General features: G+C 51.2%; 2 protein-coding genes across 2 annotated transcripts; one reads left to right on the top strand and one right to left on the bottom strand.

Annotated features, from left to right (window-relative positions):
* Positions 1 to 10,039: 10,039 nt before the first annotated feature.
* Positions 10,040 to 19,015, bottom strand: C26H1orf131 (chromosome 26 C1orf131 homolog). The gene is made up of 7 exons (XM_051168980.1): positions 18,868 to 19,015; positions 16,631 to 16,956; positions 12,647 to 12,703; positions 11,866 to 11,961; positions 11,664 to 11,750; positions 11,061 to 11,119; positions 10,040 to 10,378 (listed from the first exon to the last, which is right to left on the bottom strand). The coding sequence occupies exons 1-7, from the start codon at positions 18,953 to 18,955 to the stop codon at positions 10,246 to 10,248; spliced, it is 846 nt and encodes a 281-aa protein (XP_051024937.1). The 5' UTR covers positions 18,956 to 19,015; the 3' UTR covers positions 10,040 to 10,245.
* A 36-nt stretch (positions 19,016 to 19,051) lies between these two features.
* On the top strand, positions 19,052 to 47,411 carry Gnpat (glyceronephosphate O-acyltransferase). Its single transcript, XM_051168583.1, has 14 exons — positions 19,052 to 19,305; positions 27,099 to 27,281; positions 30,134 to 30,310; positions 31,688 to 31,817; positions 35,787 to 35,914; positions 36,253 to 36,328; positions 37,316 to 37,467; positions 37,581 to 37,711; positions 39,174 to 39,397; positions 43,148 to 43,390; positions 45,026 to 45,105; positions 45,801 to 45,938; positions 47,085 to 47,184; positions 47,254 to 47,411. Exons 1-14 carry the CDS (start codon positions 19,234 to 19,236, stop codon positions 47,349 to 47,351), a joined length of 1,932 nt encoding a protein of 643 aa, XP_051024540.1. The 5' UTR covers positions 19,052 to 19,233; the 3' UTR covers positions 47,352 to 47,411.
* Positions 47,412 to 51,901: the final 4,490 nt, after the last annotated feature.

A 51,901-nucleotide genomic window follows, 5' to 3' on the forward strand; every position in this document is an offset into this window, starting at 1 on the left:
TTATGAACAGAAACACTGGATTCCAAGCCAGTGGCATATCCTTGCACAGTGGTGGCTTTTTCTAGAACCTGCTTCCACAGAAATTGATGCACATAGATCTACACTGTCTTCCTGGGCTGCACCTCGAGCACAGAAGTGTCATCCCTGGCAAAGCCCTGCACCGCAGCGAGCCCCTGCGGCTTCACCCTGTGCCCTCTCGAAATGCACCCTAAATGTGAAAAGCGGCTCTGGTGGCAACAGGGGAGCCTCTGTGTCATGACAGGACAGATGAGACGTCAGAGAAAGTCTGGAACTAGCCGAGGACAGCCTTCTCTTTCCACATGAGCCAGGGTTGCCCGGGGCGCGAGGCTTCCTTCTCCTGGGGAGCTCTGCCCTTGCTGGTGAGGTCCACAGGGAGTCGTCCTGCCTTCAGGCCTGTGTCCTCACTTGCTAGCTCCCTGACTCCCGCAGTCGCCCAGACCTGTCTGATGGCAGCCTTGCTCTCTCCTTTGGAAAGAATTCATCTCATTGGGCATTTCATTTTACATGACCAACTTGCGGCCAGCTGAGCTGTTTTATCAGACTCACCTGCATGCTGACCCCCAGCTGTGCTTCCTCGCCTGCCTTTGTGCTCAGGCCCTGCACCTGTTCCCTCTGGCCCACACAGACCCTGCAGTGCTACCTCAAGAGTTCTTGCTTGTGGCCTATGTTTCCTCGGATACTGCGACATCACCAGGAGCAGTTCAGCACCGCCCAGCCTCCACACTGAGGCCTGGACTCGCCTTCGTGGTAGAGGCACAACTTTGGCCTCTCTGGACTCTTCCTACTAAGTGGTCCTCTGGCTCAGCTGCTCAGGACTCTCTCTAGAGCCCGCGGGATCCTGGCCACCATACCCTCAGTTACTCTGCAGCTTCTGTTGTCCCTTTCCTACAGCTTTGGCCACGGCCACAGGGGCAGGTGCTTCAAAGTGAGGAACTTGGAGGAGCGGCCTTCCTGAGGCCAGGAAGCCACCTGTGGCCATGGTCAGGCGTGGGGGTGGGCCAGGTGCCGGCCTCTCTTGTGGGAAGAGAGAAACCAGAAGCCCTGGATTAAGAATGAGGCAGAAAGGCTGCCCGGGGTAGGGGGGGGGGTCCTTACACTCTCAAAACCTGGGCCAGTCACCTGCCTGGGGAGCGGGAGTCACTTGGGCAGACCCACACCTGTGGGCAGCTTTGGGGAGATAAGGAAGTGGCCACAATCCCAGGTGACTTCTTTATTACTATTATTATTATTATTATTATTATTATTATTATTATTATTATTATTATTATTATTATTTAGTTTTTGGTGCTGGAGAACCCAACCCACTGCCTTGGTCTTCCACAGGCTAGGAAAGTGCCCTACCACTGAGCCCCCAGGAGGCCACTTTCTTCTTCCTCCTTTTTTTCTTTTTTCTTTTTGTTTGTTTGTTTGTTTGTTTGAGACATGGTCTCACACTGTAGTCCAGGCTGGCCTGGAACTCACTTCTAGCTCAGGCAAGCCTTGAACTCACAGCAATCCTCCTGCCTCAGCCTCCTGAGTATTGGGATTACAGAAGTGAGCACCACACCCAACTCAGGTGACCCCCTCTTGAAAGAAGGGTTCCCTGGAGTTGAACAAGGAAGGGCCAGCTCGCTATCCCCCACAGCAGCATGTGTGGGGCCTGGGTGCCTCCCTTTGCTCACTAGAGCCCAGAAGCAATACGCTAGTGCCAGGGACAGCCTAGGCAGCCCTGCACAGCCACCTCCCCCACCTTCTCAGCACAGGGCGCCTTCCAGGGACAAGACTCTGCAAATGGAGGTGAACAGAGCGATGCGGTGCCCAACCCTTGAGGGTCTGAGGAGATTGGAAAAGTGAGGGAATCAACTCCTCTCAATGGCAAGGCCCTGGAACTCTGAGTGGCAGACAGATCATGAGGTGTTATCACACCGAGTCCTTAGCAGCTGGCACTGAGGGGGGCACTGCGATACGTAAGCAACATCAAGATGAGGCCTTCCTTGGTGGGCCACTGAGCAGAAACTCGGGGTGCCGCGTGCTTGTGAGAAAAAAGTTCAGTTCTGAAGCCTATTCTTTGGGTGGGTCAGTGAATGCTAGTCCCCTTTAAACGTGTGTCCTTGACAAGTGCCCACTGGCACCTACAGTACACACAGCACCCCTTCCTTCACGGTGGAATGGCAGCACCCACGGTCCAGGCTTTTCCGCTTCTGTCCTGTCTGGGAACAGGACTCCAGTTTTAGAAGACAAGTACCTGACCTTGGCACTTCATGCTGTGTGTGGTCCCTTGTGCGCTCCCTCTGCTATTCCAAAAGCGCCCTTAGCTGCCCTGTAATCCCAAGGGATCCAGAGCCAAGAAGCAATATGCTAATGCTAGGTAGGGTGAGCTCACTTGACTGAGCGTTTTCTCCTTTCATGGTGCCCTACCCCGTCCCTGCCCTGGTCCCTCTCAGGTCAGGGCCAGAGTGCACTACCCACGTGTTCTTACTTTCTCAGGGGCGTGTCGGCCTGTGTTCTGGAGTGGAAGGCTCCTCGAGTGGGGACATGACTCAGTCAGTGCAGGTGCTCTGGGTTTGCCTTTCAGAGGCTGTTACGAGGAGCCAGGAGTGATGGTGCACGCCTTTAATCCCAGCACTTGGGAGGCAGAGGCAGGCAGATCGTTGTGAGTTCAAGGCCAGCCTGGTCTACAAAGTGAGTCCAGGAAAGCCAAGGCTACACAGAGAAACTCTGTCTTGAAAAACCAAAAACAAAAATAGAGGCCGTTACCAGTTCCTATGGCCTGTTGTTACAGAGAAGTGAAAGGGTGGATAAAATTATTTGGGGATCTCAAATATGGGGGTGTGAAGAACAGCATCACAGGACTGCGAGAGTGACCCCACGGCTTTGTGTCTCTCCTGATTTAGGGGTGGGGCCTGAGTGCTGGAGAGCCATAAGCACCACCGGTCTCTACTTCCCAGGTGCCAAGAGCACCCCCAGCTAGTATGACATTCCCAGACATCTAGAGACATCCAGATGCTCCCTTGGGGCTGACCTGCATCTGGGTCATACTGACTTGTTGGGTGTAGACATTCATAGTGTTGGTGGTGTCACAGAGGTCTGTGCCAATGCCACCGGCCTCGTGTAACCCTGACGTAAGAATTCTTCACAGGTCTTCAGTGAGGAAAGAGGGGTTCACAGTCTGCTCACTGAAGACAGTGGCCAACCCTCACCTCCATTCTTGGAAAGAAAAAAAAATCATTGCCCAATTTTTCTTGGCCACATTTTGCTGGCAGGAAGAGAGACATCTTAATGGATTTGGGGCCCTTGGGGGCGGGGGGGTGGGAGGTGGGGACGGGTTAAGGAATCCTTACATATATTGTTAGAAGACGTTCAAAGTCCACACTGGTCCTGGGGACTCTGGTACCCCGGGAACAGCCAGGTGCCACTGACAGCCTGGTATGGGCTCCTGGCAGACGGGGTGGGGGTGAGGGTGGGGGTGGGGTCCTGACAGCTGAGGTGAAGCAAGCGCAAGCGGGAGGCTCAATGCGGACACCAGACAGCAGAGACTCCCCGGTACTTACCTCTCTTAAATTGGCTTTGATGCTGGCTCATGGCATGCACTGGACCAGTCTCCTAATTATTCTGTGCCTCAGTATCCCTACCTACAAACAGGACTCATCACACTAACCTACCTCCTCTCCGTATGTGCGGGCTGTGGAACAGGCTCATCAATAAGGTCTGGGCTGTGTGGCTCGAACCCGGGTGGTTTTTACTATGTCCTCTCACCACAGCATCTTCACACAAGCTTCCCGTGATGAGGCAAGGGCTTTTCACATGGCCACCTGGCATTTCAGACAGTTCACACAACCGAGCACACCCTGCTAATGGAGAGCCTAGGTTGGTGGCACGTGCCATGGGCCTTGGACAGGCCAAGCCTGTCAGCAGCAGCTTCACACATCTGTGTGTGGTGTCCCCTAAGCCAAGAAAATATGCTAGCCAGCTTTTCGCCTCCTGTTCCCTCAACCTGGTCTCTAGGAATCCCCCCACCCATGGCTTTTTACTTTTGTTTCCGCAACAGTGGAGATGGCTCTGGAAGGCTCTGGAAGGCACTTGAGAGTGTTATGACTCAGAGGGGACTAGTGGGTCACAAGTCCGTTTCAGACAACTGACTGCTGTGGTGACTTCCCGGCACAAGCTGAGAAGGGCGGGGAGCCTGACCTTTGTCACCACCAGTGCTGAACTCAATGGAAGGAGCTGGGCCTTGACTCCAGGTGAGGTGGACCCTCAGGTGGTGCCGCTCGTTGAGTTCCCAGTGTCAGCCCAGGCCCGGGAAAGGCCCCAGTTTAAGGGACTGCCGGGTGGCACGGGGCTAAACAGGAACTGGCTGCTGGAGTGGCCTGTGGTGGCCTTTCCAACTCCAAGCCCTGGGAGACTGGACTTCCTAAGCCCCCACTTTCTCAGGCGCCTGTGGAGAGTGGGGCACAGACAACAGAAAACGTGAATGCATGATACAGAGTCGCCGCCTTTGCACTACGCTGCACGCTGAGCATGAAGGGTGTTTGTGTAATGTTGGCAGAGGAATTGAACAGACACAGGAAGTTGTGTACCCTTGTTTCTGCCAGTTTTCCCGCCTTTCCTTGTCTTCTCCCCCCACCCCCACCTCCCCTATCGAATCAATTCTGTCCCCGGTGGTTGGTATTTGGTGGCGCCTCTTGGTCCCGTGGCTGTTCATGTCTCTCTGAAAACACAGAGTGGTGGGCAGTGGTAAGGAAAGTACTTTTTTCTAATTTTTGTATAGGTATCCACAAGCGTTTGTATTTTTTGAATTGCAAACACTGTGTTTTCTGGTCTCTTGAGGGGTTGGTTGAACTTCCTGTCTTACTTTTTTGAAAACTTGAGTTTTGCCACATTCTTAAACAGATTTGAAATAAATTCTTTTGACACTGCCGACAACTGGGAGACGGGTGTGGTCTGTGGTGGATGCTGAGAAGTCATTTCCGGGTTTCCACAGGCTGGCCCTGGCTGATGATTGGTCAGCAGGTTTAGTTTTGTGGGACTCTAAATCTCAAAGATATGGTTTAAAGACTCTCTCTCTCTCTCTCCCTCCCTCCCTCCCTCCCTCTCCCTCTTCTCCTCTTACTCACTAGTCTCTCTTCTTCCTCTTCCTCTCTCTCTCTCTCTCTCTCTCTCTCTCTCTCTCTCTCTCTCTCTCTGGGGCACCCCTCCCCCTTTTCCTCCCCCCCCCCACGCTCATTTAATAAACCTCATCTAACACACACACAAAAAAGATATGGTTTAAAATTACTAAGTGCCGTTATAACACTTAGTAATAACAGTGAAGTTATAGTTTCATTTAAAAATGTTTGTGTGTGCATGTGTACGCGCATATGCATGGGCACATATGTGAAGGTTAAAGGTCAACCTCAAGGGTTGTGCTTCAGTTGCTGTCTGTCCACTTTGTTTTTTGAGACTGGTTTCTTTCTTTCATTTGTTGTTGTTGTTTTGTGTTTTTCCTTTTCTGAGACAGGGTTTCTCTGTGTAGCCTTGGCTGTCCTAGAACTCACTCTGTAGACCAGGCTGGCTTTGAACTCACAGAGATCCGCCTGCCTCTGCCTCCCAAGGGCCAGGATTAAAGGCGTGCGCCACCACCGCCCCAAGGGAAAGGTTCTTTTATGGGCCTAACACTTTCCAGTCCAGCTAGACTGGCTGGGCAGCAAGCGCCAAGAATCCCCCCCTCTCTGTCCACACTGCTAGGATCCTAAGTGCACTCCATTCTTTCCTACCTGGGTCCCTATGGCTCAAACTAGGGCCTCATGCTCACACGGTGAGCACTTTACCAACCGAGCCAGCTCGCTACATCACGGATTCATTCTTGCAAAAGGCAAGAAGACTGGAGATATGTAGCCATCCATACAGGGCTAAGCTTGGTGTGGTGGCTCACTTGTAATCTCAGCACTTGGGAGGCTGACACAGGAGGACCACAACTTCAAGGCTGTTCTTTCTAAATGGTGACACCCTGTCTTGGAAACAAGATAAATCTACAAAAAACAAACAAACAAACAAACAAAACAAAACAAAACAAAAACTGGCCTGGGCTCCAGGACAGCTCTGAGAAAGCATCCTAGGCTGAGCACCAAGGGTGACAATTGTCCTTCAGCACCATGACTGAGAAACAGTCGCATACAGCCTGGAATCTTCATTGGCTTCCTTGTTCCATTGGTTTAAACTTTTATTTTATTTTATTTTATTTTATTTTTGTGACAGGATCTCACTGTGTAGCTCTTGATGGTCTGGAATTCACTATGAGCACTAGACTGGCTTCCAACTCAGAGCTGTACCAGCCTTGGCCTCCTGAGTGCTGGGGTTACAGGTCTGCGCCACCTGTAAGTAGCCCTTTTCTGTCCAGCTGTTCCTAAGACTGGAGAACGGAGCTCAGCGGGTGCTGCTGGGAGGCTATGGGCTGGGCTCTGAGGAGGCAAGGCCTGGCGTTGGAGTGCATCTCCTAGGGCTGATCTGAGAGGAAGCAGGACCCAGCAAGGGAGGTGTTAAGACCCAATAAAAAGCTGGTCATGTTGCTTATTCCCGTAATTCTATCACTCAGAAGGCTGAGGAAGAGGCTTACCGTGAATTTGAGGCCAGCCTAAGGTACATAATGAAATCCAGGCATCTTTAGCTAGTCAGAAACTCAGTCTCAAAAACCAAAGCAAAGCCGGGCGTGGTGGCACAAGCCTATAATCCAGCACCCAGGAGGCAGAGGCAGGCGGATCAATGTGAGTTCAAGGCCAGCCTGGTCTACGAAGGCAGTCTAGGACAGCCAGGGCTACACGGAGAAACCCTGTCTCAAACAAAACAAAACAAAACAAACATAAAAGGAAAAAGAAAAACCAAAGCAACTCAAAAAAGCTGAACAATGTTCTCTCCTTTCTGGTCAGCTACTAGCCTCCCCCCCCCCCCCCCCCCCCCCCAGCCCAGCTTTGTCCCCTTGTTATCTTGGTTGATTGCTGATATGTCACCACTGTCCTCATGTTCACCATAAGGTGTCAGTGCTCTACAACACAAATTAATAACCCAGTGAGACGCTGAAGACCAGGCCAGAGCTGTCTGCTGGTGAGGGCAAGCCAGGCACTCTGGAGAAGAGGGCGTGGCAAGCTTTAACAGCAGGATTCCTACACTTACCTGAGAATGAGAAAACAGATGAGGGGCTGGAGAGGCGGCTCAGTGGTCAAGAGCTCTGGCTTCTCTTCCAGAAGACCAGGGTTCAATCCCCAGCCCCATATGGCAGCTCACAATGGCCTCTAACTCTACCCCCCAGGAGATCTGACCCCCTCACAGAGACATGCAGGCAGGCAAAACAGCAATACATATGGAATAAAAATAAAGATTAAAAAAAAAAAAAAGAAAGAAAGAAAGAAAACAGGGCCAGGCGGTGGTGGCACACGCCTTTAATCCCAGCATTCGGGAGGCAGAGGTAGGTGGATTGCTGTGAGTTTGAGGCCAGCCTGGTCTACGAGACCAGGAAAAAGAAAGAAAGAAAGAAAGAAAGAAAGAAAGAAAGAAAGAAAGAAAGAAAGAAAGAAAACAGAACAAGAAACAAAGCGACCAGCAAGGTGGAGAATACCTAAGAAATGACAGCTGAGGTGATCCTGGTCTCCACACGTGTTCACAGACTTGAACACATATATGTACCTGTGCATACATGAACACACACAAAAGCAGTCACGAGTTGGTATGGTGGGGGATACAAGAGCAGTGCTGTGGAGGACATACAAGATTTACAGGGCTTGGTGTGGGTTACGGGGACAGTATGGTAGGTTACAAAATGGTATGAGTTGCAGAGAAGGCTTGAGCTGAGGTAGGTGGATTGTGCAGAGGGAGAGAGAAGTCACTGCAGTTAAGGAGGCAGTCACAGGACTACCAGGCAAGCATTGGGACAGGTGCTGCTTCTGGCTGCTAGTGGTGTGATAGGTGGGTTAGGGTGACATCATCTTCCCCACCAGGGAACAGTGCTTCTTAGCCATGGTAGTCCAAGTCGGCAGTGACTGAGGTCACCAGCGCCTGGCCACGCCCTCCACCAGCCCTGCCTGTCAGGAGCAAGCCTGAAGAGGTGCACTGAGGCTAGGGCCCTGACTTGGTGCCTAGATTGAGAACTCAGGCGTGACCCTGCTTTCCTTAGAGGACTTTCTTCTGATGGCCATTTCTCTGTGGCGCAGTGGTCCTCAACCATCCTAATGCTGTGTCCCTTTAACACAGCTCTTCACGCTGTGGTGACCCTCGACCATGAAATGATCTTGTTGCTACTTCATAGTAATTTTGTTACTGTTATGAATTGTAATATAAATAGCTAGGTGACTGCTGTGACAGGGGGCTCGACCCACAGGTTGAAAACTGCTGCTGGGCTGGGTGGTGGACTGCTGTGAGTTTGAGGCCAGCCTGGTCTACAGAGTGAGTTCCAGGACAGCCAAACCTACAGAGAAACCCTGTCTATCAAGAGTGCTGACTTAAAACCTCTGAAGTGTTTCTAGAATACTTAGTGGCCAGTACACTGAGCTTTAAGTATTTGCATAGTATACTTCTCTGCCTTTTGTTAAGGGTTGAGCATAAATATTTATAATAGTAAATTAAAAAGCAGAAACCAAGGCTAGCCACTTATACTGGTACTTTGGTCCAAGCTGGCCGAGTCCTTGGCTGTCTGTGCTCTGACGGCTCTTGGAGGTGGGCCACCAGTCCCTAGGCTCTCCTTGAAAAGGAGTCAGTCAGCTGGGTGGCGCGCCTGTAATCCCAGCACTCGGGAGGCAGAGGCAGGCGGATCTCTGAGTTCGAGGACAACCTGGTCTACAAAGTGCGTTCTATGACAGCCAGGGCTACACAGAGAAACCCTGTCTTGAAAAACAGAAACAAACATAAAAAAAGAAATGAAGAAGAAAAAAAAAAAGATGGAGTCACTTGGCCCCCTTTAATAGGTCATCTCTGTACCGTAGGCTTTGTTTCCTAGTGTTGTCACGTTTAAGCTCTTCTGACTTGAGCTGTTGAGATGGCTCAGTGGGCGAGGGAGCCTGTTGCCAAGGCTGACACCCTAATTCAACCTGTGACCCGCATGGTGGAAGTGGAGATGGCTCAGTGGGCGAGGGAGCCTGCTGCCAAGGCTGACACCCTACTTCAGCCTGTGACCCGCATGGTGGAAGTGGAGATGGCTCAGTGGGTGAGGGAGCCTGCTGCCAAGGCTGACACCCTAATTCAGCCTGTGACCCACATGGTGGAAGTGGAGAACCAACCTCTGAAAGCTTGTCCGATGACTTCCACAAAAACACTGTGAGACACCTGCCCTCACATACACACAGGGAAGCTTTAAAAATCTAACCAATTCCATCCTGTAATCTGTTTGGCGATGCTTTCAGGGCCACCTGACAGCTCCTAACAGCTGGCCGTGACCTGTAGGTTTTATGTCCTGCATTGCATGGCTTGCTGGACAGGAACTGAATTTCTGACTTGCTCTTCCCACTGGAGATTTTCCTGCAGTGCACCTCAGCTGACATGGGGGTAGGGCTAACATCATGTAAACATGGCTTGGGAGGTCAAAGCTCCAAGTAGGCGCGGGGAGCCAGTTAGAGCCGCCTGTGTATTACTCAACACAGTCACTCATACGCCTACGGAGGTGTATTTTTGGAAATTCTTACAAAGTGTAACAGGCTGACAACAGAACTGCTTTTTCACAAAACCAACAGATGACAAGCGTTCTTAGTTTCCATGAGTCCAAAAGGCACTTTAATGTCATTCACAAACACTTACGAGACAGTGAAACTGTGAAAAAGTGGACTGCAACTAAACTTGCCGACTCCAGCAAGCAGAAACAGCTGTGGAGCCTGAGCACCGGCCAGCACCCAGCGCTAACACTGCTGTACGCACAGGGTTGGGTATGCCTTCATCTCCACAGCACACGGGAGTGGAGCCTGGCTTGGGCCGGAACCCAGCGCTCACTAACACTGCTGTACGCACAGGGTTGGGTATGCCTTCACCTCCACAGCACACGGGAGTGGGGAGCCTGGGCTCGGGCCAGAACCCAGCGCTAACACTGCTGTACGCCCAGGGTGGGGTATGCCTTTGGAGTGGAGCCTGGGCTCAGCCCGGCATTCAGCAGGGTCACTGCCCTGTTCATCAGACTTGCTCCTCAAATGGAAAAGATCCTCTGGAACATGAGAGGGCAGCCTGCAGGTTTTGCGGGGCCCTGTGTCAGCACTGTCACGTGTTCTCACTCCTCTCTGGAGCTAACAAAGCACTTCACTTAGATACCCTGGAAGAGTTTATTTTCTTGATATCAGTGGGGCTTAGAATCAATGTCCCGTTCCTGAATTTTCCAACTTGTCCAACCCGTCCATTTGACAAAATGCTGGGAGCCGACTTCTTGGATCTCCTGTGTTGAAAGTGAGAGAAAGGTGCCAGGCAGTTAGCGCCATTCAACTGACAGACACTGCTCTGAGAAGAGCTAAGCTGAAGAGCTGACGTGGAGCACGGTGTGAGGAGGGGAGGGAACCCTCCACTGAAGCTGAGGCAGGCTCCAGGCTCCTTGCTGGCTACTTCTCTGCATCAAGATGCTCCACAGTGCGTGTGGGGCCCGCCAGGCCATCCATGCCAACAGGCTTGCTCAAGATGGAGGCAAGTCTGGCCTCCATGCCAGCTTCAGCCTCTCACCAGTCATTGGAGGTGTCTGGCCTTTGATAATATGAGACCAGAAAAGGTTCTGGATTCAGTTCTGATGCAGTTGGCTGATGTGGGGCAGTTTCCCAACCCACCTTCTTTACAGGCCTGAGCAGGAAACTGAGGCCTCAAGGTACCCCAGGGAACCAACTACATGGCTTAGCCAGTGACAAAACTGGTCAGCACAGATTAAACAGCAGAAAATAGAGATAAAAAGTCCTGTCCAGAAAAAGTGGCAGCAGCTGGGGAGAGGGCTCAGTCAGGAGCACAGCTGTTGCGTATAAGCAAGAGCCCTCAGTTCAGTCCCTACCCCTGATGGGAGCACTCCAGCCATGTCTGCAGGCACCTAACAGCTCAGTGCTGGGGGGGCGTCAGGCTGGCTCTGTAGCCACACTCACCTGTCTTCCTGTCCTTTCCCCGTCCTCTTCTTTCTCTTGAAAATGTCTGTGTCCTGAGCCTGAATTAAAATTTAAGATAGTAAGTCAGTAATGGATAACGAATATTCAGAAATAGGACAAGAGGTTTGTGACAAAAAGTCACAGAAATGCCATTTATTTACAACATTTTCAAGTCTGCTACAGAATGTGACAGGATCTGCTGGTGCATACCTGTGACTCTGTACTCAGAAGAGGAGGCAGGAGAGTGACACTTCTAAGTTGGCCAGAGCAACACTGTGAGACCCTGTCACAAAAACCCAAGGGCTTGGTCATAGCTGTCCCTCATGGGCATGGCTCCTGGAGGACAGGGCTCCCTTGGGGCAACCACAGCCATGTACCAACACCATTGGGCACAAGGTAGGCATTCAACAGCAGACACTGTGGTAATGACCTGCTGCCTCAAAGCCAGCCTTACCTTACTCATGACCAGGCCAGATGCCTCAGGTGGCCTGATTAGACTTGGCTGATATAACGGGGGCACTTATCAGCAAATCTGGTGTCCTGAGCGCCTGGCAAGCTGTGACTGCCCCAGGCTGGCCACTTAGGCAGACACACCACACCTACCTTCCTCTTTTCCTCTTCCACTGCTGCTTTTTTCTCTTTTATTTGTTTCTGCAAAACCTTGTAATTCACGTAACTATTTTTGGGAGGCTGAAAGGAAAGAATAAAGACACAGCATCAGTTTTTATTCTGCAAATAATAAAAAGGCACAGTGCCCCGTGCTGCCCCTTCCCCTCAGGCCTGGCCATGGCGGCCAGCCCCTCACCTTAGCCCCCAGCATGATGGCCCGCTCCCGTTCCAGGACTCTTTCTTTTCCTTTGCCGTAGCCTGTGATCCCAAAGCGATGGACTTCCAAACGAGCCTGTGGATGCACAACAGTCAGACCCAGTGCTAACCGCGCCCCCACCCCCAGCCTCTCAGACATGCTGGCCCCACAGCCATGGCCCCACAGTGCAGCTGTGGCTGAGGAAGCCCCACCAGGCTCTCGTATCACCCTCTCAGGGTTTCCTCCTGGCTTAACCCACAGCAGAAACTACAACTACGGATGATTTCTGCATAATAGTCATGCATATCTCTGTAACTCCTGGCAGCACTGCAACACAGGCAGCACTCTATACACCAGATGCTCTCAACTAGGCCAGTGCCAGAGGGGCAGCCACGAACAAAAACATGCTGCCCACGGGAGGATGCTGCCCACAGCAGATCAGACGCAACTGTCTTCAGAAGAGGCGGTCAGCAGCGCCTGTGCTCAGTGCCTAAGAGACTCCTTCCTGCCCACTTCTTTTCTCAGAGGCTTGGAAACCTTCTGCACTGCACACACATAGCCCCGAGTTTCTAGCTCACCACATCGCTGAATTGCACTGTCAACCCTGGTGCTAGGAAGTGAACAGCAGTTAGTCATATGACGATTGTGAGACTAAGCTAGCCACGTCCCTAGCCTTGAGACCAGACTCTATGAGGAAGGCTAGTCCTGCATTAAAGTCATCAGTTCATAGTTAGCAATGCAAGCCTTAAAGAGGAGCTAGGAGTTTCCTCAGAATGCTCACCTTTTCTAGGTTAAATTCTTGAATGCCCACATCTTCTTCAAGAGCCCTTATTTTAGTCTGTAAAGAAAACAAATTTTGTTAGAAACTACCAATTAGCCGGTTATAGTACCACATACCTGTGATCCAAGGAGAAGAGGCAGGATGTGGTGCCTCTGTTTGAGGCCAGCCTGGGCCACACCATGAAACCTTGTCTCAGAACAGAAAACCCAACAACTCTGTGTAAGTGTATAAAATAAGAATTAAAAACAACCCCCCAGTAGAAACCCCGAAAATAACAAGCCTTGTCAAGGACATTGAAAAACGGAAAACTTAACCTCCGCAGACAAAAGTGCTGCAGGCGCAGCTGCTGTGGACACACTGTGGCACTGTCCTCAGGACAGTAAGAACAGAGTGGGGACAGCCAGCAGCTCTACCTGCCAGGGGCTGCAAAGGTGTCTGTACAGAAACGATCACAAAAGCTCAATCCAAGGGCGATCCAGATGAGCAGGCTCCTTTAAAGGAAGAAAGTCTGGCTTGGCACCTGGCTCGGAGGCAGAGTGCACCCGTAGCAAACATGAGGCAACACCACGAGAAAGAAACCATGTCATGATGAACATGAGGCCATGGTGACATAGGCCTGTCACAGAGGGCAAGAGTGGCCCCATCCCGCAAGGGGAGTTGTTATCCAAGAGAGAAAGCAGAACAGAGGTGCTGGGCTGGAAGGGGGCCAGCAGCAGCTCTACAGGATGAAGACACTTTGAAGGCGGCTGGTGGCAATGGCACGAACTTATGTACCAAACCTGTTACGCGCATTTCATCACAAAGAAAAACTAGGGAAAAGGTCTTGGAGCCAGGCCACACATCTAAGCACCAACTCCATCTGCTGCTCAGAGTCTTTACAAAAAAACTCACAAGCGGAAGTGGAGAGCATGTTTTTGTTTTTAAACGTTACTTTTTTATGTGTGTGTGCCTAGTTGTATGTGTGTGCACTATGTGTGTGTGCGACTGAACAAACAGTTCTTATCCCCTAGAACTGTAGTGACAGATGGCTGTGAGCCACCATGTGGGTGCTGGGAACTGCACCTTGGTCCTCTGCAAGAGCACTAGGTGAGTGCTCTTAATAGCTGAGTCATCTCTTCAACCCTGACAGCATGTATTTTATGGATGTTCGGCTTAAAGACGGAAGGATAAAACAAGAAAAAGCAAAGAACCATCTGTGTTTCGCAGCAAGGAGCTGGCAAAGCACTGGTGTGTAAGCAGAGGCCTGAAGTCACTGCCTTCACCTCCCCTGCCCCTCCTTCCCCATAGGCAGAATGACAGTTCTCTGAGAAACACCAGTTTTGGTTCCTAACCGCTGGTGGTACTGCTGTGGCAAATGTTTTGTCACACCCCCGGCCATGGTTTCAGGCCCATGGGACTCTCCAGACGGTTGAGACCTAAGGAGACTACTGTCAAGGACAAAGGCATTTGACCAACTTTGTCAAGGTTGGTCAAATCCCAGGGCCCAGCTGTCACAGCAGCAAAACAGAGTGGTAAAGTCCATACAGCCCCTGAGAGGACGACAGCCCCAAGGAGGAAGTGGTCGCCCTGCTTCCTCGGGGCATAGTCCCCGCCTGCAGAGGCAGGCATGCAATCACTGTGCAGACCCCATGTCCCTTCTTTCTTCTCCATGTGGAAGCTGAGCTCCAGGCTCAGTGACCCTGCCTGTGCACTAGGTAGCTGACATGCCCCAGAGCAGTGTCTTCTGTGTGTCACTGACTTAAAAAGAAAAAAATGCCAGCTGTATTAAAGTGCACGCCTTTAATCCCAGCACTTGGGAGGCAGAGGCAGGAGGATCTCTGTGAGTTCAAAGCCAGCCTGGTCTATATAATGAGTTCCAGGACAGTCAGAGCTACATAGTGAGACCCTGATTTGAAAAGAACAAAACAAAGCCCCTACCACCACCAAGAAAAGACAAAAGTCTCAGTGGACTTCTGAGATGACTGTGCTTTGGATAAAGGCATTTTCCACAAAGAACAATGACTTGAGTTTATTCCCTGGCTCTGACATGTGAAAAGAGAGCTGACTCCTATAGGTTGTCCTCTGACCTCCACACATGTACCATGGTACCCACCAATATGCAATAAAAATCTAGATAGACAAACTTTAAAAATCATTGTTTAAAATGTCCTACTGGTAATATTGCTTTCAAGTAGAAGCAGTTTTAAAAACAGGAAAAACGTACTCAGTCTGGCCAGTGTGGAGTGCCTCAATCAGATGACTCTTCCAAAACCTGACCCACAAGGGTGCTCAGAACGAGGAGAGGAGGGCGCCAGGCTGGGTAAACACTGTGCTATTTGGGCTATTTAGCAATGACCTGTGGAGGTGTCTTCAGGTCTGGTGATACCTCCGGATCCTCCCATTGGTCTTATCAAAGGCCACAGAACCCAAAATAACCTGTATTCTATCTCCCAAGCAGCAGCTAAGTATACAGCCTGGAAGCCAGGGAGCCCGGGGTCAGAACCTGACCTTGGTGCTTACTTCAGATCCACAAGCCCTCATCTGAACAGGCAGGGTCAGGGTCAAGCTCTGCCTCCAGTGCTCACCACTGAGAAGCACAGGTCCTTCGCAACAACACCCAAAAAGAGAATAACCGTGCCCTAACTCAGAAACCTGCTTATGGAACTTTATCTGAAAAAATGATTTTAGAGTGCAGTTAAGGCTCTTCTGAGGTGAGGAACATCCTGGATTTAGGGAAGGCCCTAAAACCAACGATAGGTGTCCTGAGAGAGAGAGGTACAGGAACTATGGGCTTAGACTCACAGGGCTAAGATACATGTAAAGGCAATGCCGAGACTGCAGTCAGACCACCGCGATCCGAGGCCAGGAAGGCTTCTCTAGTGCTGGAGTCCTCACAGGAGTGTGGCCCTGTCAGACTTGGCCTTGGACTTCTGGCCTCTGCAACAGCAAGACTAATAATAATTCTCTGTTGCTCTGAGGCACTACGTCTGTGGTGATTTCTAACAGCTGCCTTAAGATAGTGACACAAATCCCACTTTCTTTTTTGATTAAGGTTTATGGGGCATGAGTTAGGCTAAAGAAGGGCAGATGTCTGGATTTTAGCAATGAATTGTAAAAATCCATTAGTATATTCTTGTTGCCAGGAAATGGGGGGCAGAGAAGAGCATTTGTGGGAGTAACCACTTCCTTAACAGACTGAATTTGAGGTAGGGTTTACAAGTTATGTGAAGGAGAGTGCTGCACAGGAAAAGAGAGTCACCTCTCCACCAGATCGCGAGTTCAGGGAGCAAGGGCTGGGGCGCACTTCACTCAACGCTGGCTGCGCCTTAGAACAGCTGGAGCGGTGCTGTGTCCTAGAGTAGCTCCAGGCACGGGGCAGAGAACTGGCTCGCTTCTGAGCACTGACAGCCAGAGGCTTAGTAAGTAGGAAAGTAGCTATGCAGGCCTGCTTTATTAAAGCCTGAAACCTTTTCTTATGGTGGGAGGTCAGGGTCTCACTATGTAGGCCACCGTTCACTATGTAGATCAGGCTGGCCCTGAATTCAGGGATCCGCCTGCTTCTGCCTCCTCCCAAGTACTGGGATTAGAAGTGTAAGTCACCATGCCTGACAAGTACCCTGCAACTCTTAAGATAGCCTGGGATCCTGGATCTGCAGCTGGCTACCTCCTAGGCTAGCCTGGGCTCCTGGATCTGTAGCTGGCTACCTCCTAGGCTAGCCTGGGCTCATGCATTTGCAGCTGGTTACCTCCCAAGCACTGAGCAATCACTATTCGGCTGACTGGAGTGTTTCTGGATTCCTAAGGCCTCAAAGCACCAATGTCCTAATTTGCCCAGCATGCAACCAACATTTATAGTCAGCAACCACTTTCCTGTGGCACTGGGTTTGGGAATCTGGGCAGCTGGCCCAGACGGTGGATAAGAACCAAGTCCTGCCAGGGCCTGGAAGTCGCCGTGGTGACCTGAAGCCCCCTCACCACACAGATATAAACCAGGCGATCCATTACCTGTGCACGCTCATCTTCATCTGACTTAGCTTTTCTCTTTTTCCTTTTGCTATGAAACTCAACCACTTCCACTAGCTTGCTGCTGCTCTTTGGGAGAGAGAACAAGGCTGCAGCAGGCGTAGGGATGTCTGCAGGAGCAGCAGCAGCAGACCGCAGCTCTTCTTTGAGTTCCTTGAAAAAGCTGGAAGCACCCTTTCTCTGGCCTCGCGAAGGAGGTCCAGGCAGGGGAAGCGGCTCGGCAGCCATGTCTGTCACCATCTCTGTGTCTCTCTTCTTTTCTCTCTTCTTTCTGATCCTTTTCTGCTTTGCTTCACCTTCTGTCTCTCCTGTTTGTTTCAACATAAAAAGTAAAAAGCAAAAAAAAAAAAATAAAAATAAAAATAAAAATAAAAAAAAATAAATTGGTTTTTTAGTTAATATCAATACGAAAGGACATGTCACTCTGCACATGGCCCAGACACCTGCACCCATTCATACCCACAAAGAAACAAACTGCGGCCACAGTGCTTGTTGCCAGGCCTGATAATTTGAGTTTGACCCGCAGGACTCACATGGTAGAAGGTGAGAACTGGCTCCCATAAGTTGTTTTCTCATTTCGACATGGTAGGGGTGACAAACACACCCACAGAAATAAGCAAATAATGTAGCTTGAAAAAAACCTACTACTTTATATAAGAAATCCAAAGGCTGCCCTTCTTGCCTAGGGGGCCATGTACACTGCTGACCCTGACTAACATAACTGATTCTCCAGTCCTCACACTGCTCCCTACTCTGGAGCGTCAGAGCCATAGTCCCCAGGACTGTAACCTGCAATTCCCCCTTTCTTTATACTAAACACACTTGCCTCTACACTGCTTTTTCTTTTTACCACACTGCAAGGCGACAGGTACATGGCCCGGTCTTCCTCTTTCAGTTATGAATTAAAGAGACTCTAGGAAAACTGCCTTAATTTGAATACCTTCACTTTCTACTTAATGTGTCATCTTCTGTTTGTCTTTTCTGCTCAGACTCTTACTAGTGACCTCAAATTTGAACCAAAATTCTAGGCCTCATTACTGACTTACGGTGTGAGCACAAGCGCTTCCTAGACACCAGCTGTGCCCTCTCTAAACACATACTCAGAGCCAATTTAACTCTGGCAGAATGGATATAAAAATGAGTGGGCAGTGTCCAGGGCATCGGTGCAACTCATATAATGAATTCCAGCATATGTGGACATAAATTGTGTTCAGGATTTTAAAAGTTAGTCTTAAAACTTGTGAAAGTCGGAGGCCAAGTCTTGTGTGCCCTCTACTCTGTGGACACAGAGAATCTACACAGGACAAGTAAACACAGCGCAGGAAGGGTTATCAGGCTCTACGACTTGAGACCTGAGCTCTGAAGGGGAACCTTTACCATTAGCCTCTGGTGCTCCTTTCTCAGTGTAGCAAAGGGATCAATGGGGGGAGGGGGGAGGAAGATACACACACAGACACACACACAAAACCGTTGCTCTGACATATATTGAGGGAAAGCACAAAAGCGTGTACACCTAGTACCTTCTTCCAAGTTCTAAGCTACTTTTCTAATTTTAATTATTTTACTTTTTTTGAGACAGGATTTCTCTGTGTAGCCCTGGCTGTCCTGGACTCACTTTGTAGACCAGGCTGGCCTAGAACTCGGAGATTCGCCTGCCTCTGCCTCCCAGAATGCTTGGATTAAAAACATGAGCCACCACGCCCGGCTCCAAACTACTTTAAAAATTGTTTTATTTTATGTGCACTGGTATGTAGGTATCAGATTCACTGGAACTGGAATTATAGACAGTTATGAGCTGCCACGTGGGTGCTGAGGGCTGAACTCAGGTCCTTCGGAAGAACACACAGTGCTCTTAACCACTGAGCCATCTCTCCAGCCCCCTCTAAACTACTTTTTTAATCGTGTAAATGAGCTTAGCATTTTGGGTAACCGCTCTTTAATAAACATAATACTGCATTTGCTGCGTGTTTGGCTCTAAAAGTCAGGCAATCGGCGTGCGAGTGACGTTCCTTCTACCAGTTGCCTATCTTTAGTAACAAGCTCTGATTTTTTTCCTTCCCGCACAGTGAGAAGGAGAGCGAAAGGTCGGCCAGGAGGGAGGCGCCGCTGGGTAAAGTCGGACGGCATGGCGCCAGGACATCGGGTGACCCGGACACGCGCCGCGTCTGGGATGCGTCTCGCTGTCCTTGGCCGCCTCCTCTCTGGAGCTAAACGCTCACCCAGGTCGTAGAGGGTCCGCAGCACGGCGTCCAGCAGCGTCTCAGAGCCAGGAGGCTCAGCGGACTCCGATTCTCGCTCCGCCGCCATGGGAACCTAATGCTCACTGATCCCCGAATCCGGCACACAACCCACCACTTCCGCTTCCGGCTCGGCTTCTGCGCGTGCTCGGGGTGGGTGGGGGCGGGGCCCTGCGCGGCATCCGTCCTGTTAAGATGGCGGTGCCCGGGGTCCGGTGCGGTGGCCGTACAGAGAGCCACCGCCCTGGGCGGGTTGGAGCCGCCTCGTTCGGAAGAACCGCCCCCAGCGGCTGCACCACACAAGCCTAACAGACGAGCCCAGGCCCCGCCCGGGACGGCAGCCGCGCCATGGACGTTCCTAGCTCCTCCAGTTCCCGCTTCTCGGTCGGCTCTGCCAGCCTCGGCACGGTGCTCTACGCGGTAGGCGCCTGGGGGGGACCAAGGCCCGGGGCGACGTCGCGGGGAAGAACAGCCGCTCTTGACTCCTGTCCCCAGCCCACGACTCCTTTCCTGGGAGGTCCTGGCGCCCCTCTCTGCAGGATATGGGTATTTGGCTTGGTATCCACGGCAACCATGTGTGTGCATCTCGGTAAACGTGTCTGCTTTTACAAGTTTCTGTCGTTGGTGGTGCCTCCGTCCCTTGTGCCCCTTCAGGCCGGGAGCCCCGAGCACAAGCGGGAATTGGAGGCTTCCGTGCCCGCCGAGGGCGTTTGGCAGAGTTCTGCCCGTGTGCTGACCCAGCCGGAGGAGACTCCTAGCTCCTCACCTCCCGCCTTTTCTTTCCCCACCTCTCTCCCTCAAGTATTGCTGTGAGAAAAATATTCGTCTAGCATATACGAGTGGAGTTTTTTTTTTTTTTTAACACTCTAATGAAACTACTGTCTTCTACTCGTTATTTTTTTTCCGCACGTTGCATAGGATCGCCGCTGCCACTGGCTTCACTCCAACTTGCCTTCTACACCCACCCCTTCCCCTTCCTTCCTCTTCTGGTGGTTTGCCTGGTTTGGTTTCCAACGGAATGTTGGTCCCTTATAATATTCATGAGTAGTTATCAAGGTGGAAGCTCTTGGCACCTTTTCACAACGTAGGACTGCACAGCCCTGGGGGAGGATTTATTGATTTTTATTTTATGTGTATGAGAGTTTACCTGCATGAAGGTATGTGCACCACGTGGGGTCTGGTGCATCAGAAGCCAGTTCTGGACGTTGAGTTGTTGTGAGCCGCCATGAGGGTGCCGGGGAAAGGATTTCTCTTAACTCTTTGAGCCATCTCTCCATCCCTGGGGACATTTATTTTTAATATCTTATTTTATTTTGAAACAAGGTCTTTTTGGTTTGTACTCTGGCCTGGCACTAGCTATGAAGCCCCAGGCTGCCTTTGATCTTGCTGTCGTGCGCTAGCCTCCAGAGAGCCAGGATTAGAGCCTACACCACCACTCTTGACAAATAGTGCCTTTCAGGGGATGTTCCGTGCCATGGCAGCTACACCAGTTTCTGATTTAAGTCCAGTGTAGTGTCAGCTTGTGTAGAAAGGTCAAAAGAGGAAAAAAACTGCAGAAGAGCAAAGTAAACACCCCTCTGGTTCCTGAGAGAACATTGCTACCTTGAGATACGGCGTTTGGAATGTGGGCACACTTCTTTCACTGTTTCTAAATAAAATTCTGATTGATGTGAACTGCTGCTGCCTTAAGCCTGTGGCTGGAGCCTCTCTCTTGACTTCACCACAAGGCTCTTTGGTGGAAATTCTTCTCCCTCCTTTTTACAGCTAGTTATTCTAAAGCAGGCGTGTTGGGGAAGAGGATGCTTCCAAATAGTTCCAACTTAAATTAAGAAGCTTCTTGGCATGTAATAGGTTTGTGTGTCGACTGGAATTTTCCTTGCATGTTTTAATAAAAAGAGTTGACTTTTACATCATTTATGTGCTGGGGTGTTTTGTTTTAATGATGAGATTTTTGTCGACTTTTTGTGTGAATAAGGTGAGTGGTCATGAACATTGCCACTTTTGAAGCTGGACACAGCCCTTCTATTTTGTTTTGGTTTTTGAGACAGGGTTTCTCTGTATAGCCTTGGCTATCCTGGAACTTGCTTTGTAGACCATTCTGGCCTTGAATTATTCAGAGATTGCCTCTGCCTCTGCCTCGCAAGTGCTGGCATTAAAAGTGTGCGCCAGCACTGCCTGGCTCAGCAGCCCATACCCGTGGCTCTGGCTGATGGTTGTGGCTGCACAGCTGATGACTCTGATAGGCTACTTCAGACTGCCTAACGACTTTCCCCACACTGTTAATTGTGCAATGCTTTCTGTCTAATCTGCAGTTCTTGAGTGATATCAAGATATTGCTAAGGATGTAAACATTAGGCGTGCCTGCAGTTTCCCAATTTTAGTCTCAGTGCGGAAGCCCGCCTCGCCTCTGAGGACAAAGGAAGTGTTTAATGTAAAGAGATAGGATGATCAAGCGAGATCAATAAGGCAGTGATTAAAGCATGCACTGAATGTTGTTGGCGTCTCGGGGAGAGACCCCTGGCTAGTTCAGGCACTGGAGAAGGCTTCTAAAAGATGACACCAAAACTGAGTTTCTGGGAGGTGGGGACCTGCTGAAGTAACTGTGTAAGAAAGTCACCGCCCTGCATGTGTTTGGAAACTGATCAGAGAAAGATAAAGAAGACAGAAGACAAAATTAGCGTTTCCTAAAAGAATGTCACATATCGTGGGTATCATGGCTTCTGTGTTTATGTCCTAGAATGTCTAATAAAGGCATCAGGCGTCTGGCATGGCTGTCTGCACTAGTAAGGTCTTCACTCTAGAGAGTGAGGGATGGGAAGGTGACTGCTTAGCATGGAGATGAGTTAGAGCAAGATGGCTCTGTGCGATGCTCAGGGCAGGACGTCCTCAGCCCTGGGAGCCACTAGGGCCCGAGGAAAGAAGGGCGGTCTGGAGTGGGCTGCCGGGTTCCTGCGGTTTGGCAGCTGGGCAGATGCTGATCTCCCAGCGATAGGAAGTACTGAGGAGGAGCCGGTTAGTCAGGTGGCGGAGCAGTTTCGATCTGGGATGTAAGGTTGTCAGCTGTGGATTATCATGATCGGAACCAGAGGCTTCCTAAGTGTTTGGGAGGCATCCAAGGAGTCAGGAATGTGGTACCCAACCAAAAGAGGAGGGCGTGCTTGAGAACGTGGGCTTGGCAGGTCATCTGCAGGCAGGATGTGTCTAAAGCCAGCTAGAAGCGTGCTCTTCCCATAAGACTGTGTGTGTGTGTGTGTGTGTGTGTGTGTGTGTGTGTGTGTGTTTGTGTCCCAGATGCACGATCCAGATCCTTGGTTGCTTGCTAGAGTTCCAGTAAAAGGTCTGGATAGTTAGTTAGATATCTAATCTCAGATTGCACCTGGCCTGGCAGTGCCCATCTCTGACTTACCAGTCCAGTCCTGCTCTCTGGGCTTCACCACTGTGGCTTTGTATTCTCATGAGGAAAATGTGCTGTCTGGTCCCCTCTGTGTGGCAGAGCGTTGTGTTACTGACTAATATCAAGGGCCAACTCAAATATTGCCTGAACCACTCAGTATAAAGTACTTCCTCATTAACAACCCTGTTTAACCTTCTTGAGCACATCCAGTGGGGGAGGGGGTGGTCACAGCAGGGACTGTCCTGGCTAGCCAGGGCTGATTGTTGACCATGTATGGCATCTGTACAGTAAGACAGCCGTCAGTGAAAACCAAAGTGTGAGTCACAGAAGATGACACTTAAATGCATTCTCTACAGAATCGGAGAAGCACACTGAACGCCATTTCCCAGTTGTGTACTGACCACCACGGTTAGCTCTGCTGGGGAAGGTGGAACCACTCAGTTCCCTGGTGGTGTCGGCTTTTCTGAAGGGCACGTCTCTCTGCAGTCTGCCTGCCTTGTTACTGCTGTATTCCTGGTCTATAGCAAGGGGCCTGGTGCACAAAGAGGGAAGGCCGTGGAGAGGGAGGCTCCAGGAAGGCCCGCTGTGTAGCCTGAGCTGGGGCCAGGCTTCAGCCACACCTTGCCCCTGGCCTCTGACTTGCTCTGTGTTCTTGAGTAAGTAGCCACTCAGACATGCTGAGGCACTGCTCCTGCATGTGGCAGTGCTCTGCTAAGAAGGACAGGTGGTGGGGACCATGCTGACCTGGGCTTGACATTACAGGGACTAGAGAACCTAGGTGATGGGGATATGGGGGGCGGGGTGTTGTCGAACCTACTTGTAAAGCTACAGTGTGTGCACATGTGCCTGGTCCTCTTGATTTGAGGTTTTTAGTTGTCCTGGATCCTGCCCTCGTGTTCCCTGCTGATGAAGATGCTGTTTTCTTTCCAATCCTGAGGCCACTGACGGGAAGTTCCTAAGATCACACTTGCCCTTACATTATGTAATAGTAGTTTGTTGAGTCCCAGTTTCAGCTGTTAATTAATTATTATTATTATTATTATTATTGTTTGTTTGTTTTGTTTTTCGAGACTGGGTTTCTCTGTGTAGCCTTGGCTGTCCTGGACTCACTTTGTAGACCAGGCTGGCATAGATCCCACATAGATCCACCTGCCTTTGCCTCCCAAGTACTGGGACTAAAGGCGTGCGCCACCACCGCCGGCTGAGCTGTTACTTTATTAAGGAGAACTGAAAAGTTCAACAAGACTTTCCAGCCTTTCGAGTGAAAGCATATGATACGTTAGGATGGCTGCAATTAGCAGCATGGCCAGATGCTGGCATGCTGATGCTGTGTCCTGCCTTGGGGATGACGGTTACCATGTACTGATCCGCAGGTACAGTGTGAGCACATAAGCAGTGGATGTGAGTAGGCGCAGGGCAGGCCTGGGCAGGTGTGAGTGGCTCTATGGGAGTTCCAGAGTCTTCTCAGAGGAGTGATGCTGCTGAGGTAGGAACAGCAGAGCAGCAGGGCCTACATGCCTAGGATGCCACATGGCTTCCGGTCCCTGAACAGTACACTGACCAGGGAGTAAACAGCGGGTGAGCTGTGTCTTCAGTGGACAGGGCTAGACAGAACAAGTCTTACCTGACCCTGAAAATGACTTTGGCCTTACTGGTTTTTTGAGGCAGGGTCTCAGTAGCCTAGTCTGACTTAGATAGCCAAGCATAACCATGAACTTTTTTTTTCCAAGACAGGGTCTCTCTGTGTAGCCTTGGCTGTCCTGGACTCTCTGTGTAGCCTTGGCTGTCCTGGACTCTCTGTAGAGACCAGGCTGTCCTGGACTCTCTGTGGAAACCAGGCTGTCCTGGACTCTCTGTGGAGACCAGGCTGTCCTGGACTCTCTGTGTAGCCTTGGCTGTCCTGGACTCTCTGTGTAGCCTTGGCTGTCCTGGACTCTCTGTGGAGACCAGGCTGCCCTGGACTCTCTGTGGAGACTAGGCTGTCCTGGACTCTCTGTGGAAACCAGGCTGTCCTGGACTCTCTGTGGAGACTTGGCTGTCCTGGACTCTCTGTAGAGACCAGGCTGTCCTGGACTCTCTGTAGAAACCAGGCTGTCCTGGACTCTCTGTGGAGACCAGGCTGTCCTGGACTCTCTGTGGAGACCAGGTTGTCCTGGACTCTCTGTAGAGACCAGGCTGCCCTGGACTCTCTGTGGAGACTTGGCTGTCCTGGACTCTCTGTAGACCAGGCTGGCGCTGGCCTATAGTAAATAGGTGGACCTGATTTAAGTATTTTAAAAAGCAAGGAGTAACCTGTGTTTTGAAATGCATACAGTGGCAGGCAGTGCGTGAGCTAGGGTACCACTGAGGCAGGGAGGCCGTTGTGGTTGTGATGTGGGGTGTTGGGTTGCCGAGCTGACTGGGGCCTATGAATGTGGAGTAGGTGCCATATATTCTCAGAGGCCATAAGAACGGGCTTGGGAGAAATGGTGACCAAAGGTGTAGGTGAGATGACAGTTAATAGTGAATATTTCAGGAAAATAATCAGGTTGTAGAATCAATCCAAAAACGGACAGCTTTTGGAGATGTTGGAAACTCAAAAGAGTTTGATGGGAGAGGAGAAGTGGATGCAAGCTTTGGAAGTGAATGTAATTCCTGTTTAAGCTGTGACAGGGCAGTAACGTGGCTCAGAGCCAGTATTTGCCTCACCTGCATGGTAAAGACCCCGGGTGTCATCTGCGGCACCACAAAACCACAACAAACTCCACCAGCAACAAAGCCCAGTGGAGGAGGAGTGTGCTCAGCCAGCGTTTGTGGGCCTCCGAGAGGGGCCTGAAGGGTACGAGCTAGTGAGCTAGAGAGGAAGGTGAAGCTCCCTGAGCAAAACGGCACTGACTTGGAGGGAGGGGGGAGATTGTTTTGTTTTGCTATTGATGAGAGAGCACTGAATTCAATACCAAAGTAGGGAAATTTCAGAGCCATGGGATAAGGGGAAGGGAGAATGCTGGCCCAGCCACAGCAGAGCTTCATGCTGAAAATGCTGTGTGCTCATGTCTAAGAATGGCTGTGCCTTTCCATGCAACTCCAAGGAGTGGAGTGCAGCCTGAGTGAGCCACAGTAAGATTAGTAATGTTACAGTAGAGGAAGACAGAAATAAGGGAAGAAATGGAGATGACAAGAAATGGTTATGACACTGCATGACAATATCAAGTAGACAGCGTGTGTCTGGTGGGAGGGGCATGTCTGCTTAGGACCAAGCATTCTTTAGAATAGTCTCTGCATTAGGGAACTACACACAAACCTAGATTTTTTTGTTTGTGTTTTTCTGGCGTTTTCTGAATTTTTAAGTGAGCACAAGTCACTTTGGTAGTTAAAAAACAATGAAGATAGTATGAAGCATGGTAATTATGTAACTACTAAGATGTTTTAACAGCCCGAGATGGTGGCGCTCGCCTGGAATCTCAGCACGCAGGGAGGCAGAGGTAGGCAGGTCGCTGTGAGTTCGAGGCTAGCCTGGTCTACAAGTGAGTCCAGGACAGCCAGGGCTACAGAGAGACACCCTGTCTCGAAAAACCAAAACAACAACAAAAACCGAATGTTTTAAAACAGTGCTTGCTACAGATAAAATGGAGAGGTAAATTATATTTGGCATGGCCCATGTTTAGAGTAAGACATACATCCATATGTGCTTCTGTAGCTGGAGGAACGAAGTGGAACTACTTCTGGGCTGTGGTGCTGTGTGTGCTTCCTGTTGGCTTGTTGTGGTAAACAAGTTTGGCCGCGGTGTGGGGAGCCACGGGTCCCACCACACTGTGTGCTGCTGGCCTGAGGGCCTCCCAGGAGGCGCAGTCTCCTGTGGACGCTGGAGACAGCCTCGCAGAGGTTGTGCTGCGGCTTGTCAAGCCCTCAGAATAGACCGGGCGCTTGGCAGCTGGCAGGCCACAGCGATCTCCTTATCAGGGCCACTGTTAATTCCGTGGTCAGGAGGACAGTGGACAGTGGAGCACCCCTGCAGGGCCTTGGTGGGTGGAACCAAGCTGGGCGCACACCTGGGGAGGGCGAGGCAGTGGACAGACTGCTTACTTGCTCTGACTTAGGTTTGTCTTGAGACAGCGTCATGTCGCTTAGGCTGTACTTCATGGTTCCCACCTGAAGGGCAAGGACTGTACAAGCCTGTGCCGCCACACCCAACTCAGTTGGGATTTCTTTTCTTTTTTTGTTTTTGTTTTTCTTTTTTGAGACAGGGGTTCTCTGGCTGTCTTAGACTCGCTCTGTAGACCAGACTGGCCTTGAACTCACAGTGATCTCCCTGCCTCTGCCTCCCGAGTGCTGGGAATACAGGCATGCGCTCCACACTGGGCCTTAGTTTGGGGTTTCTAATATGTGTTTTCTTTGTAAAGCTAAGTGGAGGCAGATAGAACAAGCTTGTGGGCATAGTGCTGAGTCTACAGAGATAGTCATCAGGAGTGTGGCCCGCGGGCCAGGGCTGCTGCCCCCTGGGGTGCTCCTGATGCAGGTAGAAGACCCTGACGCCTTAGATGGGGTCCCTGGGCCAACACAGCAAGAGCACATGGTCACCATTCCTGATGGCTTGAGCCTGACCCCAGTGCTGGAGCTGGGAAGCGTAGGTGAAGATCAGGAGTCGGCTGCATAGAGAGTTTGATGCCAGCTGGGGCTACAGAAAGCCCCGTCTAATAATAATTAATAATTGAGTATCAATTTATTGATCAGGAAGGTGTTGACATGTCTTTTTCTTAGTCCATGAATCTAGTATTACAATACCCAGTCCCTGCTCAGAAGGAAGCTTTAATAATTCTTCCTTTCATTTCCTCCTTTACAGAAAGAGCTCAAAAAGTGGGGTGAGTTTGAGGACGTCCTAGAGGAGAGGAGGCGCGCCAGTGATGTGAAGTTTGCCATGAAGGGCTACGCCCCGCCCTTGTACCGGGGGCTCGCTCCCTGCAAGCCAGCAGACATCAAGTCCCTTGTTCTCAACTCTGAGGAGATTCACTATGTCATTAAGCAGGTGAGAACTTTGTTCTTCCGACACAGCCAGCCTCCTCCGCTGTTCACGGGTCCTTCTCTTGTTCCCCTGAATTTCTTTTATCACCTCAAGGATACTTTTAGGGTAGCTACAGGACACTCAAATGTGTGCTGTCATCTTGTTAGGACAGAAGTAGCGCAGCGCCAGTGGCATGGTAAAATGAGAGACACAACTGGCTAATGAAGAGCCCGCAACTTGAGGTGCTAATTAGTTATGAGCAAAGCTGCCTTGGTGAAGAGAGTGGAGAGGGTTTTGTTTTTAACAAAAGATCCAGGTTTTTGACAAAGATCCAGGTTTTCCTGGTGAAGGAGGTAAAGAGAGAGTTTTTAGCTGTACAGATCACATCAGACCTTAACATTAAAACTTTATTAGAAAAAAAAAAGGCTACACAGAGAAACACTGTTTCAAAAAACCTAGAAACAAAACAAAAGTTTGTGTGCCGCTCTGAGGACTTCTATGCCTATGTGTCACCCCGCATCAGCTGCAGTCAAGTGTTGGATGCAGCATTCTGTATCAGTAGCTTTTCAAGAATCCGACAACTTGGGAGCCACAGTTTGTTTTCAGAATAGAAAGAAGGTTCGTGCAGAATGTCGGAAGAGCTTCAGTGTGAGCAGCCTAAGGACAGAGGTAGTCAGATCCGGGAGCTCCAGGGGTGAGTGGCAGCCCATGGGAGCTGGGTTTGGTCTGCAGTGCCACGCCCTGCAGTGCACAGCTGATGGGGTGCAGGAGCTCCGTTCTGATTTGCATGTGGACTTGACTCCTGCTTTTAACCCCTGGTCTTTGCTTGGCCTTGGACATCGTGGAGATGCTGTCAGTTCTCAGTGGTTAGGCCTAGTTCCTGGTCTCCTTCCCACTTAGTCCTCAGGGCAGCACTAGAGCACCAAGGTGTGGTTTGCAGAAAGGTAACTCCAGTCCGGCATAGCAGTGTTGGGATGGGATGGGTTCTCAGAGACACTTCATCAAGTGCATACACCAAGGCACCCTTACATGAAACTAGGGAGCAAAGAGCCACGTGCCTGGGCGAGGTGGTCGCATATATGGTGGAGCCACGTGCCTGGGCGAGATGGTTGCATATATGGTGGAGCCACGTGCCTGGGCAAGGTGGTCGCATATATGGTGGAGCCACGTGCCTGGGCGAGGTGGTCGCATATATGGTGGAGCCACGTGCCTGGGCAAGGTGGTCGCATATATGGTGGAGCCACGTGCCTGGGCAAGGTGGTCGCATATATGGTGGAGCCACGTGCCTGGGCAAGGTGGTCGCATATATGGTGGAGCCACGTGCCTGGGCAAGGTGGTCGCATATATGGTGGAGCCACGTGCCTGGGCGAGATGGTTGCATATATGGTGGAGCCACGTGCCTGGGCGAGGTGGTCGCATATATGGTGGAGCCACGTGCCTGGGCGAGATGGTCGCATATATGGTGGAGCCACGTGCCTGGGCGAGATGGTCGCATATATGGTGGAGCCACGTGCCTGGGCGAGGTGGTCGCATATATGGTGGAGCCACGTGCCTGGGCGAGGTGGTTGCATATATGGTGGAGCCACGTGCCTGGGCGAGGTGGTCGCATATATGGTGGAGCCACGTGCCTGGGCGAGGTGGTCGCATATATGGTGGAGCCACGGGCCTGGGCAAGGTGGTCGCATATATGGTGGAGCCACGGGCCTGGGCGAGGTGGTCGCATATATGGTGGAGCCTATTGCTTCTTGAGCCAAGTGAAGACACCGGGTGATGGGAAGTTTTCCACACTATTGTGGTCTTACAGAATTGCTCTCTCTCTTTTTGTTTTGTTTTGTTTTGTTTTTGAAACAGGGGCTCTCTGTGTAGGCATAGCTGACCTGGACTAGGCTGTAGACCAAGCTGGCTTGGAACTCATAGAGATCCACCTGCCTCTGCCTCCCCTGCGGCTGTGATTACAGGTGGGCACGGCCCGCCCAGCTGGGATTATTCCCATAAATGTGTGTGGTTAGTCCCTGACCAAAACACTATTGAGTATGTGGCACCTGGCTTCCTCAGACCCCGGAGCCTGCACCCCGCAGTTGGCTGCTTGGTTATTGGCTTGAGCTTTTGTCTCCCCGTTGTTGCTCACCTTTCAGTCACTTCTTTCTCCCCGGCCTCGGCTTCCTCATTTCACAGGCGCCTTGCGTTGGTGTGGGCTCTTTGTTGAATCCCACACTGTTTGTGGTGACCTCAGTGACTTGCAGGAGGCCTGTCGAGGTGGGCTGCGGACCTGAGGACACACAAGGAGTAGATAAGGGAGGGGCACACTTCACACACTTGGCCATGTGTGTGCATGCTTGTACATACCACAACTCAGCCGTGGTTGCCATTTCTCAGGAGCCCTGAGGAGTCTGTTTGAATTTCTAGTCCTTGAGCCGGCTTAAATTGATCCTTTTTCACTGAGCATGGTGTGCCCCTGCAGTTCTGGCAGTCAGTAGGCTGAGGTGGGGAGTGGGGAGTTCCAGGTCAGCCTGTGCTCAGGCAGGAAAAGGAATAGCCTACAGGATTTACTGTCTGAGTGAGTTGGGTCAGGTGAGGTCAGAGGAGCACAGACTGTCTTAGTTACGTCATAGGCTCGGTGTGCAGTCATCACTTTGAGAGGAGCTTGAGTTTCTTTTCTCTCTCTTTCTCTCATTCTTTTTTTTTCTTTTTTTGAGACAGGGTTTCTCTGTGCAGCCTTGACTGTCCTGGACTCACTTTGTAGACCAGGCTGGCCTCAAACTCACAGCGATCCACCTGCCTCTGCCTCCTGAGTGCTGGGGTTAAAGGCGTGCGCCACCACACTCAGCTCGAGTTTCTATTTTTCAGAATTAATTCCTGCTCTGCCTTCCTTTCAGCTTTCCATCGAGTCCCTTAAACCTGTCGATGCCCTCCGAGAGGAAGCCAGTGAGATCCTGGAGGAAATGAGTCACAAGATGCGCATGGGAGCCGTTCGGTTCTTTGCCTTTGTTCTCAGCAAAATTTTTAAACAGATTTTCTCCAAGGTGTGTGTGAACGAGGAAGGCATTCAAAAGGTGAGGCTTGCTGGTCCGGACGGTCTTGCCTTATCCTGTGGGATAATTGACTCAGGACATGTCGCTTAGACAGAATGCTGAGCACGGGCTGCCAGCAGGCATCCTCTGTGGGCCCAGGGGACATGCTGTCAGCAGCTTGTCCCTCCGTCTACTATCAGACCTACAGACTTCCAGCGTGGCCACATGCTCACAGGTGACCAGTCGCAGAAGGGTCTGTCTGTCTGTCTGTCTGTCTGTCTGTCTGCTCCTGCACATTCTTCCCCAGCATTAGCACTTCCTGCTGTGCTGCTAGAACTATACACACCACGGCCCTTAGACCTGCCTCTGTTATAGTCTGTGTTGCTTCCCTGCTTCCTGAGATGTCTTTCTTTAACTTATTTATTGACAGGGACTCTGGCCCATTCTAGCCTGAATTCGCCTGACCTTGAATTTCTGATCCTCCTACCTCCCTCTCCCAAATGTCCCCAGTGCTGAGCCATCTGTGCTCAGCCATGATTCACTTTTCTGTTTTGTTGGATGTTGGTCTGATGTGTTTTGATGCTAATTACTGTTTGCTGTCTCTGTGATCCACCTTGCTTAAGAGCCTAACCTATCTGACCAATAACACCTGGGCAGGGCAAATGAGATAGGCATGGCTAAGGTTCCTGGGCTGGGAGGGAGGGAGGGAGGGAAGGAGGGAGGGAGGGAAAGAGACAGAGACAGAGATGAGAGAGAGACAGAGAGAGAGAGAATATCTTGGGAAGAGAGAAAAGGAGAGAGGGGAAGAGAGGGAAGGAGAAGGCTGCGCCATCATGGGTGAGGTGAAGGAGCAGCACATGGCTGACGTGGATGGAGGATTTGGCCCAGATAAAGAACATTAGCAACTATTTGGGATTATGGATGGGAGGTAGCTTGATAGAAATTACTAGAAGCAGATGGCATGGGACTGGGACAGATATCCCATACCTGCCCTACTATGGGAAGTAGTTTAGGGGATTAATATCTGCCCTGCCCCAGGTTAACTAAGGCTATTTTAAAATATAACAGATGTCTGTGTCTTGATTGATTCCTAGCAGGTTAGAAAATACTATTGTAGCCGGGTGTGGTGGTGGCAGCGCACGCCTTTAATCCCAGCACTCGGGAGGCAGAGGCAGACGGATTGATGTGAGTTAAAGGTCAGCCTGGTCTACAAAGTGACTCCAGGCCAGCCAAGACTACACAGAAAAACCCTGTCTCAAAAAACCAAAAGAAAATACTATTGTAATAATAATTACAATAATAATAATGTTTATTATTAGGCCATAATGGTGATTTAACCACAATACTGTTTTCTGATTTGAGTTATGATTTTAGTGACATGACAACTGAAATTCTTGAAAATCTGCAATTTTTTTCAAGCTACAACGAGCTGTTCAGGAGCACCCCGTAATCCTGCTGCCCAGTCACCGCAGCTACATTGACTTCCTCATGCTCTCCTTCGTCCTGTACAACTACGACCTGCCCGTGCCGGTGATTGCAGCAGGAATGGGTGAGTCTTTGTCCGCATTTTAAACTGTGCAGACTTACCACTCACTGGAGTAACAATAGGAGTACTAGAGAATTTGAGGGGTGCCAACAGCAACTTTTGTGGGTCTCTGTCTCCCATAGTGTGGTGTCCCAGTTTGGGTGCTGTGCTGTGTGGTCTTGTGCCTGAGCAGACCTGGAGAGGCATCTGTGCACATGGGCTTAGGTTTGAAAAGGGAGACTATCCCACTTTGCCATATTTCCTGCCTTTTAAAGTGTTGGTAATATAGTTGCAGTGATCATTCTAGACCATAAGTAGGTACACCTTTTAAATTTTTCTTTTTAAGTTTTGGGGAAATACATGTAACATGAAGTCTTGCCTTCCTTGAGCGTGCAGAGAGGTGCCGAGAGCGTTCACAGTGTTGCACCTCCATTGCTGCTGGCTGCCCCAGAACTCTTCACATCCGGCAAAACTGACACCTGTTAATTGGGGACCAGAGGCACCCACCTTTCTACCCCCTGACTCTGCAGCCACACACGCTACAGACTTCATGCCCATGAAGTTCTCAGTGTACACCCTTCTGTGACTGATGTCACCTAGCATCGTGACCTCAGTGTTGTAGCCGTGTCTGAATTCCCTTCCCTCTTAAAGCTGAGTCCTAGTCCATTGTTGAGATGTACGACACTAATTTTATCTGTTAACCTGTCTGCAGACACTTTGCTTGGTTCTGTCATTTAGTTATTTCAGGGAACACTGTCTTAGTTAGGGTTACTACAGCAAGTCAGGTCGGAAAGGGTTTACTGTGTTCACAGTTCCATACAACAGTTCTTCATCAAAAGCAGCAAGGGAAGGAACTGAGGCAGGCAGGACCCTGCCGGCAGGCGCTGGTGCAGAGGCCATGGAAGACATTGCTCACTGGCAGGACCCTGCCGGCAGGCGCTGGGACAGGGGCCGTGGAGGGCGCTGCTCACTGGCTTGCTCCCCGTGGCTTGTCCACCCTGCTTTCTTATAGGACCACCAGCGCAGGGACGGCCCCACCCACGATGGGCTGGGCCCGCCCCTATTCATCATTAATCAGGAAACAACTTACGGCTGGATCTCATGGAGGAGTTTCCTCCTTTATACTGATTCTAGTCTGTGTCAAGTTGACATAGAACCAGCAGGACACACTCTTATGAATGTGGGATTTTAAAATATTTACTTGTTTATTTTGGTGCTGGGAAAATAACCCAAGGCCTTAGGCAAGGTACGCAAGCCCCTCTACTATGAGTGCTGTTTCCCCAACTGGTGTGAACCTGGGGGCACGTGTCCTAATTACAGCTCCTACTCAGCGATACACAGCACGGTCATGGACAACGTGGGAGGAAAGGGCGTATCCTGCTGGCACTGCAGTCGCTGAGGGAGGCCAGAGGCAGGAACCTGGGGGCAGGAACCTAGAGGCAGGAACCTGAAGGCAGGAGCCTGGGGGCAGGAACCTGGGGGCAGGAACCTAGGGACAGGAACCTGGGGGCAAGAACCTGGGGGCAGGAACCTGGAGGCAGGAACCTGGGGGCAAGAATCTAAAGGCAGGAACCTGGAGGCAGGAACCTGGGGGCAGGAATCTAGGGGCAGGAACCTGGGGGCAAGAATCTAAAGGCAGGAACCTGGAGGCAGGAACCTAAAGGCAGGAACCTGGAGGCAGGAACCTGGGGGCAAGAATCTAAAGGCAGGAACCTAAAGGCAGGAACCTAGAGGCAGAACCTGGAGGCAGGAACCTGGGGGCAGGAACCTGGAGGCAAGAACCTAAAGGCAGGAACCTGGGGGCAGGAACCTGGAGGCAGGAGCTGCTGCAGAGGGCGTGGAGGGGCGGGGCTGACTGGCTGCCTCTCTCTGGCCTGCTCACCCTGCTTTATAGAACCCAGCACCACCCAGCGAGTGGTGGCATTGCCCAAAATGTCCTGGGCCCTCCCACATGCATCATTAATCAAAAAAATGGCTCACAGACTTTCCCATAGGCAATCTGATTGAAGAATTCCCAATTCAAGTTTCTCCTCTCAGAAAACTAGCTTGTGGGAGCTGGAGAGATGGCTCAAAGGTTAAGAGTGCTGACTACTCATCCAGAGGTCCTGAGTTCAATTCCAGGCAACCACCTGTGGCTCGTAGCCATTCACCATGAGATCTATTGCCTTCTTTTAGCAGGCAGCCATACATGCAGGCAGAACACCATACATAATACATAAATAAGTCTTTTTTTAAAAAAACCAAAAAACAATAAAATCCTAGCTGTGTCAAGTTGACAGAAAACACCTGGACAGTGCACATACCTGACCCTCAGTAAACACACTACGGGCCATGTGGGGACTCTGGACGTCTTTGAGGCCCACGGTGCTGGGTTCTGTGGTCCACACTGCTCTATTTCCCGGCAGCACCTGCCACGCACAGCTCTGCAGTAGTAACCATTTTTGCACGGTTTCAGTGTAGTTCTCGGTGGTGCTGAGTGTCCGTCTGTGTGCTCTCCACCATCCACGGGGTGTTTGGTTTGAGAAGGGTTGTTGTTTGGTGGTTTGAATTCTGAGATGGGATCTATATTGCCCTGGGTGGCCTTGAATTTCTCAGCTCTAGTGATCGTCCTGCCTCAGCTTTCCAGATACGGCGTGCACCTGGCTCCTGTGGAGATGTCTGTGGTCTGTGTCCACTTTGGGTTGCTCACCTTTTCCCATTGAGCTGTGGGTCCTCTGTGTCCTAGACACTGCCCGCGTGACACAGGAGTGGCCAGCTCATCTCACTCAGCGGTCACCTGCGATTCTGTGGGCTTCGCCCTTTGATGTGCGAAGGTTTTGGTGGAGTCCAGTTAGCCTATTCATTTGTTCCCTGAGCATTTAGTGTCAGAATCAAGAAGTCATTTGGTGTTGTGAGATTTTTCTCTGATATACATCTGAGAGTTTTGTAATTTGAGGCCTTCCCCTTGCTCCTTTGAGCCAGGGTTGATTTTTGTACATGATGTAGAACCATGTCTTACACTACTTTGGGACTGTGAGGATGTGCACTGTGCACGCGTGGTCACGCTAAGTCACACTGCAATGTAGGTGTGTGCCCATGCGTTTATAGAACTCACTCAGCAGTCTGCATTTCACTGGTTCCCTGTCAAGGCCTTTAGGAAGGGAGGGAGTCTAGTACTAATAACTAGTGAATAGGTGAGGTTAAAAAAAAAAAAAAACGCGCCTTAACGATGAGTTTCCTCTGAACTTGAAAATTAGGAAAAATGGGAGCTATTTAAAGCCACTGGAGAGCCTTGCCTTTTTGTAGAGCTGCTTTATTTAATTCATTTCACGCAATGTAGGTTGGCATTTTTACCTGGTGGTGGAAGGATGAAAGCAGGTTCTCATGTTCTCCAGGGGGTAAGAGCACATGCCACTTGCCAAGTTCAGAGTGAGGCTGAGGCTCTTGGCCTCTGACCGTGATGTTGCCTCTGTCCCTGGCGGCTTGTAAATACCATGAGGCCAAGAGAGGTGCAAGGTCCTCTCCCAGCAGGCCTCTGGCCCAGCCTTTTACACAACTACCCTAGATGTCTTGTTTTAACTCTTGTTTTTTATGCGTATGTGTTGTCTGTGTGTGCGGGTACACATGCATACATGTGGCATGAAGGCATGCGTATGTTGGGGGAGCAGAGATTGACATTGAGGGTCTTTTTCTGTTGCTCACCACCATATTTTTAGAGCCCGGGTCTCATTGAACCTGGAACTCACTGATTCAGCTAGACTGACTGGCCACTCACTGGCTGCCCACCCAGCACCGGCACAGGCATGCGCTCCTGCCCTGCTGGTATCATGGCTCCGGGGACTGGCCTCAACCTCTCCTCACACGGAGCCGTCTCTCCAGCTCCTCTGTGCTGTTTGCTGGAGTTCTCCTCAGAAGTGTGGCTATGGCTGTGACAGGGCTCAAGGCCCCGTCATGAGCTTCTCAGTAGCATTGACATTCGGCCTTTGTTCCTGTGCTCCCTGCGTTGTGTTTCAGACTTCCTGGGAATGAGGCTAGTGGGCGAGCTGCTCAGGATGTCGGGGGCCTTCTTCATGCGCCGCACCTTTGGAGGGAATAAGCTCTACTGGGCTGTGTTCTCTGAATATGTGAAGACCATGCTGCGGGTGAGTCAGCCGCTCCAGGGAGCTGGAGCTGCAGAGCTGTCTCACTCTTCACTAGCCGCCTCTTCCCCTCAAGGGGTGTACCAACTCCTAGTGCACCTCATCTGAGAGGTGTCCTTGTTTAAGTCTTGCTGCAAGCAGTGTTTGTGAGATCCGGAGCCAAAGGAATCCACTCACAGAGCTGGGCGTGTGGGTTAGGGTAGAGAGCTTGCCTAGCATATGGGGGGCCATGGGTCTCACACACGCACAGGCACATGGGGCGGGTGGAGGAGACAAAGAGGCCTGTGTTATTTTGAGAGTAGACAATGGGTCTTGTGTGTTTGTTGTGTTTTCTTTTAAAGAATGGTTATGCTCCTGTTGAATTTTTCCTCGAAGGGACAAGGAGCCGCTCTGCCAAGACCTTGACTCCTAAATTTGGTAGGTCCCTTCTAAACTAGAGCCATACAAACCCTCAGGCCTCGGGTGTGCTGCCACTGCGGCCGCCAGGCCTCGGGTGTGCTGCCACTGCGGCCGCCAGGCCTTGGGTGTGTTGCCACTGCGGCCGCCAGGCCTCGGGTGTGGTGCCACTGCGGCCGCCAGGCCAAACATGATACTCTTACTTCTTTTTCTTTGTTTCTTTTTTTTTAATTTATTTGTTTTTATATTATGTTCATTGGTGTTTTGCTTGCATGAATGTCTTGTGTGAAGGTGTCAGGTCCTGGAGTTACAGATAGTTGTGAGCTGCCATGTAGGTGCTGGGAATTGAACTCAGGTCCTTAGTAGTCAGTGCTCTTAACCGCTGAGCCATCTCTCCAGCCCCATTCCTACTTCTTTGACTTGAGACTATTTCCTTAAGTGTAGCTGGGCGTGGCATAGGGCAGGAGCACAGCCCATCGGAGCAGCAGGCTCAAGCAGCAAGTGCAGGTGCTGCCGCCGTCTCTAGAGGAGCTCAGGGCTGGAAACAGTCTTCTTGTCCATACGTGTGTGATTCGGCTTGTTTCTCACTCAGTAACCCAGGCTGCCTCAGACTCGCTGCCGTCCTCCTGCCTCAGCTTCCTCACTGCTGAGATGATAAATGTGACCTGCCACGCCCAGTTTCTGTCTGGTGAGTTGGTGAGAGGCAGGAGCTCAGGTGATGTGGGTGTGTCTTGTGGAAGGCTGCTGTATATGCTGCTGGTGTGACTTCCAGACTGGGCCAGCTCCTGTGGGCTAGGGACAGACTGAGCGGCTGTGCAGTGACAGAGGTTTTTATTCTTGGCCAAGAATGGGAGGTGTTGGGAACAGACTTAGGATTCACTTCTCAGCCCTGGGGCAGGAGGCTGTGGGTAGAGCGGAGAAGGGAAGAGGAAGCTGGCGTGGTATGTGAGCCATTGTGTGCCTTGCTTTTTAGTATACTGGGTGACACATTTCTCCCTATGCTTACAGGCCTCCTGAATATTGTGATGGAACCATTTTTTAAAAGAGAAGTTTTTGATACCTACTTTGTCCCAATTAGCATCAGTTACGATAAAATACTGGAAGAATCTCTGTATGCCTACGAGCTCCTAGGAATCCCTAAGCCGAAGGAGTCCACCACTGTACGTGAGAATGGCCAAGTCGGGTCCCTTTGAGTGTAGACACTGCCCTGCTCACACATCTGCTAACTCATAAATCTGCTCCTGTTTTCTCTCCCATCTTGTGGTCCCACCAGGCCTTGTTGAAAGCTAGACGGATTCTCTCTGAGAACTTTGGAAGCATCCACGTGTACTTTGGAGACCCTGTATCGCTGCGCTCTCTAGCTGCAGGGCGGCTCAGTCGGAACCCGTATAACTTGATGCCAAGGTGCAAAGCCTGTGTTTTCACACCTGACACAGATGAGTGTGACTCAGGACTCTTGAGCTGAGCCTCGGCTTGCCTGCGCTCTCCCAGCAGGCGGCCGGGAAGCCCGGTGTCACACATTCTTCAGTGGAAAGCTGCAGTTAAAGAAGCTCATGCTTGAAGCCAACATGGTGGGCATGTCAGTAACCCCAACCCTCAGGAGGTGGAGGCCGGAGTAACTCAAGGCTATCCTCAGCTACATAGCAAGTTTGAGACCAGCTGGTTTACACGAGACCTTGTCTCAAAATAACAACAACGAAATCAAAGAACTATGTACCTGCTCCCCAAGCTCCTCCCCCACCCCATCAAAAAAAAAAAAAGCCGCAGGCTGTGTGTGTCAGTGTGTAGCCAGATGGTTGGGCTCCAACTTAACAGCACCATTGTTAAACACACACACAGGGATTGTGGACACGACCACAGGCCAGCTGATGTGTTCAGCACACTGCTTTAAACCCTAGGAAGGAGCACAGAGCCACAGTGAGCAGATAGTGCCCCTGTTCCCAGGCACGCTGGGCTCTTTAAGGATTCAGGACACAGATGAGTATTTGTATTCTCCTTTCAATTAGATTGAGTTATTCTGTATGTTTGTGTGTGCGTGCTTGTTGCCAGGTGTGGCAGCAAGTCCTTTTACCCACTGAGCCATCTTACCAGCATTTGTGTTTTCTTTTGTTTTTTTCCTCCGAGACAGAGTCTCTCTGTGTAGCCTTGGCTGTCCTGGACTTGCTTTGTAGACCAGGCTGGCCTCAAACTCAGAGCATCCACCTGCCTCTGCCTCCCAAGTGCTAGGATTAAAGGCGTGCGCCACCATGCCCGGCACATTTCTGTTTTCTTAGAGGAGCCCCGCTGGGGAAGTAAGGCAGACACACCCTCTGCCCCACCCCTCAGGTGGCACTGCAGCTCTAGCAGTCCCTGGCAGTGAGGTGCCTGGCCAGCAGTGTCACGTTTTACCTAGAAGCAAATGTTAGCCATTCAGCAGAGCCCTGGCCGGTTATTCCTGGGCGGGACAGCCTCCTTTGGCTGCCACCTTCACCTTGAGTTACCTTGTTCTCAGCTGTCTGGGGAACACCTGCACATTCCCTCTGCAGCAGCTGTCACATGAGGTGGGCTAGTGCTCAAGAGAGGGGCAGCACAGGAGGTGGCCACGTGGCTTTTGTGGTGCAGACCCATGGGCCAAGCTGTGCTCACAGCAGCACTGTGTTCTAGCTGTAAAGCAAAACAAGGGAGCTTTGTTTGCTTTTTTCCCCCTATTAATTAGAACTGGGAATGAATGATCTCAAATCATTTCTCCCTCATACTCTAGAGACATGGCAGGCCACACTGTGAGCTAGGACTGCTGCCTGCGTGCGGTCTGAGAGACTTTGCTTGGCAGAAGCACGACAAGCCCTCTGTTGGGGTCCTGTAACCTGCTCTGTGCCCCTCCTTTCAGATGCATCCCTCAGAAGCAGCCAGAGGATGTCTACACCTTTGTCACTGAGGTGGCCTACAGGATGCAGCTTCTGCAGATTGAGAACTTGGTCCTGAGCCCATGGCTTCTGATGGTCGCCATCCTGCTTCAGAACCAGTTATCCATGGACCTCGATGCCCTGCTGGAGAAGACTCTGTGGCTGAAGGGCCTGACGCAGGTGTTTGGCGGCTTCCTGCTTTGGCCAGGTGTGTGCATAGGACACGACTGGCCTGTAGACTAGCCTTTTCATTTCCTAAGTTGGGAATGTTCTCAAAGGCAAGACACCATGGCAGCCTTTGAGCAGAGCCCAGAGCTGGCACACACATTGATTGATCTTTTACTCCTACAGAATGTGGACCCCGCATAGGCCAGCGGGAGAGGGCCGCTGTGTGCTGGCTCAGTCCTGAGACTAGGCCTGCAGGCCTGCAGTGCTGTTTCCTTGGCAGGCACAGACCGAGAACAGTGACACAGATCCTTCCTCCTCCACTCCCACTGCTTTTTAATGAAAGAGTGTTGATGGGTTTTGTATGTGTGAGCGCACGTGTGCTGTACCTGAGCCTGTGGGGCCAAAGGCTGATGGCAAGTGCTTTTGCTTTCTGCCCTATACTTTGAGGCAAGGTCTCTCACTTGCAGCCCAGAGCTTTTTGTCCCCGCCTCCCCTGTGTTCCCCACTGGATCATAGGTGTGTGCTGCGCCTTTTGGTTTGTATGTGGATGCTGGGAATCGGATGCAGGTTCTGCGTGACTGACTGCGCCATCTTTGTAGACTCAGATTTTGTTCTCACTCCTGGCTGCCCTAGCACTCAGTCTATAGCTCAGGCTCATCTCAGCCTTGGAGCAGTCCCCCTGGTGTCAGGGTTATAGATATGAGCTGCCATATCCAGCCCGAGCACCGTCCGCTACAGTGGAGTTGCTTTTAACCTTATTGTTGTGGGAATGGGAGCTGTTGAGGCCTGCGTACAACGTTGTGGAGTCAGTTCTGTGCTGTCACCTCTATGTACATTCCAGGGCTTGAGCTCAGGGTTATGAGCTCACACTCATACGGCAAGAGCCTTTGCACACTAAGCCATCTCACCAGCCCCAGGGTTGGTTGGTTTTGTTATTGTTTGCCTGGGAAATTGAGCCTAAGCCGCGTGTGGGCTCTGTCGCCTGAGCTGCATCCTGAGCTCTCTTTAGGTCTCGCTGTGTGCGCGGCCTGGCTGCTGCTGTCTAGGAAGCAGCAAGGGCGTTCTCCAGCTCTCGAGTACAGTTCCATGAGCAACTGTGCTGCATGCCCATCATCTCAGCCCTCAGGAGCTGGAAGCAGGAGATCAAGGGTTCAAGGCCAACCAGGGCTACATAAGACCGTGTCTTTAAGAAAGAAAGGAAAGGGGGGGGGGCGCTGGAGAGATGGCTCAGAGGTTTAGAGCACTGACTGTTCTTCCAGAGGTCCTGAGTTCAATTCCCAGCAACCACATGGTGTCTCTCAAACATACATGCAGGCAGAACACTGTATAAATAATAAAAAAATAAATCTTTAAAAAAAAAAAAAAAAAAAAAAAGGAAGGAAGAGAGAAAGAAAGAAAGAAATGCTGGGTAAGAGTAGTGCACGCCTTTAATCCCAGCACTCAAGAGACAGAGGCAGGCTGATCTCCGTGAGTTACAGAGAAACTTTTGGTCTTGAAAAACGAAAAGAAGGAGGAGCCACAGCCACAAGAGAAACTGGTGTAGTGGTGCACACCTTTTAATCCCAGCATTCCAGAAGACAGTGGCGGGCAGATCTCTGAGTTCCAGCCAGCCTAGTCTCCATAGCAAGTTCCAAGACAGCCTGTGCTACAAGGAAGACACTGTGTCTCAAAAAAGAAAGGGAACAGCTTGGTACAAACTTCACTGGAGGGCCAGGGAGAGGGTTCAGTGGCTAAAGGTGTGTGCCAGAGAAGCCTGGCACAACTTGGGTTAAATCTCCAGAACAGGAAAACAGGTGGACATGGCTGTATGCAACTGCATTCCCAGCATGCCGTGCCTGCTGTCAAGATGGGAGGAGGAAGAGGCAGGAGAATCGCTAAGAAGGTCATCTGCCAGGGCGTGCATGGGAGGGATGCTCAGCATTTAGAAACTTCTATAGTACACGGTGCAGATGCTCAGCATTTAGGAGTGCCTGCAGTACACGGTGCAGATGCTCAGCATTTAGCAGCGCCTGCAGTACACGGTGCAGATGCTCAGCATTTAGCAGCGCCTGCAGTGCACGGTGCAGATGCTCAGCATTTAGCAGCGCCTGCAGTACACGGTGCAGATGCTCAGCATTTAGGAGCTCCTGCAGTACACGGTGCAGATGCTCAGCATTTAGGAGTGCCTGCAGTACACGGTGCAGATGCTCAGCATTTAGGAGCTCCTGCAGTACACGGTGCAGATGCTCAGCATTTAGGAGTGCCTGCAGTACACGGTGCAGATGCTCAGCATTTAGCAGCGCCTGCAGTACACGGTGCAGATGCTCAGCATTTAGGAGCTCCTGCAGTACACGGTGCAGATGCTCAGCATTTAGGAGTGCCTGCAGTACACGGTGCAGATGCTCAGCATTTAGGAGCTCCTGCAGTACACGGTGCAGATGCTCAGCATTTAGGAGCGCCTGCAGTACACGGTGCAGATGCTCAGCATTTAGGAGCGCCTGCAGTACACGGTGCAGATGCTCAGCATTTAGGAGCGCCTGCAGTACACGGTGCAGATGCTCAGCATTTAGGAGTGCCTGCAGTACACGGTACAGATGCTCAGCATTTAGGAGCTCCTGCAGTACACGGTGCAGATGCTCAGCATTTAGCAGCGCCTGCAGTACACGGTGCAGATGCTCAGCATTTAGGAGCTCCTGCAGTACACGGTGCAGATGCTCAGCATTTAGGAGCGCCTGCAGTACACGGTGCAGATGCTCAGCATTTAGCAGCGCCTGCAGTACACGGTGCAGATGCTCAGCATTTAGCAGCGCCTGCAGTACACGGTGCAGATGCTCAGCATTTAGGAGCGCCTGCAGTACACGGTGCAGATGCTCAGCATTTAGGAGCGCCTGCAGTACACGGTGCAGATGCTCAGCATTTAGGAGCGCCTGCAGTACACGGTGCAGATGCTCAGCATTTAGGAGCTCCTGCAGTACACGGTGCAGAGGCAGGGCCCAGGAGAGGCCTGGGCCTGGAAGGATGCTGAGTGCGTAGCACCTGCTGCGCTCACAGAGGGGCTGGCTCAGTTCCTAGCATCATATGGTGGCTCACAGCTGTCTGTAACTCTAGTTCCAAGGAATCAGACTCCTATTCCAGCCTCCTCAGGTGCCACACCCATGTGGTGTGTTTCTGTGCAAGCAAGACACTCATACACGTAAAATAGAAGAAAAACATATTTTTTTAATTTGCCTCAGAACAAAGTTAGAAGATAAGAACTTACTCCCAAAAGTTGTCCCTGATCTCTGCATATACACCGTGTCACACCCTCCTCTCTGGAGTTAATGCTGTGAATTTGGGGGTTTGGGTGTGGAAGTCTGTGACAGTACCTGGTATAAGTTGAAAATCACATGGGCTGTGGCTAAAGTGTAGTCACTGACAGACTAGGTCATGGCTTAGAGCCACGCACCTGCCAGTTCTCAGAGGTGGACAAGCTGGTCTGGGGCTGTCCTGGCTCCTGTAAGCTGGGGCCCTGGGTGACGGTGAGCTAGTGGTGAGCTCGTGCAGGGTCCCTAGTACTGCGCACTACTGAGAATACTGTGGGGAAGAACTTGGACTCAGGGACTTTGGAATGTGGCTTTGGTGGAAAGGAAGGTGAAGATGGCGGAGCTTGGCTCCTGATGAGGAGCGGTGCTGAGGCAGGAAGGGCAGCGTGCCCTGCCCCCTGGTGTGGCCTTCACTCCCTGGGCGTGCTCCAGAGTGGGCTTGGCAGTGCCGGCACAGTGTGGTAGGAATGGAGGCTGCCTTCTCACTGCATCCACTCTGCTCTCTGTAGACAACCAGCTTCCTGAGGAAGTGGTCCAGTCCAGCATCGCTCTGCACTCCAACCTGGCCAGCCTTGTCAAAGATCGGGTGGTTCTGAAAGTGGACCATGGAGGCTCAGAAACGGTCAACGGCGTCATGCTGCAGCACATCACCCTCCTCATGTGCTCGGCCTACAGGAACCAGCTGCTCAATGTCTTTGTCCGCCCTTCCTTAGTAGCTGTAGCTTTGCACATGACACCTGAGCTCAGGAAAGGTAATTTTCAGGAGCATGGCCTCGAGTTTCAGAAGAGGCCTGGCCCTCCAGCTCCAGAAGGGACTATTGCACACAACCTCTTCTGCTCTCTAGTAAAGGAGGCTGCCCTGCCCACTTAGAGATGGAAGGTGTAGCAGCATGTGGCTTAGCCCCAGCTACTTGGGATGTTAAGGCAGGAGGAACTTCAAGGAGTTTAGGGCCAGCCTAGGCTACATCACAAACTATAGTTTCAAAACAACAAATGTTCAGTGATTCAAAGTGTGTCTGTTCTTCCAGAATAGCCGAATTAGGTTCCTAGCACCAGTATCAGGCAGCTGCCTACCACTATAGCTCAGGGTTCAACACCCTCTTCTGCCCTCCATGAGCACCTACACATGGGGCACACACACATGAAAGAAAACTTGAGAACTGGGAAGGACCCAGCGACTCCCTATTCTGTCTGCACTGTTGTGCTAGGAAGAGTCTTAGTTGAAATCAGTTGCCAGGCAAGCTTGATCAGACTCATAAACAGCTAGGTGTGGCAGCGTGAGAAACCCCAGCGCTCGTGCAGTGAGATGGGAGGAGAGGCAGGAGGCTGGCCCCAAGCTTGTGCACCAGCTCTACCTGAGTGTGCGGCTTAGCAGCAGTCAGGAGAGGCTCTGCCGCAGTGAGGTCGGACCCAACCCCCGAACACCGCCCTCTGACTTCCCATCTGCATCTCTGTGGCATCCACACCTCACTCAAACTACGTAACCCTGGCTATGCCTTTTATAAATAAGGCAGTCAGGTCCAGAGAGTCCTGTGATTACCAGAGAGGCCCTGCCCTGGGGATGCCATTGCCCAGGTCCTGGTGCATGTAGTTCCTGCAGCGTCAGCTTATTACCTAGCAGAGGCAGCCGGGACAGGACCACCGTCACAGCACAGTGGTGTCAGATCACAGTCAGCTGGAGTGAGTTATGCAGGCCAGGTCTCCCCAGCTCTGCCTAAGGATCCTGGGGCCCCACCCCAGAGGGTCTCCCTTGGTTGGTCTCGGGGCATGCCTTGGTTCTGGACCTCCCTCCCGGCCCCCTCACCTTTTTTTTTTTTCTTCTTCTGGTACTGGAGAGTGACTCAGGCTTTCACATATTTTGGGCAAGTACTTCACTAGTTTGGGTTTCTCAGATCTCTGCAGTGACATCAGACAGAGGCTCAGTTCTAGGGAAGAAGTGGAGGTGGGAGAATGAGGAAGCTGGGAAATCAGGTCCCTTCTGGCCCTGCTCAGGAGATGTCCCTCTTCTAAGTCAGACTTGAGACCTTGTTTAATTTATAGTCAGCCCTTTTAAGCTCTGCTGGACTGTAGTCTCTTCTTCAGCTAAACTTCAGGTTGTCATCAGCTTCCTGTCAGGACTCAGTCATTTCCGTGTTACATGCATGCACACATCACACATGAAGGGCTGCAAGATCAAAAGCAATGTCCTTTGTTTTTCTCCTTTTGGTTTTTTGAGTTAGGGTTTCTCTGTGTAGCCTTGGCTGTCCTGGAACTCACTCTGTACACCAGGCTGGCCTCGAACTCACAGAGATGCACTTGCCTCTGCGTCTGAGTACTGGCATTAAAGATGTGCGCCACTGCGCCTGGCCAAAGCAATGTCTTAATGTTGTGAAATGGCCTCTTTCCAGAGGATGTCTTCAGTTGCTTTTCCTTCCTACACGACGTGTTTTCAGATGAGTTCATCTTCCTTCCAGGAAACACACTCAGGGTAAGTTCTGACAGGCATGCCACATTGCATGTTTTGGTGTGACGTGTGAGGGTCCCTGGCATGTGTCAGGCAGTTGGTTGTCTTTTTCTTCTGGGGCCTTCAATTCAGCAGACAGCAGTTTGGTTCTTGGTCAGATTTGTTGGTGACGTGGAGACCCTGTGGGGAGGAGAGTCTTTCAGTGCTGCGGCTGTAATGGCCGCTGTGTGTGGACTTTGGAAGTCAGTAGAGCGCTCCCTGTTGGGCTGTCAGAGTGGGCTGGTGCTGGGCCTGGTGGTGGGAGCAGCTCCCAGAGCTGCTCTGTGGACACACAGAAGGTGCAGCAGGTTTCCATGTGCTATGCTAAGGAGAGGGGTTTTCTGTACTCTGTGGGAGTTGGGGTAGGGGCAGTGAGGGCAGGATGACTTGAGTCTAAGTCCACTTGTGGGTATTTTCTGGACTCTGTTTAAGGAGGTGAGCGTCTGGGGTGGGTGGTTGGCATGTGCACACATGCACACGCATCTGTCTGTCCATCTGTCTCAGGCTGTTTCACAAACACCGTGTGTTTACACGTTTGAGCTTTGGCACTTGGTTGTTAGAACAAGTGCTCCCAGCTTCAGTGCACAGTCAGGTGGCTCTGGGGAGACGTGGGATTAGTGATGATGTGCAAGGTACACAGAGCAGTGTGTGTGTGTGTCTGGCTCCCCTTCCCCTTCTAGGACTTCGAGGAAGGCTGTCAGTTGCTGTGTAAAACTGAGGCCATGCAGATGACCGGGAAGGACATCATCACAGACAGAGAGGACGCAGTGTTACAGTTTCTCACAGGACTCTTTAGACCTTTCGTGGAATCGTACCAGGTCTGTGAAGTTTGCAAACTCTGCGTGTCCCGTGTCAGTCTCCTAAGACTTGCTTCTGCTGTGGAGGGTAAACATGAGCTGGGTGGACAGTGGGTGCAGATAGGTAAGCTCCGTGTCTACTCAGGACAAGCAGGAGGAGCAGGTGATGTCATAGGCTGAGGGTAACAAATACCCCATGAGCCCATGACTGTCCCGGAACTACAGTCATTAAGTGCATACAAGACTTGGATGAACTCCACACTTGTCTGATGTTACTGAGCACTCCTGCTGCTTCTGGGCTCACACAGCCCAGGGGACAGGACAGAGCGTGATTAGGACACTGGGCAGGACTCTAAGGAGAGAGGGAATTTGAAATGGGAATGGCATCTGCATCTCGGCTCTTTGCTGATAGCCTAGAAATGAACCTTGCCCACCTCTTCCCCTTCCCTCAAAGTCTAGCATGGTGGGCACTCAGTAAGCTGGGGATCAGCCATACTGGAGGACCTGTGCTCTGTGCATTTAGAAAGAAAGGAAGATAGGGCCAGGAGGCCTTCTCTTCCTAGACCATACAAGAAAGTGTTTGTCTTGCAGTCAGCTGACATGAGAGATTAAACTTTTAAAAAAATATTTGTTCATTTTACATCCCGATTGTAGCCCAGTCCCTCACTGCCTCCCCGTCCTACCCTCCCTCCCCTAGTCCTCAGAAAGGGGAGCCCCCCCCCTGCAACATCTGACCTCAGCCTATCAAGTCTCATCTGGACTGCCTGTATCCTCTTCCGCTGTGGCCTGGCAAGGCTGCGCTACCAAGGGCAGATCATTGCTGGTGGGCCAGAGTCCCTGTCAGAAGTGTTTCCTGCTCCCCGATTCCATGGGACCCACAGGACACTGCACTGCCAGCTACTACATCCCTGCTGAGGCTCTCGGGCCTCACCACGCAGGGTCCTTGGTTGGTGCATCGGTCTCTGCAGCACCCCACCTCCACCCAGAGAGAAAGTAACCTCCTAAACAAATGTCATTTCAAACCATCCTTTTCTAATTGTAAACGCTGCTGGAAGCTCAAAAGAGACCGCGAGGGTATCTTTGCACTGAGGGCGGTGTGGCCACTGTGCTCTCGTGTTTGGCTTCCCCTTTCCTCTGTGCTCCTCTCATTCTCCCTCTTGAAATCAGATACTTTGCAAATACCTCTTGGATGAAGAAGAGGACTGCTTCACTGAGAGACAGTACTTGGTAGGAGCTAGGACGTTCACCAGTCAGCTTCTGGATCGAGGTCAGTCACGCCTCTGGGTGGAGGGTTCTCAGCCAACAGGGATGCTCACTCATCCTCTCCCCCTTGCAGGTGCCTCTCAGTGTTATGACACGCTGTCTTCTGAGCTGCAAAAAAATGCCTTAGCAGCTTTTGTGAGACTCGGAGTGGCAGAAAAGAAGAAGGTGTAAGTACCAGGTGCTGATGGGTCAGATGAGGAGGGCTGAGGCACGTGGCACTCAGGAAGGGCAGCGCTCTGCTTCCCCTCAGGCTAGATCCACAGACACTGGAGGGACCTGACCTCAGACTGCATTTCATAGATTAAGTAGAGAAGAGCACAGGGTACTGTGGGCGTGGGCGTGTGCTTCACATGGATGGATGGAGACAGACAGGCTGTCCTGAGAATCCCAGTGAGAAAGCGGAGAGTCCCGTGGTTAGAAGGTGCGTCTGTGTGTTTGTGTAGAGCGATGGCTCTCAGCCTTCCTAACGCTGCGACCCTTTAATGCAGTTCCTCATGTTTCGGGGACCCCCAACTATAAAATTATTTTAGTTGCTACTTAATAACTGTAATTTTACTACTGTTAAGAATTGTAATTATCTGATATGTGACCACTGTGAATGGGGTGTTTGCCCCTAGAGGGGTCATGACCCACAGGTTGAGAACTGCTGGTCTAGATCCCCTGAGAAAACAGGCATTTTGAAGTTAAACGCTCATGGTCAGCATAGGAGTGAGCAGCCATCCAGCTGCCTCAGGCCAGGGCTGTGCTTATGCCGCTAAAGCCTAGCGTTACGCACACCAGGTTCCGGGCCTGAAAGGGAAAAAGCAAGCTTCATGACACAGGCCTTTAGGAGTCCCACGGTAGAGCATGCAGCGAGGAAGACGTTGTAGTGAGAAGCTGTCTTTGTCCTGGTTCACACAGTAACGTGACTCTCCTTCTCTTTAGAGACAGTAGCTACGTGTTTAGTGTGAACAAGCCTGCCACGAGCACACTAGCGGAGATGCTAGGTGAGTGATTGGACAGGCCCAAGCCCTCCTCCCTCTGTGTGAGCGGCAAAGTGATCTTATCAGGAGGGACAGCTGGAGATTCGAGTATAGACAAGCTGAGTGTAGGCAGACTTCCCGTGAGGAAAAGTGCCGGGCACAGCACTTGGGAGATGAGGCAGGAGGACTGCCGCGAGTCTGAGGTGACATATTGAGTACTAGGACAAGACCCTGTCTAAACCGGCAACCAGACTGGGCGGGGGCGGGCAGGGCGGGGCCGGGGGAGGGGAGCTCAAGAAATGGTATAAGAGAGACACAAGGCCACATGCTGCTTAAAGTCTTTAGAGAGAGGCCAAGGGGAAAGAGAAGGGCAGCAGAAAAGCCGAAATGGGAAGGCACAGTGGACACCACGTGGGTGGTCCTGCGCTGCGCTGTCAGCTGCACAGGCCTCTCCACGGCCAGCACGCCGTCCTTGTGCGTAGCCATGGTGAGGATGACTCTGTTCTGGCTCTGAATTTTTGTTTTTCCTTTTTTTAATAAAAGATTTTCTTTTATCTATGTGAGTATTTTTGCCTGCATGCATGTATGTTTATGCACTGCGTGTACACAGTGTCCACAAAAGCAAGAAGAGGGCAGTGGATTCCCTAGAATTGGAGAACTGTCCTGTGTCTACTAGGAACTGAACCCCAGTCTTCTGCAAGTGCAACAAGTCTTCCTAACCACTGAACCATCTCTCCAGCTCCTTTTTTTTTTTTTTTTTTTTTTTTGAGACCGGGTGTCTATGTAGCTCTGGCTGGCCTCAGACTCACAGAGATCCACCTGCCTCTGCCCTGCCCCTTCCTCTTAGTGCTGGGATGGCACTAAAGGCATGTGCTGTCACACCTGGCCTTGGTGCTATCACACCTGGCTTTGCTTTTGTTTTCTGAGACAAGGTCTTACATTGGATCCCATGTTGATCCACTTGGTGCTGTGTTCACTCTGCAGTCCAGGTGGATTCAGGCTCAGTCATCATCTTGTCTCAGTTACACCAGCTGTGGTGATGTTTACTTTCCGCTGAGGTCTTGGACACTGTAGCTGAGGACCAGTGGGAGATTCTTCATCAGTCTTTGTAGTAAAGGATGGGCTAAGAGCCCCCTGGGTGTTGTCAACTGAGAAAGAGGGGCGTCTACAAGAGGCAGCTGCTGCCTTGTTAGGCCAGAGCCCACAGGAGCCAGTTAAGGGATTAGTGGGGGTCTCGGCATGCGCACGCAGCTTGCCCTGAGGGTGCATCACAGCCTTACCACAGAGCTGTGGCAACAAGCAAGACCACCGTTGTCTCATGAGCTGTTTCTCTGTCTTAGGATGTAAGAAGCCAATAGGAAAACCAGTCACTGCAAAACTGTAACAGTCACGGAGCAGCTGTAGAAACCACAGCCCCACAGCAGCAGGGGCAGCGGACTCACTGTGCTCAGAGGGGCGTGAGAGGGAGGTGTGAGCCGCACTTCTGCCAAGAGGAGGAGATGACCAGTGAAAACGTCAGTGTGATCTTCCTGACATGATGGTGCCAGCATTCATGTCAGCCTGTGTGTTCTAAAATAAAACAGTCTTTTGAAACGTTCTTAGAAGGCGGAGCTCAGGCCCCGCTCACTGCCAGTCAGTTTCCCACATCCACTCCACAGTTGAGCAGCAGCACGGTCACTTGCCTGTGCAGGAAGGGACACAGGTGAGCGTTCCTAACCCACAGCCTGACGCTGGGAGCATGAGTGTGACAGGAGCGGAGAGGAGAGCTCTCCTGGGTGCCATGAGGGGCCAGCAAAGCACAGGTGCACACAGAGCAGTGTGTGTGTCAGGGTTGTGTAAACAGGAAGCTCGTGTCTAGACGAGGTCACATCTCCAGGACATTTGGTTTGGATAAGCAGATCTTCCAGAATCCAAAATGCAGCCCAACTCAGTACTTTGTCAGGTGTATCCAATAAACTGTTCCTACTAAACAAACAGAAGTTTTAAATCTGACATGCTTCCATCATAAGCCTTTTGGGTAAGGGACTCAACCTATATCTTACATTTTCACTTTAATTAAGTTTCTTCAAACTAGTATAAATTTAACAGACATGTGTAATAAATTATCTAGTTTACTTTAAATTTTACACCCAATGGTCTTATTAACAAATTGAACTAAGCAGAGTGTGGACAACAAAGAGAGGCCTGCGTGATGTGCCTGGAATGTGTAGGCGGTAAGAGTTTGTAGTTGACAGGAGAGCCCTGTAACCTTGCCAGTTAGTCACTCTGGAGTGACCTGTGCCCCAGCATCAGCGGGCCTCTGTCACAGCGTGGGGCTGGACGATAGAGCGTGTGTGGGGAGAACTGTGGTCTCAGGGGTCCTGGGGGCTGCCGGGGCTGGAAGCCAACAGCCCAGGCTCACACACAGCCTTCCAGTTCCTGTGCTCTGGATGTTGGAGTCCAGCACCAAGGTTACAGCAGGCTTGCCTCGGCCTGCACACGGCCACCGACCGGCGTGTGTGCTCGGGACCTCTGTATACCTTCAGAAAACAGCCATGTACTCATCTTTTCTGAGAATTTCACTACTCTCAGGCTGGACATGTGCTACATTCCTGTGTTTGCAGTGGGAGTGTGAGTTTAAGGACTATAAGAAAAACCCAAAATGATCACTAGTCTTCTCACGTGGGGGTCACCCTCATCACTCATGAACGGAGGGTACAGTCCAGCCATCAGAGATAGGCATTGAATCTAAGAACCAAGGGAGGCCACAGAAAAGCCCACTGTGGTTCTGCCTCTCCCAGTTCCCAGGCCATGCACGCATCCTTTCCTAGGGCCTCGGACAGCCGCTGCCCTGGGCCACAAGTGACACAGGCCTCTGGCAGCATCTGCTGCTGTGGGAAGCCAGACAGGGAGCCTGCGTGTTGCAGTGACAGTACCGTGGAGGGGTGATCCTGCCTGTGGACTAAGGTGGGCATGCTCCATCAGCTACAGTCACCTGCCAGGTCTTGGGCACACCGTGCACTGACCAGTCCAGTGCTCACCTTGAACTCAACAGTTGGCTCAGATGAATGAGCTTCGGATCCTCCTGCCTGTGCCTCAGTGTGGAGATCATGGGGGCACCACCATGCTGACGTGTGTGGACTAAGCCCCACCCCCAGCTCTAAGAAGGATTCTTGAAAGTGTAACTCTGGGGCTGCAGAGATGGCTCAGAGGTCAGAGCACTTGCTGCTCTTCCACCAGACCTGAGTTCAGATCCTCGTTCCCACGTTGGGCAGCCAATGACACCTGCAACCACAGAGACACGCATTCAGGGGATTTATTGTGAGTATGCTGGTGTCATGACACTTTCTCCCTATACTTGGGAAGCAAGGGGTCTCTGAGATCAGGACCAACCTGAGTGTTTATAGAGAGTTCCAGGTCAGTTTAGGGCTACACAGGCTCTATCGCAAAAAATTTAAAATCTTACTGCACATAAGGCTGCATTTATCACAAAGGAGTAACTAGGAGGATTGATAGAAATAGAAATTTCCCGTATTGTTGGGGGAGACTGCACAACTTTTCTGATGATCAAATTTGGAAGTGTTGATCTAATTTAAGGACAGTTTGGTTCTCTGGGATTAGGCCCATGTCACAACAGATGCACCAAGAAGGCATCGTGGGCACATACCGAACCCACTCTGGTACCTCCAGAAAATGGCAAGGAAAGTTGAAATCCACCAGCATGCTAAGCTTACTTGTCCTTCTGCGGTAAGACTGCATTAGAGACAGACCATGGGCATC

This window comes from Acomys russatus, chromosome 26 (genome assembly GCF_903995435.1).
Source record: "Acomys russatus chromosome 26, mAcoRus1.1, whole genome shotgun sequence".
Classification (NCBI taxonomy): Eukaryota; Metazoa; Chordata; class Mammalia; order Rodentia; family Muridae; genus Acomys; species Acomys russatus.

What these genes read in the sequence shown, in the direction of transcription:
- C26H1orf131 (XM_051168980.1), bottom strand. Translation starts at nt 18,955, where the DNA reads ATGGCGGCGGAGCGAGAATCGGAGTCCGCTGAGCCTCCTGGCTCTGAG. An exon ending in ATGAAGATGAGCGTGCACAG is followed by an intron (nt 12,704 to 16,630) that starts GTAATGGATCGC and finishes TTTTCTTTACAG; the next exon opens with ACTAAAATAAGGGCTCTTGA. An exon ending in AAGAATTTAACCTAGAAAAG is followed by an intron (nt 11,962 to 12,646) that starts GTGAGCATTCTG and finishes GTGCATCCACAG; the next exon opens with GCTCGTTTGGAAGTCCATCG.
- Gnpat (XM_051168583.1), top strand. Translation starts at nt 19,234, where the DNA reads ATGGACGTTCCTAGCTCCTCCAGTTCCCGCTTCTCGGTCGGCTCTGCC. An exon ending in TTCACTATGTCATTAAGCAG is followed by an intron (nt 27,282 to 30,133) that starts GTGAGAACTTTG and finishes CCTTCCTTTCAG; the next exon opens with CTTTCCATCGAGTCCCTTAA. An exon ending in GACCTTGACTCCTAAATTTG is followed by an intron (nt 36,329 to 37,315) that starts GTAGGTCCCTTC and finishes CTATGCTTACAG; the next exon opens with GCCTCCTGAATATTGTGATG.